The sequence below is a fragment of the Marmota monax genome, unplaced genomic scaffold (genome assembly GCF_021218885.2).
Source record: "Marmota monax isolate L192 unplaced genomic scaffold, Marmota_monax_Labrador192_F-V1.1 WCK01_AAM20220418_F8-fsc00069, whole genome shotgun sequence".
Lineage (NCBI taxonomy): Eukaryota > Metazoa > Chordata > Mammalia > Rodentia > Sciuridae > Marmota > Marmota monax.
This window is the reverse complement of record NW_026695243.1, coordinates 4,028,198-4,099,639: the sequence shown is the minus strand read 5'-3', so window position 1 is coordinate 4,099,639 and position 71,442 is coordinate 4,028,198. Positions and strand designations below refer to the sequence as shown.

The window sequence follows — 71,442 nt, the reverse complement described above, 5'->3', positions numbered from 1 at the left end:
CACAACTTAAAAATAAATGGACCATGTACAGATGTCATCCAAGATAGGGGAATCAGAATCCCCCCTGAGGAAGCTGGGCATGGTGGCACACTCCTGCAATCCTGGTGGTTTGGGAGGTGGAGACAGGAGGATGACAAGTTCAAAGTCAGCCTCAGCAATTTAGGGAGGCCCTAAGCAACTTAGTGGGACCCTGTCTCCAAATTTAAAAAACAAAATAAAAAGGGCTGAGGATGTGGCTCAATGGTTAAGTGCCCTTGGATTCAATCTCTTCTACCAATAATAATAATAAAAAAAATCCACAGGGGAGGAATCTGGACATGGGTATTTTTAAAGTCTTCTGCAGTGATTCTCATGTGCTGTGAGGGTTGAAAGAACCAGTGCTCTGTACCATGAATGCCCGAGGGCCTGGGATCCTGTATTTTTCAATATACCTAGCACAAGACCTGTATGGAGAGTTTGTGCAGTTGCCTTCTTGCAGAATGAACCTTTATTTGCAAAAGTATCCTTTACTATTAGTCCCCTGTAATAGCAGAAGGAAAAATTTCACATATCTTCCTACCAAGAATAGCTGCTATTCCTGCCTCTGGATTTTTTTTTTTTTTTGTCACTTTCAGTTCTTCTTGACCATCATCACCAGGTGAATGTTCCTAAATTACAAAAACTGCCACTCCACTTTCAACAGTCTCACTTACCTCCCTGAAGCCTACCAAGTGATATACTTCTTAGGTTTGCAGATTTCTCTACTCTCCAACTATAGATTAGCTAACAAAAGACATTTAGGATGCAAGCCAACTCCATGTGGGCTTTACATTAACTGTAGTTTGTATGCAGCTGCCTCAAACATGTCTTAAACGCATGCTTCTCAAACTGCTGTTTCACTTGTGCAAATCTTCCCCATCATTCAAAGTTCTACTCCAGGGTTTGGGGATGTGGCTCAAGTGGTAACGCGCTCCCCTGGCATGCGCGGGGCGCTGGGTTTGATCCTCAGCACCACACAAAATAAAATAAAGATGTTGTGTCCGCCGAAAAGTAAATGTTAAAAAAAAAAAAAAGAAGTTCTACTCTACCCACAGGCGACCATTTCTTCAACTGTATCTACTATTCAAATAGCACTGGTACTTAGTATTTTCTTCCTTTCTTTCCATTTTTTTTCTCTTTTTTTTTAATATTGGAGTTTGAACCAGGGCTTCACACATGCTAGACAAGCAGTCTATCACTGCTACATCTCAGCCCTCCTGGGATAACTTGTTTTCTGGTTTATTCCTCATGAGGCTAAATCAAAAGTCCTGAAAAGCAAGGACTATGTGCCATATAGGACTTCCAGCCCCCCTAGGACTACCATGACGCTGTCCACACAGTTAAGCATGTAGTAATGCTTTAATGTACATTTTTCACAAATACAATATTTAAAAAGTAAAAATAAAAAATCCAAACTCAAATACAAAAGTAGACTATGTTCATCATCATTCCAAAATATCTTTAAGAAGTCCCAGAACAAAAATTATTCAAATTAGCTAAAAGAACCAACTAAAGACTAAATAAAAATTGGATGTTATTGTGACATCAATAATTGAACACAAAATACAAGAAAACTATATACTCCCCAAATTTTAAATGTCAAGATTTAGTCAATCACCAGTTCTTAAGAATTAATCAAATAAATGTTTGTTCTTAGAGGGAAAATCAATTATTCACCCTTTCTTTTGTCTCTTCCTTCCACAACTGCCCCCATATGTATATATACACATACCCACACATGTACACACACACAAACACACACACACACACACTTTTAGCAGAATATTGTCTATGTTAAAGCCTTAAAACATGTTAGTCCTCACACTCAAATATGTCCTACAAATGGGAAAAAAAACTAGGTTAAAATATTAATGAAAATTACAGAGATTTCTATAACATTTTGAGAAAATCACACACATAACATATTAAGATGGACTTTACATTGGAATACAACTTTATGGTTGAGCATTGTTAAAACAAAACATAACTATAGACATCATTTTCTAGATGAATTTCTTGAGGATCATGTGGAATTGCTGGTATTTCTTGTTCTTCTACTTTGGGTTTTTCTTTCACTTCTGAAAAATCAAATGAAACACAAAAAGAAGTTCAATATATAGTATTGGAACAATTGAAGGAGAAAAAGCAACCTTACCTCATACCATTTACAAAAATAAATTTCAGATGAAGTAAACATTGAAATATTAAAATATCATGTTATGGAAGTAACAGTGTTTTTCTAATCTTAGGATTTTAAGCAAGACACAGACCAGAAAGGAAAAGAGTAACAAGTTTGAATTCCTAAAAATTAAAATTCTATATGGCAAAACCCACTATAAGCAAAATTAAATCACAAACAACTGGAAAAATGTTTATAATATATATTTAGAAGAATTAAAAGAATTTTTTTTTCCCTAGGCAAGCACTCTACCACTGAGCTGTGCTCCAGCCCTGGCAAAAATGTTTAAATGTTATATGCAGTGCTAACAAGGATACAGAGAAAAGACATTTATATAAATTTTGGTGTGTGTGAACTGCTACATTTCTGGAGACTAGACTTACTGAACATATTCAAATAAAGAGTACTCTATGGGCCCAGCAATTCAACTTCTAGGACACACCCAAAGGAAATAATCAGACAAATAAGCTTCCGGTGCCTTGTTTCCACCTATATAAAGTGGGAATATTATTTAAACTAATATGGTTTGAAAAGTTGAATAAATTAATTCATGTAAAATATTTAATACAAGGCATACAGAAAGTACTAAATTCATGTTACATAAGTAAATTGGACTCCCAATGATGTTCAATGAACATTGTTGTAATAGTAAAACTTGGCAGTAATCTAAATGTTGATCATTTGTAGGGATTGATTGGACAAATTATTGTCCCTACATAGAGCACAATACTTTGCAGCTGTTATATAAGATGTCATAAAGACGGCCACAATACATAATATAAATGAAAGTTACGGCAAAGAATTATAGTACTAGCTCATTTGTTAAAATAAACTTTAACACTTGGGGACTGGAGATGGATGGTATCATCTGCTCCTGAAGAATATTCACCTGACACATACCAAGAAACACCTGGGCTATATTCACTTTAAATTGCTTGAATTTATTATAATATATCTTTATTACTTTAATAATCAGCAAAGAAGTTTGTTTGGTAAGTTTGTTTGGTAAGATAAAACCCAAAATAAAATGAGCATTAATTGCATGCCCATATTGGCAAGCAACTGTTAGAAACCAGGGGGTTTACTTGGGTTAACCAGGTAGAACAAGAAGTGCTCCCGTAAGTACAAGTAGAGCTTCATGCGAGTTCTTTTTAAAATGTATTTGTTTTTAGTAGTATCTCAAAACCTGCTTTAATTGGAAGCCGGCTAACTTCATGTTTTTGTTGTACTCATACTTTAGCAGAAAGAGCAAATAAGCTACCAAAGGGCTTTCTTTTGAGAAAGATTTCTTGGAGGGTAATTCTGACCTAATAGACTTGCCCATTTCTCTTTCTTTCTTTTCAGTTTTTATTTATTTTTATGTGTGTTTTTTGTTGTTTTTGTGGTCTGGAGATCATGCATGCTAGGCAAGCGCTCTACAACTGAGCTCACCTCTCAGCACTTAGCCCATTTCTTATCTGTCTATATAGTAAAATACAAAGAGAATCAGTGTTCTCAGTTTTGTCCAAGGAAAACCAAATTAAAGAAAGGTTGGTCACAGTATTTTCAAAATACAATGCTTTGGGAAAAGCTTTTCAGGAACAAATTTGGGTTTTTGGTAAACCCATTGAAATTTACAAGAATGAGTTCCCTAGCATCCTTAGTAACTTGTATTATGAATTTCCTTGCCTTTAGTTTATCAGGAAAATTCCATTTTCCAGAAAACTTCATTCTTTAAGCTTTCTTGTTAATCTCAATTGTCCTTCTAAAATATTCTGAACATAATACATACTATATACTGGGATTCATTTCACTGACTATAGATTCTCAAAATGGATAGTATGCAAAAGTACTTACGGTACAGGCTTGCATTTCAATTATTTTCTTTTAATCCTTTGGAAATGTGCCAACACAGAATGTTGGTTGCATGAAAATGCATTTTACTTGAAATTAGCCAATGATAGTTATCGTGCCACTGAAATAAGTAGTTATCATCAAAGAAGCCTGTAAATCAAGACTGGCTGAAATGTACCTATGAACAGCCCCCTACCTTGAGGGAAAGTGTTACCATCCTTAGCCTCTTCCTGGTCTGCTTTAGGATCCTGGCCTTGGGGCCAAACTGTTTCTGCACTTGGTTCTGGAAGGCACTGTTTAGGCGAATCCGAATTCTTATATGTCTTAATGGAGAGGTCTTCAGGCCCAGATGTCTCAGGTGAATATTCTTCAGGCCCAGGTGATTCTTGGTTTGTGTGAGGTGAATATTCTTCAAGAGCAGATGTTTCTTGGATTGTTTCAGGAGAGGAGGTTTGAAGCGCAGTTATTTCTTTTTGTGTTTCATAAGGGAAATATTCAGGTTCAACTGTTTCTTGGCATGTTTTTATAGAAAGATCTTTAGGCACAACTATTTCTTGTGTTTTGGGAAAAAAGCTTTTAGTCTCAGCTGTTCCTTGATCTGGTTCAGAATTGAATTCCTCTAATCCAGCTGTGTTTTGGTATGTGTCAAGAGGGCACCCTTTTGTCACATCTGGTTTGGGGGATGCTTCAGGAGAGCAGCCTTCCAGGTCAGCTACATATTCAGATGTTGTAGAAGGAAGAGTTTGGGCACCAGCTGTTTCCTGACACATTTCAAGAGAGAGAACTTTGGGTTGGGTGATATTTTGCCACATTTTGAAAGGATGATTTTGAACTATAGCTATTTCTTGGCAAGTATTAGGAGTGAGGACTTGGGGCTCAGCCATGTCTTGACATTCTTCTGGACAATGGTCATGAGGTGCAGCTGATTCTTGGCACATTTTGGGAGAGAGGGTTTCAGGTACAGCCAAAGATTGGCCTGTTTCAGAAGAATGGTTTTGTAGTACTGTTTCTTGGTACTCAGAAGAATTTTCCTCAGGCATGATGTTTTCTTGGTGTATTTCAGAAGAATGTTCCTTGGTCACAATCTTTTGCAGGGAGACTACCATTACCCGCCCAGGCGGCTCAGTTTCTTTCTCTGAAGGTGCCAGTGCTTTCCCCATCATTTTTTTTTCTCTTCGTGACCAAGGCTTCACCTTCAGTTCTGCATTTTGTTGTCTCTTTTGGCCTCTTTGTCTTCCTGTTTTCTGCTGCCTGCGTTTTTTCTGTTCTCTGCAGAAAGATTAGAATTAATGTCAGCAACAGGGCTACAGAGTTCAAAGGCTTCTAATAACAGTCCCAGGTCCCTCACAGCCTTGTTGCACGACCTTGAACAACTCACTCAATTTCTCTGGGTCTCAGTCTCCTTGTTTGTAAAATGAACAGTGCTAGAATGTTCTAAATTGTTAGGAAATGTTCCTTCAGGACTTTTTGGCTTTGATGCCTTGCTTACCAGTGTACAGTATGTGTGTGTGTGTGTGTGTGTGTGTGTTTGATTGTGTATGCTTAAAGTTTGGTCATGGAAAATGCATAATTCCTGCTATAAATTGAGAACATGGGGACTGGGGTTGTGGCTCAGTGGCAGAGCTCTTGCCTAACACATATGAAGCACTGGGTTCGATCCTCAGCACCCTATAAAAATAAATAAGTAAATAAAATAAAGTGCGATGTCCATCTACAAATAAAAATATATTGGGAAAAAAAAAGAACATTCTGTTTTATACACTCGTCTCTTGGGCTGTCTGTGTGAGGCAGCCCTATTGTCTCCTAGGTGAAGATACAATTGAGTTTCTAGATCTACGATTGAGGCAGGACTCCTCATCTGCAGGCAGATGGTGTGTCTGGCTTGCTTGTCTGTTAGTCTTCTGTAAAGAACTAAGAAGCTACAATAGCTATCACATGAGGTTTACTGTAAATGGAGTCAAAGCTGCAAAAACAAAAAAAAAAAAAATTTTTTTCTTTGAGGTTAAGATGCTTGGTGGAAAGGCCTTAGTGGCCATATTATACCTAATTAATGCATTAAAGATCTAGAAGATGAAAGGACTTGTGCGGAAATTGAAGCCAATGACAAATTGTTAGGACCTGCGAATATAACCAAATACAGATGGCTAATACAGATGGGCTGGGGGGTGGGGAAGGTACTATAAATAAGCATTTCATCATTTTTCTAAACCTATTGAAATTCTGTTCCACACTACCCGCTCATGGAGCCTTCTCTAACAGAACACGGGGCTGAAATGCTCTTCTTGCTTCCTTCTCCTGAAGGATTTATTGTATCTTGCTTAAGGCAAAGAACATAGGCTGCCCATACTGCGTTCTTCCTGAAGAGACCATATTTCTTTCAGTAAGCGAGGCATTCTTTGGAAATGAAACCAGTGTGTCTTGTGTTTTTATAGTGCTCAGAGTTCCTCACACATTTAAAAGATATATACCTTGTTCTGCATTTGGGTGTGTTTGAAATTCTTTATAATAAAAAAGTTTCTTAAAAGATTACCTCACCAAAAATAGTTTGAAGTCAAGATAAAAAAGTGTATATGTACTTAGTGCAAAGTAAATATTTAAAACCATACAGAAGAAAAGGAAAATTGAAGTGATGGTTATGACAGCTTTGAACTATTACTCCAAGTAACCAAGGTAACAAGACAGGTTACAAGGTTATTGTCAGGTTAAAAAAAAATGATGCTATATGTGAATTCTTCAGGAAACACTTTTTCTTACATACTAATTACAAAATAACTTAGTTCATAGATCTCCATATGAGGAGATCTGGGTAAAATAATGGTAAAATAAACTTGAGTCTGTACTTTCTCATGGTCGTGGGTAAGTCACTAAAGCTTTCTATGCCTTAGCTTCCTTTTAGGTAAAATGAAGTAAATAGTGTCTCCCAAACTTAACATGGTAGTTGTAAGAATAACCTATAATAATTTACATGAATGCGTTATTCAAATACAGTACAAATTATTACTCTCATATTAATACAGGAAACACTTATAGACCTTCCTATGTGTCTGGCACTGTCGTAAGGAAATCTACTTTTTCTCTTATCTCATATAATCTTCACATTAGCCTGGTGGTGGATACTATTATCTCTATTTTGCAGGTGACAAAACTGAGGCACAGAGAGGTTGAATAACTTGTCCAAGGTTAACAGCTTGGAAGTGGGGGAGTCAGGCTTCAAGTCTAGTTGTTCTGGCTCATCAGTCAGACGCTTAACCTTTACACTCTGCTGCCTTTCTCTGAAATCAGTAAGATTTCACTGTACCTTATGGTGAGAAAAGGGAACAGCATGGACAGGGTCATCAGAGCAAGTCTAGCCAGGTGTCAAGGTCACTAAGGCACCATCTACTTCAGTGAAGTCCTCAACTTTGTCCTCTCAGTTCATTAAGCTCAGAAAACCAATTCTGTCAGCACAGTGATACTATCTCTATTTATCAGAGCTCATCAACAAGACTCAGAAAGATTGATAGATAAACTTCAAGACCAATTTTTAAGTGAACAGTGAGCAATACAGAGCGATACACCAGAGAATACTTGGACTGACGGACAAGTGCAAGGTAAACAGATGCTCTCTTTCTCTGGAGGCAAGTCCTTGGGAAACCAAGTAATGATCAGGAGGTTATCACTGGGTGTGGGGCTGGGGAGCTAACTGGATAATCTTCAATAGAGTCACTGTCATGGGACCCAGGGACGGAGTTTCTGCTTTAAAATCATGGTGTGCATTCCTGAAAGCCCTTACTCTCTGCAAAACCACGCACAAAGAAATAACAGTGGCCAGGCTCAGTGGCACACACCTGAAATCCCAGTGACTTGGGAGGCTGAGGCAGGAGGATCAAAGCCAGCCTCAGCAACTAAGCAACTCAGTGAGACCTGGACTGGAGATGTGGCTCAGTGGTTGAGATCCCTGAGTTCAATCCCCCATAACAACAACAAAAAAAAACAGTGACTATGGGGGGAGGGATGGGGAGGAGACTTGGGACAAACCCTGCAAAACCTATGTAACTTTCGAACACTAACAATTGGCACCAGGGAGATACCTTGGTTGGTCCAGACAGGCAATTTAGCATGGCTGGAGGCTACCTCGGGTAAGAATGTAGAAAGGCAACAGAGTGGTTTCAGGCTCACTGTTGCTGAGACCTGAGCTCTGAGCCACTAAGCTGGGCGCAGGAACAAGTGCAAGCTGCCACATGGTGGAGAGCAGAACATGCAAGGCCAGCATGTGTCTCTCTGGGAGGGAGGCCCAGGCGCGGGCTTAAGAGGTTCCTGCCTTCACAGCAGCCAAGCCACAGCCTTCCCTTCCTGCTGAAGGTTTCCGTTCTGTTCCCACTGTTCTGACTCCTTCTGACAAGGAAAAATGAGCCAACGCAACTTCCACATTGTACTGACATCATTTTCCTATTTGCCAATCATACATAAATTAATTGGTGTTACAGGAACATCTGTGCCAGCACAGCAGCCAGCACTCTTCTGGGGGCGGGGGGTGGGGGGGGCAGTGACAAATGCCCTTTCTCAAGGAATGCTTTGCTTAGATCAATGGTTCGAAACTGAGAGTGATTTCTGTCGCCTCCTCCCCACCCCACCTTGCCCCAGAAGCATTTGACAACGACATCTAGAGACATTTTGCCTGTCACAACTGGGGTAGGAGGAAGGAGGTGCTGTTGGTATATACAGACCAGAAAATGCCACCAAGCATCTAGAACACGTGGGTGGTATCAATAGTGCTGAAGCCCAGAGCCTCTGGCTTGGATGGGTGCTATATTTTGGGCTTTTGGGGCACCTGTTTTCTTTCTGCAATCAAGCAAGTCTCCTATAGTCACAATCCTACTCTAAATGGATGCAGTTAGATGCTGCCTGATTGATCATGTTCCTCTCTTTCCTCCCTGAGTCACTTTGAGGGGAGATTTAGAACTCCTAAACTCTGTCACTCATGCACAAGGTTTGGGTTTACTCTGAGGAGAGTTCATCAAACTCGCTCCGCAAGCCTTTTACTAGCAGAGATATCCTCTACCGTGGTCCCCACTCCCCATGACAAGATGCTCCCACATTTCTATTACTAGCACTATCCAACAACAGGCTTCTCTACAATATAATTTGGTTGGCCACCCAGTGCTTTAATAAAAAGCAGAGACAGGAATAAAATTCTATTGCCACTACTTTATGTTGTGACTCTAGGCAAAAGATTTAACCCAGTGGAGACTAGTTTCCCATTTTTGTAAAATAGGAACACTTGATTGACAGATTGTTGTGAAGGTGGAGTGTGACGTGCTTCTTCCCATGTAACATATGCTCAACAAAGAGTTCCTTTCCCCTTGTCATGATACCATACCCAAGTAGCCATTGTGAAGTTTGCTTCTCTTGTGCTTCAGCTTTCCTTTTTCTGAGCTGTTCTCTGTTGCGCAAACTCCAAGTTCCAATGACGTCTGTAGGATGAAAATGGAAATTACTGAAGAGATTGATGACACGTGGCATTGGTCAGCATGGAGGAGCATACACCTGTAATCCCAGCTACTTAGGAGACTAAGGCAAGGAGGTAGCAAGTTCAAGGTCACCCTAGTAAATTAATGAGATCCTGACTCAAAATGAAAATAAAGAGGGCTGGGAATGTGGCTCAGTAGAGAGCCCTTGGGTTCAGGAAAAACAAAACAAAACAAAACAAAAAACCCTATTGCAAAGTGGTAAAATCCTTATGGCTGAGTTTTTTTCCCTAGATTTTTGAGGAAAGGGGCCATTTCTTAATTATCCTTGTCGCTCTAGACAGAGAGCCTGGAAGCAGACATTCAGTAAACAGTTTTGAGCTAAAAGATCAAAAATCTATTCAGAAATAGTGTTTGCACATAAGCGTGCTCCCAACCTATTAGTTTCTTCAAAAAAATTTTTTATCTTTAGATGGGGTCTTGTTATATTGCCCAGGACCGTCTTGAACTTGTGGGCTCAAGCTATCCTCCCCCACTCAGCCTCCCAGGTAGTTGGCACCACAGGCATGTGTCATCAGACCCAGCCAAAATAATCTTACATGTTGAACAAATAATAAAAGGAAAAAAATCAGCCATGTTCTGCCATCTTTAACATAATAACTCGTTTTCATTTTACTCCTCATTTCCATCCAGGTCCTAGACACAAGATTGTAATAATTGCATACCATGATTTTATCTTTTTGTTAACCTAACATTATACCACAAGATTTTCCATGACATACCCTCCATAACTATAATTTTAATGATGACATGGTACTTAATCTAGCTGATACTTTCTAGTTTACCCATTCACCCTGCCTGTCTTGAGCATTTAGGTTGTTGTGAGGTTTTTTTGGCTTGTTTGTTTCTGTTTTTGTTCTGTCTTGTATATCAAACTATAACATATTTAACATATAACATATAACATAATATAATTCATTGCAGACAGCTTTTTAATTTTTTTTTCTCTCAGGATGGTGTTTCTTCAAGATCTTTGGAATATTAAGAGTGTTAATCAGAATTTCTCTTGCCATCCAAGTTTGAGGAAAGTTAATGGTTCTTTAATGTAGAACTTCTGAGAGCCTTTGGAGGGATGTAAATCTGCCCTTGACCTCCAAGTAGAAGAGTGTGCCCCTTGAACCACAGCACCTTTGTTTCTTAGGACAAGAATTTTTCTTGGGGAAAAATTACACTATACATTTATCTTTTCCAACCTCTAATTAAAATTACACTGCCTTCAATTATGAATGTTAGGTAACACACCATGGTAGTTTTAATAGTGTGTGACTTGGTCACTAAAAGAAACCACACACAAAAAATTTTTTTTTCATATCACATTGTAGTTGTTGCTGATGCCTTAAAATAGCATTCATTGGATATGATTGCTGGATCTGACACTATGATTATTAGACCCATTGATATATCTTGTTATTTAATGCATCTATAAATAAGTAATATATCACTAAAACAATTTAAATTCTTTACAACTGATTAATATGATTGCTTATGTTATAATCCTATGTATTAAAAGTTTTTATTCTAAGAAGGGATCTAGAGGTTCATTTGAGTGCCAAAGAGATCCATCAAACAAAAAAACTTTTAAGACATTGTCTTAGGATAGCTCAGGGCCTAGGGTTCTGCAAAACATTTTGAGAGAAACACTGCTTTAGGACAGATACAAAGACGGAGATTAGGATTCAAAAGAATAAGCACTATAATAGTTCTTGTACCTGTTGTCAGATCTCTTTCCAAAAATTATACCAAATTTACACTACCACAGAAGTGTAAGAACATACTCATTTCACCATAACCATCCAGTATTGAGCATTTTCACCCTCACTTAGAGTGAATTTCTTATTATACTTTGTTATTACTTTGTGTTTCTCTGGCTTATTAGAATCCTAGTGCTAAAAGGCACTACAAAATTTATTCAGCTCAGTTCTTGCTACCCAAGATTTTATATAAATGTACTCAATTGTGCCTTTTTTTTTTTTTGGCCAGATCCATAAAGAAGGGGGAAATATTCATAGCCCCCAGTTTTCCCCAACAGCCACCACCTCCAAAGCTCTCTTCCATTACCTGGATGAAGATTAGGTGTTCCATGGAGACTTAAATGAGATTGCTCCTTCCCTGAGTCCATCTCTCTGCAGTATGTTCCTGGTGTTTGGTCTGACTTCCACAAGTGACCTAAAAGCTTTTTAAAAATATCAAAAACAACTAACACTTAAAAAAAAAAAAAAAAAAAGAAACCACACACATTTACTTGTCACTTGACTTCCCGCCTAAAAGTTGTATCAGGATGGACCAGAGCGTCAGGCAAGTTCTGCTTTCTTTATCACACTGTGCAGGTGTGAGCTGTCCTTGTCGGTGCTGGGTCCTGGTCCTCAAGCATAGGTTCCCTGCTGTTTGTACAGGGAACCCCTCTCCCGCAAGGTCTCCTACAGCCTCCCGGGCAGCAGTCATTTGATTCCATCTGCTAGCAAGTGTCTGAATTCCTTTTTAGGACACCAAACGACTGTACTACAGGCTGGGTCACACCAGGCTGTGGCTGGACAGATTGCTTTTCACAAACGGAGGTGGCCTAGTGTAGACAGAACGCTGGTCTAGGTTCCCACCAGCTCACTGGTCCAGCATGGAACACTTCTCTTTCCTGCTACTCTCTTCTTTATTTACGAAATGGGCAAAGAGTCGCTGCTTTGCCTATTTTATACAGCTCTTTTGAAAATGAAAATGATGGGGGCAGGGGGCATAGCTCAGTGGTTAAGCACTTGCCTAGCATGTGCAAGGCCCTGACTTCCATCCCAGAGCCACCAAAAAAAAAAAAAAAAGTGAAAATGATGGAAAATGAAAATTATAAACTGTACTATATATATAAAATTAATCTTACAATTTTCTTCCTGGATGTGGACTTTTCCCACCTTAATCTATAAAGAAAGAAAGGAAGGAAGGAAGAAAGGAGAAATCTTCCTCTATGTATTGTTACATAATAGACATAAAGAATCAAATTCCATAAGTGGCTCCAAATAACTAGTGAAATCCACTGTAATTAATGCATGGGAAGGTCTAAAGGCATTTCTTAATTAAATATCGCCATGTTATATCCCAGAAATTAAGTTGAAATCAAAGGAACCATCCTACCTCCAATTGGTCACCCGGCTTGTGAAGGCATGGAGGCCCCGCGGACCGTGGTTCAACAAAGCAAGGTGGACCATGGTTTAACAAAGCAAAGTCACTGAGTGCCACTTGAAGCAGGCAGTTAGTCCAGGAGACAAAGAGTTAAGTGTGCTCTAGAGCCCAGTGAAATGAAGACCTTGAATCCCAGCATTGCCATTCTCTAATTCAGCAGCCTTAGGCAGGTTAGATGGCCTTGGAGTCACCTAACAATATTGTCCACCTGCCTGTGACATGAGGACAATATTGGTATCTGCTTCAAGGATTTTTCTGGGGTGATTAAATCAGATAATTGATATAAGGCATTTTATATATGCCTGACATAACGAATAACAGGTGCCTAGCATATTGAATGTGCTTAATAAATCTTAGCTGCTTTTACTAATAATAAAAATATAGTAACCAGATTTTGGCAAACCAAGTCAGAGCTTGAATGCACTAAGAAAACTCAGAAAACTAGGTGCTGTGGTGTACTGTAATTCCAGCAACTTGGGAGACTGAGGCAGGAGGATCACAAGTCCAAGGCGAGCCTAGGCAATTTAGCAAGACCCTGTCTCAAAAAAAAAAAAAAAAATATATATATATATATATATATATATATATGTGTGTGTGTGTGTGTGTGTGTTTTGCAGTGCTGGGGATGCTCTGGAGCTTCATGCATGCTAGGCAAGCGTTCTCCCTCTAAACAACATCTTCAGCCCCCACAGTCTTAATGCATCGGAATTATAAGAGATGGAAATTATCTTTTCTCTTCCCCTTTGTTTACATAAGAAGAAACTGGGAGGGGAAGGGTTTACCTGCCCAGTATTGTCTTACTTATTGCCAGCAGCACTTCTTACTGATTCTAAGATGGATCATCTTTTTAATGCTTGATCCTGCCTGGGTATGAAAATGTGTGTGTGGTGTGAAGGTAGGAGAGAAACAAGTTTTTAAACACACTGAAAAGTACTGAGCATGACAAAACTAACACCTGATTACTTGCCACCAAAATTTAACTTGGAGCTGGGCTCATGGTGTCCTACCCCTGTAATCCCAGCAGCTCAGGAGGCTGAGGCAGGAGGATGGTGAGTTCAAAGCCAGCCTCAGCAACAGCAAGGCACTAAGCAACTCAGTGAGACCCTGTCTCTAAATAAAATACAAAAGAGGGCTGGGGATGTGGCTCAGTGGTTGAGTGCCCCTGAGTTCAATTCCTGGTAGCTGCCCCCCCACCCCCCCACCCCCCCCACCCCACCCCCCCACCCCCGCCAAAAAAAACCCTTTAATTTGGTTTTTGATGACCAGATCCTAATGGTGAGTGAGCTCTGTTTCTCAATTCCCCAATTTTTCTCATAAGTAAATCTCTGTATCTAAAAATTCAGATAACTCGGTGAGTCCCTGCACTCTGTGTTATTTCTTTCAAAAAGTTTGTATTCTCAGATATGGGATTTAAAAAATTCAAAGTGACTTTGAAACTTATAAAATAGTATTTTATAATCTAAGCCAATGGTTTAAACATTGGTTCCTTTGGGTTGTTTAAATTAATTAATTAATTTTTAATTTATTTTTTGGTAGAGGGACACAATAATTTTATTATATTTATTTATTTATATGTGGTGCTAAGGATTGAACTCAGGGCCTTGCACAACCCCAGCCCCTGTTTTAATTATTGTTATGTTGTTTCTTACATTATGATAGTTTCACAAAATAACCTCATAGAAGCCCCCTGGAACACCCCCAAGAGGCTACAAAGGGACTTTTTCAATAGGATTGTCCTTAGAGTCATATCACCCAGTTCAACGATTCAGCAAGCTTGACTGAATGCCATCTGTACCAGGCCTCTGGACTAAAAAGCTGGGCTCATGGAAGAGAGAGTACACACATCTTTATTGTAAGGACTTTCAGAGTCTCCATAAGTTGATTCCACCCCTGCCCCACGTTCCCTGCATCTAGAGGCAGAGGATAGAAGACTAGAAGAGGGTGGGGTTTCAAGTTAACATCAAATTGAGGTCAATACTGGGTGGAGAGGGCCGCTGGAGATGCTTTGGAGCAAACTAGATTGGAAGTCAGGCAAGGTGTCTCTGATGTGATAAGCAGACCAGGGTGGGAATTTGGGACAGAAAGAATCACACAGTACCTTTACAAGCCATAGTAAAGTTCTCTGTACAAAACTTAGAGTTATTGGGCTGGGGATGTGGCTCAAGCGGTAGCGCGCTCACCTGGCATGCGTGCGGCCCGGGTTCGATTCTCAGCACCACATACAAACAAAGATGTTGTGTCCGCCAAATACTAAAAAATAAATGTTGAAATTCTCTCTCTCTCTACCTCTCTCTCACTCTCTCTTTAAAAAAAAAAAAAAACTTAGAGTTATTACCAGAATGTGAGATGTTGGGCATTAAAACCCAGATATTTTTAACAAATGCCACCATGTTCTAGAGTTATGTGCATATGTACCTAAAACCTCCCTTTAGGCCACAAACTCCTGGAGGGCAGTTACAGCTGCTGATTCACTTTCTCATCTCCACAGTTTGATTGTGTGGGCAGCATGGCTCACAGTTGTCCCCATGAATGCTCTCCCTCCCTGGACGCAAGGCCAGCTTCCCAGACATGCAGGCTGAGAAGGTAGTCGATGTACTCTAAGGGGCTGCTGCTGCTGCTGGGGTTGCCTCATGGCAGAACCATCATCCTTCCAGAGTTCTTTCTACTGTCATTCATTCCATGCCCGGCACTGTCCTATGTGCTGGAGATCTCATGGTTAAAAGACAAAGTCCTCCCAGGGAGCCTATGTTTTAATGGGGACAGATGAACAATAAGCAAACAAATAAAATGTTTCAGATGGGGATGAATACATTGGAGAAAATTGAGCTGGGGATAATAGAATGAGAAATGACAGGAGGGTTGATAAATACTTTTTTTTTTTTTTTTTTTTTTTTTAATAATTTTTAATATTTATTTTTTAGTTTTCAGCGGACACAACAACTTTGTATGTGGTACTGAGGATTGAACCCGGGCCGCATGCATGCCAGGCGAGCGCGCTACCACTTGAGCCACATCCCCAGCCCCAATACTTTTTTTTTTTTAATGAGGTCTCATTATATTGCCCAGGCTGTTCTCAAACTCTGTGCTCAAATGATTCTCTTGCCTTAGCCTCCCAAGAAGCTGAGACTCTAGGTGTGCACCACTGTACCTTCCCTGCACTTTTAATAGTATAGTCAGGTAAGGCTTCACTGTAATAAGACAGCAGAAAGGAAGGGGGAGAGAGGCCAGCTGTTTTGAGATCCAGGTGGGGAGGGCACCAGAAATGACCTGAGGAAAGCAGTTTTCCAGGAAGTGGGATCAGAGAGCAGCTTGTTGTCCATTATAGGAAGTTCTGCCCCAAGCATGTGGATAATCACAGGATGGTTTTGAACCCAAGGGTGAGGCGATCTGACTTACATATTTAAAGGATTTTTCGGGTTACTGTGTGGGACAGCAGAAGAAGTGGAAGGGAGACAATCAGAAGTACATTGCAGCAATCTAAGAAAGAGAGGACTCTGGCTTGGACTGCGATGGTAGTGGTGAAGAGGTGGTGAGGTTGGGGCTGGGGATGTGGCTCAAGCGGTAGCGCGCTCGCCTGGCATGCGTGCGGCCCGGGTTCGATCCTCAGCACCACATACAAAGAAAGATGTTGTGTCCGCCGAGAACTAAAAAATAAATATTAAAAAAAAAAAGAGGTGGTGAGGTTCTGGAAGGATTTATAAGTTGGATATGGGCTAAGAAACAAGAGTGTCAAGGTAAGGATTTGGTCTGAGCTACTGAAAGGATGGAGTTACCAATGCCAGAGAGGGAAGGGCAGGCTGGGAGGAGAGGATCAGGATCATGTAGAGATCAAGTAGCTTGGATGCGCTATCAGATGAGGGAGAACACAGCAAAGGAGCATCCAGTGGGCCAGAAGAAAACCAAAAATATGTTCTAGAAGCCAAGTGGAAAAAATGTTTTAAGGAGGAGGGACTGGTCAACTGTGTCAAATTTTGCTAATAGATAAAGTAAAGGAGAATTGGCAATTGTCCTTAAAATTCATTTTATAACACTTCAATTCAATTAAATTAATTACAGACTGTGGCACCCAGAGAGGTAAAAGGTAGCCTTGCTGAGGGCATACAGGTAAGACCACCTTCATAATTTGCTGAGGCCTAGTACAAAATGAAAATGTAGGACTTCTCCTTCTAAAATTATTAAGTATTTCAAGACAGCTGCAATGGAAAATTAAGTCCTGCACAGTCCTACTTTTATAAGTGGTCCCCTGGATCCCTGCAGCAAACTTAGTAGCTGTTATTATCCTCATTTGTTAGAGCAAGAAATGGGTGCTTAGTGTGTTGAGTGATATAAGTAAGGTCACAGAGTTAGCTTGGTAGTTGGGTCCTCAGTCTCCAAGTCTGGCCGTCTTCCTACCAGACCAAACTAGGGATTGGAGGAGAGAGTTGCTGTCCTGCCTCCTGACTATCTGGAGCAGGAGTATGGATTGAGGCTTTGTCCTTGCATTTCACAGGCCTGATTGAACTGAGCAGATAGGGGACCAAAGGAAACACATTGCTAAGATGGAGATGGTAAAGGAGCCCAGGAAAAATAGCTCAGCTGTGGAATAGAGACAATGAAATCATGAACATGAACTGATAGCTCAAAGTTAATGTCATTTTAGTGACACGGAGAGTATTTTACAGCCCCCAAACCAGGATGATGAGAACCTTGCTACATTTTTTATTTGTCATACCACAGCTAAGAGCATCACCCAGTGAAGACCATGTAAATGATGTTTGAAAACGTGTACTGAAAAGTGCAAGGGGTATAGGGCTCTGTCATTTCCTGGCTGGGTTTGGGGGGAATTTGGGGGAAATCATTTAATTCTTTCTGATCCTCAGTTTCTTCCCTTGTAAAACAGAGGAAAGTAAAACCTGATGGGGATTCTGTGAGGATTAAAGAGATCAAGAAAGGTTTTAATAAAATGAAAATCACTGTGCAGGTGTTAAGTCCCATAAGACTCAGACAATATCAATAGTATCATTAAGAGTGTTGTATGATACCCCTGGGCACTTTCTTATAGTGCATTTAAGTAGAAGGATCATACACTTGCTTTTTTGTTTGGTTGGTTGGTTTTTGTTTTGTTTCGGTACCAGGAATTGAATCCAGGAGTGTTTTACCACTGAGCCACATCCCCACTCTTTTTATTTTTTATTTTGTAACTGGATCACACTAAGGTGCTTAGAGCCTTATGAAATTGCTGATACTGGCCTTGAAATTGTGATCTTCTTGCCTCAGCCTATTGAGCTGCTGGGATTACAGGCATGCCCCACCATGCCCAGTGAGTACACTTGTTTTTCTTAGCATTTCTTCCTTGCTGAAATATATTTTCAAAGTTTTGAATACTTTTTTAAGAGAATGGAAGGAGCCTTGTTTTCCTAAGTGGGGAAGGAGAATTTTCTTGTTTCCCTCTCTCAGTCTTTTGATGTGTGATAAACAAGCTCTGTCTGCTAAAATAGATGCTGCTGTACACACAGATAATGTGCTCTGTGACTTTAGAACAGATGGAGCCTCACTTCCATCTAGTTGGTCCCAAAGCCCTTCTTCTGGCCTCTTCTAGCCACTATTGCCTTGTAGGGCAGCATAGACAAATAACTCTCTCTGAATAATCATCGGTGAGTGGACATTTACATGGGGAAGGACCATTGTGTTCCCCTGGAGCTACCACCACATCCCTGTCTTTTCATTCCTAAACTTCTTGAATTAATAATTATATCCTCATTATCCTCCTTTCCTATACTACTTTATTTTTTTACATCAATCTAGTTTTGGTCCACATTATTTTCATAAGTCATCACTCATAAGTCATTAATGATTTCCCAAAGACCAAACTCAGTGGTCCCTTCCCACTTCATTTTTTCTGATTTCTCTGCAGCTCATGGTTCATCTGAGCACTTCTTGTCCTTGAAGCTCTTGGTTTCTATGCAGGTCTGTTCTTCACCTCTCCCTCCTCCTCCTCATAGCCTTCTCTTTCACCCCCTTAGAATTGGGAAGATGAGTACCTGGTCCTTGACTTTATACTCTCATCCTTCATTGTTCCAACTATGAATCTTTAGCTATTACATCTCTGCAGTATCTTCTAAATAAAACACTTATGGAGAACTCTAGTGTCTCCTGGTTGTCACTCATTACTTGACTTCAAACTGAGCATAGCTAAAGAAAATTTATCTTCCCTGAAGCTCCTATGCTTTTTATTTTTTGGTGGGTTTGGAGCCAACACCCTAAATTTCAAAGATTTAATCATTATTTTCGACTCCCACCCCAGGCTTCTCTGCATTGATACCACAGTATCACCGTGTTCCTGGCCATCCAGTTGTGCATCTTCAGACTTGCCCTTGACCCTGCCTTCTCCTTTTGTTTCTCCTCTCATTCTATTAGTTTATTTTTCTCAATGTCCCACATGCTCATTCTCTCCTTCCCTTTCCATACCACCACTGCCAAGGGTGACCTTCACTTCTCATCGGAAGTATTAGAAAAGTTTCCTTAGTGGTTTATCTACTTCCATCTCCCCTCACCCTCCCTGCACAAAGAACCAGAACATTCCTTTTCTGGCTGGCTCTGAACTAGTCATGATGGTCTCAGTATGGCCTGCAGAATGAAGATTCGACCTCACCACACATGGTGGCACACGCCTGTAATTCCTGCTACAGGGAGGCTGAGGACCCCAAGTTCAAGGTCAGCCACTGGCAACTTAGTGAGGCCCTGTCTCAAAATTAAAAATTAAAAATAAAAAGGCTAGAGATGTCGCTCAGTGGTAGAGCACCCCTAGGTTCACTCCCCAGTACTGGAAAAAGAAAGAAACTAACTAAACGTCTTGGTCTGGCATTTAAGCCCAACCTCCCAATGTGACCTCCCATTACTTTCCTGAAACCACCCAGTGTCTCAGTTGGAGCAGCACTTGTCCTTCTAGTTTTTTGCCTTGAATCATTTAAACACCCACAGTACCTTTTTCATGCCTCCTAGTTGTTCAGTGCCCTTCTCTGTACCTGGCCATCCAGGCAGCAAGCCTTGCCATCACAAAGCCTTTGATTATGCTGGAGGAGAGATGATGAGATGATGAGACGTCAGCCACTCCACAGACTCGGGGTGAGCACCCAGCACTTAACATGCATTGCCTCCCTGAGTTCGTTCAACCAGTGTTGTCCGCATTCCACTGGCAGGGCATCTGCAGTTTAAAGAGGTTAGGTGACATTCCCCAATCCCAAAAGTGCATAGTGACAGAGTTAGGGTTTAAAAACCAAGACTGTCTCACTCTAAAGTTCATAGATTTAACCATTATTTTCTACTGCCTTTTCTTGCCTCACACGATCTCTCTGAGTTAAGATAATATTTATTTGAGCCTCTTTTATGGCAAATAGCACAAAATATATATTTTGGAGGGGGGTTGCTGGGGATTGTAAGCAGAGGTTCTTTTACTACTGAGCCACATCCCCAGTCCTTTAGTTTTTATTTTTGTTGTTTTGTAGTTGTAGAGGAACAGCATACCTTTATTTTATTTATTTATTTATTCGTGGTGCAAAGGATCAAACCCAGTGCCTCACACAGGCTAAGCAAGTGCTCTGCCCCTGAGCTACAACTCCAGCTATAGTTTTTAATAATTTATTTATTTTTAATTTTAAGACAGGGTGTAAGTTGCTGAGGCTGACCTTGAATTTGTGATCCTCCTGTCTCAGCCTCCAGAGCCACTGCGCCCAGCAGTATTTTTATTGCTCATAGATACACATCTTTTATGTTATATTAATTCAATGAAACATTGATTGAACATTTATGTTTGTCAACCCCTTTGCTAAGTAAATTTGGATTTGGAATATAACACACGGTGATAATTTTAATATAAATATCTCTAAATGTTCTGAAGGTGGAGATGGAGGAATTGATGCTGCCATGGAATTGGAAAGATGAGGATATTATTTCACATCCTGTGACAATAATTCTCTTTATCCATATCCACTTGGAATGACCCTGAATTAGTTAACAACTAGAATTGGGAAGATGAAGGAGTTCTATATGCATATAAGAGTCTTATCTTTTTCACTTTGTGTTTTTTTTCACTTTTGCTGGGAGCCATTAGCCAAGTAGGTATGACAATTTCCTTGCCAGCGTACCCCATATTGCAGTGACATTGAATGTACGTGACCTTGCTCAAGGACCAAGGCAGATTAGGGTGTTCCCGGTTTTAAGATAATCGTGTTTAGGGCGTTCCCAGTTTAGGTTCCAGGTTTAAGGTTTAAGATTATTCCTGCTGGGAATAGGGCGTATCCTGCTGCCTGAGTTCCCCTTGAGTTCTCACGGGATTCAGACAGTATATTTTGGAGATAGAAGCCCAGTGGAGGTGGATTTGGGCAGAGAACGTGGATTTGGGAAGAGAACGTGGATTTCCCCAGAACGTGATTGTAGACGGCCTGTACATCCTTTAAGGCAGGCAATTTGGAGATTTCTATTTTATGGAGGAAGCCACTAAAGTACAAGAATTAAACCTGTGCCCTAAGTCACACCCCTAGTAAGGGGCAAGGCTGGACAATTTTGATTGAGAGGTCATATGCTCAACCAAGTTGCTCCCATACTTCTCATTCCTTTAGTATTAAAAAACAGAAGGGTGCAACGTATTTTCTTTCCCATTCCTCTCTCCCTCCTTTCCTTTCTCCCTCTCCTTCATGCTCTCCTATTTTCTGCAATCATTTGCTGACTACCTACTATGTAGGGGGTTGAAAACCCAAAGACAGATATAAAAACCACACATAGAAAATTGAGGGAATGCAGCTGGGTGTGGTAGCCCATGCTTGTAATCCCAGTCACTCCGGAGGCTGAGGCAGGAGGATTGCAAGTTTGAGGCCAGCCTCAGCAATTTAGCAAGAACCTATCTCAAAATAAAAAAATAAAAAGGACTGGGGATGTAGCAGCCCTGGGTTCAATTCCCAGTAAAAGATTTTAAAAAAGAAAGAAATTGAGGGAAAACAGAGGAGAGGGACATCTAAGCAAGAAAACAGGATGGGGTCAAAGAAACCTCCCTGGAGGAGATGATCTTGATCATAGTTTTGCGGGGTGAATAGGAATTAACTACCAGGAAACAGCAAGGCTAAGGGAAACAAACACTGGTTCTACTGCCTTATAACTGAATGGGCATTTTAATACCTACCTGTTAAGACTCTTAGGCCAATTAATAGAGTGACTTATGGAAAGCATCCAGCACAGTACCTTACTGTGCAAGATGTTCTGGTTGTTCATAATCTCAGTACTAATAACACCTAATCACAAAACCAAGCAGAACATTAGAGCTATTTTTATAGAGAAGGAAATAGAGACAAGAGAGAGAGAGAGAGAGAGAAATGTCACATAGGCTTAATGGTTGTTGGAACTGGAACCCAGATCCCCTGACAGTTCTGTTTTCTCTTTGCCTGTCTGACATTCCAAACTCATGTGTCTGCAAGTTAGTCCACCTCCTCCCCTGGCTTAGTGAAGCTGTTCCCAAACTTTCTGATTATTTGCATGCCATCTCTGTGATTTTTGCCATTACTTAGTATTTTTCTTTAAATAAACTCATTTTTACTATGAACATTTAAAATGAAATTTTATGTCCACATATAAATAGACAACCAGTAACATCATCTGGAAAATCACAGGTCTGTAGTATAACAAATTATATTTACTCTAAGACATGTTAAAATAAAATATATTTCATCTAAAGTATACATTGTATGGTATGGTATACATTGCACATTCTGGGAAACACAGACATATGTAACTAATCAATGAATTACTTTATTTTCACAATAATTTCTATTCATGTCCAAATCTACCCTAAAACCAAACTTTCCTTGTGAGGCTGGTTTATAGTTGGAAGGGACACAGTAAAAGACAACTCACTCCCTGGTCTACCACCAACCCCCTCCTATACATATCAGCTACTCTCTGCTAGGGCTCTTATTGAAAACTTGCCTCTCTTATTTTAGTTAATTTCTTCATCCCTTGGAATTTTAACTTCCCTGTATATAGTATGTCTTAGAACCTAACATGATGTATAGGCTTGTTTGGCTGGAAACTTCAGCATCCTTCTTCTAGCAGATTCTGTCCCCTGGTCTTGGAGTTTAGAGTCAGAATAAACTAGCCCAGAGCCTGCTTCAAAGGGTCTGCCACTGGCAAATAGCAAGTTTCTGAATGGTTCAGCTCCCGGTGCTTGCCGGGGTCTGGAACATGGTACATGATATACATTCAGTATGCACTCATTGCCTAAACCAACTGAGGTATGGGTGGCTAGAACTGCTTGCTGCCACTAGGTGGATCTGAATGGCAATTGCATCAGTCTGACCTGTCGACTTCATGGTGAGCTCTGGCTCCAGCACTTTCCCTTGGAAGCAGCCTGCCTTGCTCCCTGATTCTCTGATATTCTCTGTCCCCCTCCTCCCAAGTCCTCCTGTGAGTAAGTTAAGCCCTGAGGATGTTTGCATACCAAACACTTTGCTAATTAATATTCCATCACAATCTGCTTAACAAATGTTAATAGGGGTTTGCATTTTGTGATTTTTTTGTGTGTGGTGTGTGTGACACTTTGATTATATTTTTAGCCAGGCCGGGAAGGGAAGAGAAAGGAATGACTTTTTAGTAGGCAGGAAATACATTACTAGGTCTTTCTGGCCTGATATTTCCTAAGCATCTGGGAGTACCTTTGCCAGCCGGAGTTCAGGATCTGATCTGATCTGGTTTTATCAGTAAATAGCATGGGAAAATTCAATGTGAGGATGAAGAATCCCTTTGTGTTTATCTGTGTTCCAATTGCCACCCTTTATTGTCAGCACTCTTTTTAAAAAAAAAAAAAAAAAAAAACTACTGGTTCTTCTTTTTTTTTTTTTAAAGAGAGAATTTTTTTTAATATTTATTTTTTAGTTTTCGGCGGACACAACATCTTTGTATGTGGTGCTAAGGATTGAACCCGGGCCGCACACATGCCAGGTGAGCATGCTACCGCTTGAGCCACATCCCCAGCCCTGATCTTTTTTTTTTTTTTTTTAGTTGTAAATGGACACAATACCTTTATTTTATGTGGTGCTGAGGATCGAACCCAGGGCCTCATACATGTGAGGCAAGCACTCTGCCACTGAGCCACCATCCCAGTCCAGCATTCTCGTCTTACTCTAAAGAAGTCAGCTTTGCTCAGCCATGGTAGACACCCATGTGGAAGTCATCTAGATTCATGCTCCACCGAAAGAGAAGGAGGTGGCAGGCCTACCCAGACTTTGTAATGAGGGTCCCCCATCAGCCAGAAGCACATCTTATTCTTATGTTTAAATGTCAGGATGTTCTTTAATCAAGAGAGAAATTAAAACAAGCCCAGACAGAATAGCCATCCTCAAAGACTGCCAGGAATACCTAGCACTACTTATAATTCTTCTATCTTCTTGATGAAACAAAAATAAGACGTTGTATATCATAATTGATATACAACTCGGAGACTGCATTTCACTTCTCAGGGAATATTAATAGGAGCAATTATCACTCCAGGAGTATGTAGTATAGTGGATAGAGACTGGACTCTTGAATCAGAAGATAGGGTTTCTATTTCCACCATGCTACTACTAACTTCTGGTTTTATCCAGTGCAGATGGATGCATAGTACTTTGTTCTTATGCAAAACAAGCTGGGGAGAATTCTTTCAGACCGATCCTAAATAACTTGGTCCATAGAGCCAAGGCAGACTGTCTCTTCCAGGAAATCATGCACCTACCCATAAAAACTTTCTTCTTGCTGGGCGTGGTGGTACTTGCCTATAATCCCAGCTACTTGGAAGGCTGAGGCAAGAGGATCACAATTTTGAGGCTGGGCTGAAAAATGTAACAAGACCCTGCATTAAAAAGGTTTTGTTTTTTTTAATTAAAAAAAAAATTTTAAAGGGTTTGGGATATAGCTCAGGGTAGAGCTACACCCTGGGTCCAATCCCCATGACTAAGGAGGGAAACAGAACTCCCTTCTCATATCCAGTATTAAATATGACACCCTATTGGGTCTATCCATCTCTCAGAAGGGATGAGCAGAGTGAAACTCCGTTAATCCAGTAGGTTTAATTCCCATGTAATGGAAACTAAATTAAGATTTCAATAATGCATGGTGACAGTCTGCTTTCCATCTGATGTAGAAATTACTCCTCTAGCTGTAAATTCTTATTTCATTGATAGAGGAGAGGAACAACTGATCAAGTGGTAGGGTGGCCGTGCTGTGGGTAGTAGGAGTCGGAAAACTAGATAAATAAGTGTGTGGTAGAATAAGTAAATAACAGACTTGAGACTCTTCAGTAAGCTAGCCAGATGTGGATGTGGGGCTGGGAAGGAGTGCTGTTTTGTTGCGGGTGTTCTTGTGGTAGTCTGTGGTACTGAGGATTGAACCCAGGGGAGCTCTATCACTGAGCTACATCCCCAGCGCCTCTTTTTTTTTTTTTTTTTTGAGACAAGGTCTTGTTAAATTGGCCAGGCTAGACTATAATTTGTGATCCTCCTGCTTCAGCCTCCCAATAGGGATTAAGGGCATGTTCCTGGGATTAAGGTGTGTTCCTGGGACTGAGGTATGTTCTACCACATCCAGCTAGGATATAGCTTTCTTTCTTTTCTCTCTCTCTCTTTTTTTTTTTTTTTTTTTGAAATTACTTGTAAACTGAGCATTTCTAGAGTTACATGAACTTGAGACACAGTAAATACCAAATTTCATAGATTTTGAGAAATCTTTAATGTCATCTAGTCAAATTTCCAAAGAGATGATTGAACTCCTACTACAGACTCAGTTTACTAGAATAGGTTTCTGATTTAAGTATTTTATTAAAAAATAAAATAGAAAGTGTTGCCATGAGCTCCCACAGTCCCTAGCCAGGGGCACCCCTTGCTGTGTAAGAGGAGCAATGTTTTATCCCTCCCTGTTCCACTAAGAGTTTCTCCCCCTTGCCCATAATTCCCTACAAAGGTACCCACAGATGTCCCTTCTTCAAGGGGTCCAGTGTTGTTCCACGAAGGACAAGGAATGGGCTTGTGCTGGCTGTGCTGTCTGCAGAGCGACAGCTACCAGACAGAGAGGCTTTCAGCAGTTACAGCTGCAGGCCTCTTGCTCTTGCCCACATCCTCAACCACCAGGGCCACTGGTCCATGGGTCTCCATCGGTGTGGGTGAACCCAAGGAGCACGGCAACAGCAAGCCACACAGAGGATTCTCATAGCCTCCCAGGGCAGTCACAGTGCAAGCTCAGAATGGTACAGATGGTTGTTCATGCGACTGGGCATTTAGCAAGTGTGGATTATGACTTAAGGTCCTGTGTTAGTCGCAGGGAATGAGAGATGAGTCAGACGTGCTGCCCACCCTTGAGACCTCACAAGTTTACTGGGAGAAACAGACCCATGAGTGTCATACACAGGATACGTGACAACCAAAGCCTGCAGTCTTTGGGGGCAGCAGATAGATTGCTGAAATCTGTCTGAGGGCTCAGGGAAGGCTTTTCAGAAGAGACAAAACTTAACCTGGACCTTAATTGGAGCATAGAAACTCACTGTAGAGCTGCGCAGTGGCGCACACCTGTCATCCTACCTGCTTGCGAGGCTGAGGCAGGAGGATCGCAAGTCTCAGCAATTTAGTGAGACCCTGTCTCAAAATAAACGAGAAAGGAAGGAAAGAAGGGAATAAAGGGGGAGGGGCATTTCAGACAGAGTGAGCTGTACAAAGGCACAGAGACAGGGAAGGACATCTTGGTTCTGGAGTGAGGGCCAATGAGGCCAGTGTCTACTACATATCAGGTAGTGAGTGCAAAGACCTGGACCAGGAGAGGAAGTTGGAGACTGAGGATCCTGGCCTTTGTGATGTCACGAGGAGCCCCTGAAGGGTTTAGGGAGAAGAATGTCATGGGCAGGTAAGGCTTTTACAGCATTGAGGTGGCAGTATGGGGGCTGGGTGGGAAGAAAAAGATGAGAAATAAACTGAAGGCCTTGAAGGGAGAAATTCTAGAGAGATTTAGAAGGTTGAACTGGGAGATCTTATTAGAAATTCTAAGAACTTCTGAGACAGGAAATTAAAAGAGAAAGAAGGCAGACTGGAAATTTAGTAAGGGCCCACAGGTATGATGCCAGGATACCTTGTATCAAATAAATCAGACCTTGATTTTAACTTCTTCACTGCCTGCCCAAGGTAGCCTATATAATGGCTGTGGATGGTAGGTCAAAGCTATTATTACAAAGCATTTATAGCTAAGAAAGGCAGGTGGATGCATCAGATCCGTCTGGCTTGGCCAGTTCTGCCCCACCCCCATCCTGCTCTACAATCTTAACCCCAAAATTTATTACTTTGCTGAGGAGGATGCCGTCCCCAAATGGAGGAAGGTTAAGGATGGAAGAATGGCTGTGCTAGGATCTCCACAGGAAGTCCTATCTCAGTTCAAGTATCATCACTAATAATTGTGTTAACTCAGAATGTTCTGCTCTTATAGCAAGAGTCCCCTGAAGAATTGAGCTCGGTCTTGGAATAAAGAAAAGGAAAAATAAGCACATTAAAGTGATATCCTACCTAGTTTGGCCTTTTTTCTAGAATGCTTTAGAGCAATACTGTCCAACAGAACTTTATGGAATGACAGAAATATTCTGTACTATCCAGAGTAGACACTAGTTGCACATGGCTACTTGGCATTCAGTGGGTGGCTAATGTGACTGAGAACTTCGTATCTTATTTTGCTTTAAATAAGCTCATTATTTATTACTACCTTGCCGTGCTGGACATGGAACCTGGGGCCTTGCACATGCTAGGCAAGCGCTCTGCCAAGGAGCTATACCCTCAGTCCTCACTTAAGTTTAAATAGTCACTGTAGCTGGTGGCTACCATATTAGACTCTGCAGCTCTGGAGCCCACTTCTCATCCCAGTTTCTGTCTCACATGCTCGTTTCTGGCTTTATTCTCCTGATGAACCTTACCCCTGCCCTTCTCTGCCTCCTCCCTCCAGTTTGACGCACTAATTGGCTACCTTCCACCTTCCAACTTTGGCTGTATTTCCAGGCTATTGACTTCCTCTCTGAAATCACATCAGAACCTGGACTATCTTCCCATAACCCAGCTATTTCCCAATATGGGCAGGTGTGTAGCCTCCATAAAGTACCTCCACTGTCTCCCGAGCTGCCATGTTTAGCTGCAGGAGACTTTATTCCCTGTCCCTGCTCTTTTCCTGGCTCCTGTGGCCAGCCAGTTACAAACCTGGAATATTCTTTTTTCTCTCTGAGAACCTGAGTTAAAGGATGGGAAGGACAGTTAAGATAGAGGTGTGTGTGTGTATTGGGGTGGTGTGTGTGTGTGTGTGTGGAGATGATTTCCTGAAACTACCCAGTGTCTCAATTAGAGCAGCATTTGAGCAGCATTTGATTTGAGCTTTCTGGTAGAAGGAGAAAGTTTCCATCCTCTGAAGCCTTTTCTTTCAGGAGTTTTGAACTCTGATTTATATAAAAATGGCAATATTGATGACATTTGTAGATGGAAAAGGTGGATTTGGGATTGAAAAACTTAACAGGCCAAAGCACTGGGTCAGATTTAACACAATAATATGATGACAAATTTCTAATCTGGTTTTTGGTCCAAGTGGTGATATATGATTTAGAACACTTGGTGGTGGTTTCAACTGGTCATAGCAAGTTATTACGTGTTTGGATTACCAACAGAACAGCATCCAACCAGGATCTGGCTGGCCCACTCACTTTCACATGGAGCAGACCACACCTGGATTCTCGTTTTGGGCCTTTTTTTTTTTTAATAAGTGGGAGCATTGACAAACTCTGACTGAGGGGACTTCACCATGGTGAAAGGAATGATAATCTACTATATAAGGACCTGAAACAAGTGAGCAGAGAGACGGTGAAACAGTCCTTTGTCTGGAGCCCTGGCAGTCCCAGAGCTCTAGAAGCTAGAACAAAACAAGTGAAAACTTGAGCAGATTTCGGCTCAGTTCCAGAAAAATATTTCCAACAATCAGAATCTCTGATTTCTGATGGCCTAATCTGAAAAGCAGAGTTTAGTAGAGACCCTGGAGGGCCAATGTCAAACATGCCCCCAAGCCAGCCTGCTGAAATGCAGCTTGCCTGCAGAGTGATAGAGAGCTGATTCAAAATGTGTAGACCCTATGCTTGCTGACCCCCTTAGTTTACAGGTTCTATGTGAATGTCAGACCCTTCTCATTCTAGCTCAGCGTCCTAATTAAATAACCTTGGCTCCTTGCATGTGGCAAACAGGTTTCAGGCACAGAACCCCTAGCACCAAGCAGAATGGCAACATAATTTTAGCTCCTGAGCAAAATGAGTCTCACAGTAGCATCAGTACAGTGTGCACATTAACATTTGAATATGCTGTATAATAAGCATGCTAATTATAGAAGAGAAGAATACTTGAAGAATAAAATAAGCTGTGATCATTAGTAGAGAAAGGGGTTAGCAATTGATGGCATGGGCTGCTGCTTGGTATTCAGAAGTACATGATGACTCTCATCATAGGGAAAAGGGAATTATTGTGATTATAAAAATGTAATGATGGCAGCAGATAGTGATCAGAATTTCATTGGAAATAAATTTGTGTTACAACTTTAAAAAAACATATTCAGATTTATTATTAAAAATGTGTCACTATTTGGTTATTCGATTCCTTTGGACAATTTATAATTCTGGCCTCATTGTAGGATTAATTTTGTAGGATTAATTAAGTTTGTAGAAATGGGTGACTTTCTCTTCACCAGAGATGAGAGACTAATATAAGGAGGACTCAGGTTGGACACCGGAACATGAGGAGCTATGTGCCTTGAATGACCTAAACCAGCAGTTCTCAAATAAAATCTGTGTATCTCTTGGGGATCTTGATATTCTCAACATGTCTGTAAGTTCAAAAGTATTTTCATAATAATATTAAAGGAGCTGGGAAGAGTGCTTGCCTGAGATAGACAAGACCCACAGTTCCATCCCCAGCACTGAAAATAAAAGATGTTATTCAACTTTCAGTGTCAAAAGACTACACATTGTGTAATTCCACTTTTATGAAATGTCCAAAATAAGCAAATCCATATGACAGAAACAGATTAGTGATTTTGACAGGGGCTGGGGAAGCCAGACTATAAAGTCACTCCTTCATGAACACAGGGATTCCTTTTGTGATGGTAAAAATGTTCTGGAACTAGGTAACAGTGATGTTTGCACAACACCCTGAAGGTTCTTTTTTTTTTTTAATATTTTATTTACATTTTAGTTTTCGGCAGACACAACATCTTTGTTTGTATGTGGTGCTGAGGATCGAACCCGGGCCGCACCCATTCCGGGGGAGCGCACTACTGCTTGAGCCACATCCCCAGCCCCACCCTGAAGGTTCTTAATGCCACTGAATTGTATATTTTGAAATGGTTATGTGAATTTTACCACATACACAAAAAGCAAAACATTGTATCTCATAGGATATTCTTCCATCTAGAATAGAAGCTTTTTGAAGGTTCTCTAATTTTGGAAGTCCTGGATGCCAGGTTTTCCTATAGCTTCACTTTTTTTTTTTTTTTGGAGGGGGTAGCGGGGATTGAACTCAGGGACACTTAAACACTGAGTCACATCCCCAGCCCTATTTTGTATTTATTTAGAGACAGGGTCTCACTGAGTTGCTTAGTGCCTCACTTTTGCTGAGGCTGGCTTTCAACTGGTGATCCTCCTGCCTCAGCCTCCTGAACTGCTGGGATATGGGCGTGCACCACCGTGCCTGGCTCCATAGCTACACTTCTGAAAGTGAGGAAACATTTCCTTGTTTCCTTTAAAACTACTTCCCTTGGTCTAGGAGAGGGTGTATCTCAGTAGTAGAGCACTTGCCTGCTATGCACAAGACCCTGGGTTCCATCACCAGCAGCACAAAAATAAAACAAAACAAACAAAACCCCCTGCTTCACTCTGCCTTTGTTAGTCTCTCTACCTAAGATATATTTTTCCTGCTAGTCTGGAATGTTACTACTTGTCCTTCAAAGTTCATCTAAAATTACATCCCTTCTGTGAAATCTCCAGCTACCCCCCACCCTGAACACACCTCAGGAAGAATTGAGCCCTTCCCCATCTCCAGTTCCTACAGTACTTCCATCTTCTTTCTCAGATCATATCCCTGACATAAGACCTGGTATTACAGAACATATCACTTTTTATAAATGTGTCTTGTCTCCCCAAAAGATGACTTAAGAACAGGAGAATTATCTTATTATCCCTAAAGCCCAGCATCCATCTATCTTTCTCTCTCTCTCTCTCTCTCTCTCTCTCTCTCTCTCTCTCTCTCATCCGTCTATCTCTCTCTCTCTCTCTCCCTCCCTCCCTCCCTCACACACACACACACACACACACACACAGAGCAAAACCCCAGCTGAGACCTGTGATAGCATTTGGTGTCAACTTGGCACAGGGTTGATACTCAATAAATGCCTTTTTCTGACAAAGGAACAAATGGTTCATAATACTGAATAAATGAAAGAGATCCAGCCCTCTTCTTGTTAAGTAGTATCTAGGAAGACATTTCCATATATTTTTGAGACTTCTTATAGTGTTAGATCTCCCAGGGACTTTGACCATGACCTACATAAGTTAGAGTGGGCAAGGAAGCCCCAGGACAATCCTGTAGAAGAAATAGACATCTGGTAACAAAGGGGAGACAACAGGAGGAAGGAAAGAAGTCTCCCAGAAGTGGAGAAAGTGCCAGAGTTTGTTAGGAGAGAAAGAGCAGCTTAAGAAAATAATTCATCTGGCCTGGTGTAATCCTAATAATCCTCACTTGCCTGTAGTCCTAGCCACTCAGAAGGCTGAGACAGAAGGATCATGAGTTCAAGACCAGTCTCAGCAACTTAGTGAGGCTCTAAGCAACTTAGTAAGGACCTGTCTCAAAATAAAAAATAAAAAGGGTTGGGATGTGGCTCAGTAGTAAAGTGCCCCTGAGTTCAATCTCTAGTATGAAAGAAAGGAAGAAAGGAAGGAAGGAAGAAAGGAAGAAAGAAAGAGAAAAAGAAAGGAAGGAAGGAAGGAAGAAAGAAAGAAAGAAAGAAAGAAAGAAAGAAAGAAAGAAAGAAAGAAAGAAAGAAAGAAAATCATTCACCTGCCACTTTAGAAATCCCTACCCAGAAAAAAAGGCCAGAGACAGCAGGAGATCTAGGAGATGAAGAGTCACAGAGCCATGAGTGATGCCTAGAGCATGCGTTCTCAACATGGGATGCACCCGTTTCCAAGTCCACGAGCACATAAGGCTTAACCACAAACACCACTCACAGTCAGTTCCTTGTCCCACTCACCCTGACAGAACTCCCCAGAAGGCAACAACTGTGAACCCTGTTAGCTTTTCCTTCTGGTGTTTACCTACATATTTATAAACACATGCTTCTGTTGCTATTTCTTGGTGGGTTTTTTTTTTCCATCATAGACATTATATACCAATTTCCTATTATTACAGGATTAATACAGGATTAATTACAGGATTAATTAATTAATTACAGGATTCTCTCTTACTGCCCCTTAAAAGTCAGGTGGGCACTAGTGACCTTGAAAACAAGTGACCATCTGAAAGAGAGGCAGCTGCTGCTCAGATTGTCACAGGGAATGTAGCTCCATGTGGGCAGATTGCATCAGTGAAAATATATGTTCACTGGTAGCTGGGCGCAGAGATGAACATCTGTAATCCTAGCTACTTGGGAGACTGAGGCAGGAGGATCACAAGTTCAAGGCCAGCCTGGGCAATTTCAGAAGACTGTGTCTCAAAATAAAATTAAAAAGGGATGGGGATGTAGCTCCAACTACAAATAAAATTAAAAAGGGCTGGGGAGGTAGACCAACTCTGGGTTCAATCCTTAGTACCAATCGATCAATAAAAATTTGGCTCTAATAGATCACCAATGTCATTAAAGCTGACTTTAATTTGAGATGGCTGGCAATAATTTCTAGAGTTATATGAATCCTTGTGCAAAACTTCCAAAAGTGAGCTTCTAGAAGCTTTCTTTTTCAGGAGTTCCTTGTGAACCTCTATTAATCTAAATTGGCTATAGTTCATACTGTGAGTCTGGTCCAGATCCTTTCTTCCCTGCAGACAAACCCATCGTCATCAGCTGGGGATATTCTGCTTTCAGCCTCAGGAAGCTACTTCAGCCCCTCCCAAGGTGCAAATGGAAACTAGTGACTGGGTGATATGGGACTACACTACACTCTGGGAAAACTCTGAGGAACTATCCCAGCTCCCAAATTCTTTGGTTTTAATTCTACTACAATTACTTTTCTGATCAGCTTCTAAACTCTGGCCTAATACTGTCTTCTTCACTACCCCAAAGGTATATGCCCTGAGGACACTTCTCAGTAAATCTCCTGCCTGCAGCTCCATCTTAAATTCTGTTTGCAGGAAACTCTGTCAAAAACACAGGGGGTGTGGCTCAGGGGCAGAGCACAGGCCTGGCATGCACAAGGTTCTGGGATTGATCCCCAGCACCACACAATGCTGCTGACAGTTCTCACTTCCAAATCAACAAATGTGAGAAGAGATGAACTGTGTGTATGAATGATTGATTTGTGTGGGCCATCCTAGAATCAGGGTGGACTCGGTCTCTCCCAAAGCATAGGCTGAACCTGGGAGAAGACAATTAGAACAAAACTGAATTGTTAATTATAAAGGGAAGAATCATATTGAGGAGATAATTACAAGACAGATTTTTCAAGAGAAGACACTTAGAGTATGTAAAAAAATAATATATTCAGCCAAGAAAAGTTGTACATGCCTGTAATCTCACTGACTTTTGAGAAGCTGCAATAGGAGGATTGCAATTCGAGGTCAGCTTCAGCCACTTAGCAAGACCCTCAGCAACTTAATGCAACTCTATCTCAAAATAAAAAAATAAAAAGGACTAGAGATGTAGATCAGTGGTAAAGTGCCCCTGGGTTAGATCCCCAGTATCAAAAGAAAAAAATGCATAGTGTTTTAATGTTAGAAACTAAATTGAGAAGTTTTTAAACAATTTGAGGAGCTAACAAGATATGGTCCAGATGTGGCTTGAATATCAGCAGTTTACAGCCTTGGCCAGAGTGAATATAGATGCAGTTTGAAGCCTTAGAGAGCAAAGCTAGGACTGATAGATAAAGTAAAGATTTAGGCTAGGGCAGTAATTCAATAATAGAACACTTGCCTAGCATATGTGAGGCCCTGAGTTCAATCCCCAGCACCACAGATAAATGATAACAAAAACAAAAAAAGAAGATCCTTGGGAGGAGGTGAATTCCTTGGCACCAAATTCATATTTGAGTCTCATGACAATTGAAACTATGCAATCTTTGAGATCCTATTCATTGATATCCATGTAAAGTGCTGCATATTTCTAACATAGATGATGCATTCTTAACCTGATACCCAATTACGAATAGCAAACAGCACTGAGATGCCCCGATGGTGCTACTGAAATATCAGCTCCCTTCCTGAAGTGCACACCCCTTCATTTGACTCGTCACCTCCAGGTATTCACTCCTTATCAAAGGAAACAACAGATGAAAATATAATCATGTTATTCATTGCCTTCCTCTTGCTTATATATAAAAATGCCACTAGCAGATCCTTTATAGATAATGCACTGTGGCAACCTCTGCTATTAGAAATTAGAAATTAGCATCATATTCCAGCAAGTTTGAGGAGGTAGAGTCTCAAAGACCATGCAGTCTTGTTCCCTCAGTTGACAAAAGACACAGAGAGAAGGGACCCACCTAAGTTACCCAGCCACACCAGGACCAGGACTCAAGTCTCTTCAATCCTGTAGTGCATCTTTTCCCGCTGTAACCCAAATGATCTTTTATTTTATTTATTTTTTAATTAAGTAGAAATAATCCTCCACTGTTCAGCTATCTTGAAGTGAGAAGACCTCCTGGCTAATGGCAGCCTAGAATGCCTATCCCCAACCCTTTATAGACATGTTTTATTTTATTCTGTTCAGGAATTTTTTAGATGGGAACTCATGATGTTGTTCAGGCTGATCTCAAACTCTTGGTTTCAAGTGAGGATTACAGGCACACACCATCAGGCCTAGCTTCTGCTCAGATTTTAGTCCAAAAAGTTTTTTGAAAAGGTAATATGTTCATATAGTTCAAAAGTATTTAAGTGGGACTGCGGCTGTAGCTCAGTGATAGGGCACTGGCCCACAATATGCAAAGCCATGGGTTCCATTTCCAGAACTGCAAAACATAAAAAAAAAAAAAAAATCAAAACTTTAAGTATAAAAAGTTATGCCCTGGCTGGGTGCAGTGGCATATGCCCATAATCCCAGTAGTTTGGGAGGCTGAGATGGGAGGATTGCAAGTTCAAAGCCAGCCTCAGCAATTTCTTCTCCATTTCCTCTACCCGCTTCCACAGGTGACTTATTTTATAAGTTTTGTATGTGTCAGTACAAGAAATTTGAAATCAATTCTTCTGATTTTCAAAACAATCTGATAGAGTGGGGATAAAGAGACTTAGGCTCCAAGAGTAAAGGTGAAAAATTGACAAGTCTGCCAGGTGCAGTAGCGTATGCCTATAATCCCAGTAATTTGGGAGACTGAGGCAGGATGGTCACAAATTCAAGGCCAGCCTCAGCAATTTAGCAAGATCCTGTCTCAAAATAAAAAATGAAAAAATGTCTGGGAATGTCGCTCAGTAAGTAGAGCAGCCCTGGGCTCAACCCCTAGTACTACAAAAGGAAAAAAAAAAAAAGAAAAGAAAAATAACTGGGCTGCAATTCTGTATTCTTCTGATAATGTCACCATATCTTTAAAGAGACTTTCTGTGTATGGTTAGAGCTTAGATACTAGGAGCAAAATGAAGGTGCTAGGCACTGTGTGCATGCCTCTAATCCCAGCAGCTGAGGCAGGAGGATCTTGAGTTCAAAGCCAGCCTCAGAAACTTAGAAAGACCCTGTCTCTAAATAAAACATTAAAAAGGACTGAAGATCTGGCTCTGTGGTTAAGCCTCCTAGGTTCAATTCCCAGTACAAAAACAAAACAAAACAAAAAAATCAGTAAGGTAAAAGTGGGACTGGAAGCCCTTCTAGCCCCTGAACCCTATTTCCTTGATTCCATAACAGGGCAGAGCCTGCAAGCAATGAAGAGAAGAGGGACTCAACAGGCAGGTATCTTCCTTGAAGTAGAACTCAATTCATCTTGCATCTCTATCCAATACATTTAGTCTGTCACAAAGCCTGACCAAGTCTTCCCATGAAATACCTAGGAATGGGGATATGGCTCAATGGTACAGTGCCTGCCTAGCATGCATGAAACCCTGGATTTCATCAGTTTAAAAAAAAAAAAAAGTCTTATTTGTCCCACCCTTTCTTACTACAAAAATCTTGTCCCAGATTTTAGTTACCTCACATGTGAGTTATTGCTACAGTCTTTTAATTGGCCTCTTGGTGCTGAAATAGCTTTAACCTAAGTAAGCATATATTTGATCCAATTTCTATTAATAGCATATGTGTAAATTATGTTAGTCCTTCAAAAAGCCATTTCTTTCCATTTTCAACTATGTTTCAAAAACAGCTAGCTCCCTGAGTGCATTTTAAAGGACCACACACAAGATTTGCTTCAGCTCAGAAACAACGCTGGTCAGCAGGGAGACTTGTGCATAAAATGAATAAACAAATTGTGGCCTATTCAAACACTGAAATACTATTCATTAATAAAAAGAAATGAGAGCTGGGCATGGTAGAGCACACCTGAATCCCAGCAGCTCAGGAGGCTGAGGCAGGAGGATTTCTAGTTCAAAGCCAGCCTCAGCAACTTAGCAAGGCTCTAAGCAAGTCACAAGACCCTGTCTCTAAATAAAATATTAAAAAGGGCTGGGGATGTGACTTAGTGGTTAAGCACCCCTGGGTTCAATCTCAGTACCCCCTCCTCTCCCCCAAGAAAAAGAAAGAAAAGAAAAAAGAACCTAACTGGTAGAGGTTTATTTTATTTTTTTACAGATTCATTGAGATATAATTTACATGCCATAAATTCATTCTTTTATAGTATACGATTCAGTGTTTTTAATATATCAGCAGAGCTGGGCAGTCATCACCACTACCAAATTCCAGAGCATTTACAGTATCCTGAAAAGAAAATTCCATAATCCTTAGCAGTCAGTCCCCATTCCCCTAGCCCCTGGCAACCACTAATCTACTACTACCTATATGCATTTGCCTATTTTGAACATTTCATATAAATGCAATCACACACTATGTAGCCTTTTGTATCGGATTTGTTTCACTTGGCATAATATTTTCAAGGCTCTTCCAGGTTGTAGCATGTGTCAATACTTCATTTATTTTTGTGGCCAAAAATTTCACTGTATGGATATACCACATTTGCTTATCAGTTGATGGGCATTTGGGTTGTTTTCATTTTATTATCATTACAATTAATGTTGCTATAAGCATTTATGTACAAATTTTGGGTAGACATAGCTTCATTTTCTTGGGTATGTATTCTAGGAGTGAAATTGCTGGCTCATATGGTAATTCTATGCTTAACTTTTTGAGGAACTGCCAAACTTTTCCAAAGCAACTATACCATTTCACATTCTCGAGAGCAATGTGCAAAGGTGCAAGGTGGTATCTCTTTGTGGGTTTGATTTGCATTTCCCTAAGGGTTCATGATGTTGAGCATATTTTCACATGTGTATTAACTATTCATATATCTTACTTTGGAGAAATGTGTATTCAAATCCTTTGCAAATTTCCTCTCTCCCTCTTTCTTTTCTTTTTCCTTCCTTCTGGTTCTTAGGGTTTCACTGTATTGTTCTGGCTGGTTTTGAACTCCTGAACTCAAGATCTTAATCATTTTAAATTGGTTATTAGTATCTTTATTGCTGAGTTGCAATAGTTCTTTATATATTCTGAATACAAGTCCTTTGTCAGATACATGATTTGTAAATACTTTTTTTTCCCAGTACCATGGATTGAACTCAAGGGCACTTAACCTGTGAATCATATCCCCAGCATTTACATATTTTATTTAGATATGGGGTCTACTGAGTTGCTAAGTTGCTGAGTCTAAACTTGAACTCAGGATTCCCCCTGCCTCAGCCTCCCAAATTGCTGGAACTACAGGTATGTGCCACCACGCCCTGCTGTAAATACATTTCCCCATTCCATGCATTTCTTTTCATTTTCTTGAGGTTGTCTTTTCTTTCTTTCTTCCTTTTTTCCTTCCTTCCTTTCTTTTTTTTTTTTGGTTTGTTACCAGGGATTGAATCTAGGGGCACTTAACCACTGAGCAATATTGCCAGCCAATTTTTATTTTTTTATTTTGATTTTGAGACAGGGTCTCCCTAAGTTGTCCAGGGCTTCACTAAATTGCTGAGGCTCGATCCTCCTGCCTCAGCCTTCTGAGTTACTGGCGCCATGCCTGGCTTGAGGTTGTCATTTGAAACACAAAAGGTTTAATTTTGATGAAGTTTAATTTATGTATTTTCCTCTAGTTTGTGGTGCTTTTGTTATCTAAGAAGGTTTTGCCTAATCCAAGGTCACAAAGATTTATTCCTGTGTTTTCTTCCTAGTCTTACTGTTTTTTACTCTATAATCCATTCTAAGTAATTTTTTTTTTTTTGTACTGGGGATTGAGCCCAGAGGTGCTTTACCACTGAGCCACATTCCCAGCCCTTTTTACTTTTTATTCTGAGACAAGGTCTCCCTAAATTTCTTAGAGCCTCATTAAATTGCTGAGGCTAGCCTTGAACTTATGATCCTCCTGCCTCAGCTTTCTGAGTCACTGAGATTGCAGGAATATGCCACCATACTGGGTGCTTTCCAAGTAAAACTTTGTAAATGGTATGAGATACAGAAGCCAATTTCATTCTTTTGGATGTGAATATTCAACTGTCCCAACACCATTTGTTTTTTGAAATGACTGTTCTTTCTGATATTAAATTATCTTTATACCCTTGTTGAAAATTAACTGATAATTTTTTTTTTTCAAGCTGGGTGTTGTGGTACACACCTGTAATCCTGGCAACTCAGGAGACTGAGGCAGGAGGATCATGATTTCAAAGCCAGCCTCAGCAACTTATGGAGTCCCTAAGCAACTTAGTGAGACCCTGTCTCAAAAATAAAAATAAAAAATAAAAAGAGCTGGGGATGTGGTTCAGTGGTTAAGCACTCCTGGGTTCAATCCCTGGTACCAATAAATAAATAAATGAAAAAAATGTCATATATACAGCATTTCTTATGTACTGTCACCTTTTTTCACTTATTACTTCTGAAACAAGAATGTCTCTTATAACTGATATGACCACTTACTGTAGTGGGTCCCCCCCCACACTTTCTGAAAGCTGTTATTAATAAGACAATGAAAATGTGAGCAGTGCTTAGCCTGGGACAGAAATTTTTATTTTCTTCCTTTTGTTTAACTATAGTTTCCAATTTTGCTATAGTACATGCACACATAAGTACAAAAAGAAACTAGGATCCTGGATGCTCTGATATTCAGAGAGTTAGAAATGTGAGGGTATCCAGGAATTTGACCTTTACCAAACAAGAGACTACCAAATTAAGAACCGTGTAAACCACCTCTGTGGCACCTGGGTCCAGAATGAGGGAGGAGCATGCCAGCCAAGGGGCTCCTGGCTGGGCTGGGTAAGGCAGGCATGCTGGAGAGCAGATGGCAACTTTAGTCAGCAGAAGCTGGACTCAGATCAGCCTCAGTTCCAAGGGGACAAGGAAATCCCTGTGGGGTATGAGAGGGTCCAGATGGTGGGGATGCTGGCTAAGGATGGAGGAGGGGATGGAGTATGTTCCAAGTTCCTCAAGAGAGACCAAGGAGCTGGGCAGGGTTGCACAAGCCTGTAATCCCAATGACTCATGGCTGAGACAGGAAGATCACAAGTTGGAGGCTCACCTGGGCAATTTAGCAGAAGCCTGTTTAAAAGAAAAAAAAAAAAAACTCTCAGATATAACTCAGGGTTAAGAGTTCCTGGTTTCAAATCCCAGCACCAAAAAATAAACAAATAAACAAATAAATAAATAGGGCTGAGGGGTATAGCTCAGTGTATAAGGTCCTGGGTTCAATCCCTAGTACTGGGGGCAGGGCAGGGGAGAGCACACAAGGCCTCTGTGAAACCGAAAATGAGGCTGATCCTTTTAAGAGTCAAAAACTTACATTGTTGGTGGAGGGGGACAAGGGAAGAATGAAGGAATTTTGGATTCAGCAAAGGGGAGGGAGGGGAGGGAGAGGAGAGGAGGGTGTATGGGGGGGGGAGATGGTAGAATGGACATTATTTCCTTTATATATGGGTATGATTGCACACATGGTGTGACTCTTCACCATGTACAACCAGAGAAATGAAAAGTTGTGTTCCATTTGTGTAAAAGATAAAATAAAATTAATTTATAAAAAAAAATAACTTTCATTAGTTTGAGTTGAGCCTTTTTTCCCTCAGCCAAAGGGGCAGGGTAACTGGGCAAAGTCCCCAGGGAGCTCTGGGACTGCTCAGGGTAGGAGAGGAACTCAGGCCTGTAAAGTGTGGCTGGAGTACAGAGAGTACCAGGCACTGGGTCAAGGAGAGGCTTCATCCACACAATCATGGCTGAACCTCATGGCAGTCCTGAGATGAGCAGCCTGGGACTCAGAAAGGTTATGGGGTTTGTCCAAAAGTACACAGCTAGTGCACAATGGAATGGGATTCTTGTCTCACTGGAGTCCTCCAAAACCAGGAAACCATTATGGTTACAGTCATACAGATTTATCATAATGGTAGGCAGAAAAATATTTCCAGAAATACTTTGATCTCTTCAATGATCCCCAGCATTAAAAAAATTCACATAGTATGGGGGTACAAAGCTGCAAGAATATTTATACCTCAACAGTGGTTATAGTCAGGTGCAGTGGCCTTTTCCTGTAATCCCAGCAACTCAGGAGGTGAAGGCAGGAGGATCTCAAGTTCAATTCCAGCCTCAATGACTTAGACCTGTCTCAAAAGGGTAGAGATGTAGCTCAGTGGTAAAGTGTCCCTGGGTCAGTAACACACAGAAATATGGTAACATCTCAATGGTGGAAATTTAATTTTTATATTTTATTGTCTGCTTTTTATTGCTCCTTTCATCATTTGCACATAATGAACATGTAAATCTTCTTAGAGTAGAACTTTTTTCAGAATCAGTTGTGAGGAGCAGGGGATCAAAGTTATGAGAATAAATTACAGTGAACCCTTAGTAGCTATGTGAGTTTCAGCAAAATCTTCTTGGTTTCCTAAACACTAAAAAAGTCCTATCCCAGGAAGCTGTTTCCAGGATTAATTGAGAGGCAATGTACACCAAATTTTCAAGCACAGTACTTGGCTCAAGGACTGTGTTTTTGTTGTTGAAGTTGTAGTAGTACTGAGGATTGAACCCAGGGATGCTTAACCACCAAGCCACATCCCCAGCCCTTTTTTTTTTTACATTTTATTTAGAGACAAGGTCTCGCTGAGTTGCTAAGTGCCTCACTAAATTGCTGAGGCTGGCTTTGAACTCCGTGATCCTCCTGCCTAAGCCCCCCAAGCTGCTGGGATTATAGGCATGACACCAAGCCTGGCACCCAAGGACTATTCGTAATAAATATTAAACCTAATTCTTGGTAGTCATAGCTCTGCCTTGCTGCCCCAGGAAAGCCTGGCACCATAGCTGGTTTCATGGAACAACAAGGAACCTGGTTCCCTTGCTAGGGACCCTTTAATGGACAGAGTTGCCTGTATACCTGACCCCTCCATCTTTTGTTTTCACTTGTAGAGACTAATAGAACTTCATTTTCACCTATTTGCCTCTCCCTATCCCTTTCTCAACAATCTAAACTGCCTGTATGATAACATACATATGACATTATTTTCAACCTAAGGTCCTGAACCCAGGACCTTATACACAGATTTGCAAAGCATCTACTATATTCTAAAGATGACCCAAACTCTCCCAGTACTGGCAACTGAACCCAGGATGCTCTACCTCTGAGCTACTGCCCTTTTTTTTATTTTGAGAAATGGTCTCTCAAAGTTGCTGAGGGTGGCCTCAAACTTGTAATCCTCCTGCCTCAGCCTCCTGAATGGCTATGATTACAGGTGTAGGCCACTGTGCTGGCCTTCCTCACTATTCTTATCACCCAGAACTATTTGTATGAGTTCAATCTAGCTGAGAAGTTAGATCTTCCAAGGACTACCACTTGTTGCTCAACTGCTATAACAGAGACACACACACACTGTGTTCCAGAAAGTTGGGGACATTCATTCTTACCAATGGATGCACATTGTATAGGAGAGAAGAATGGAGGTATTAACTATTTAAAGAGTAATGATTTCCTTACCTCAGTTTCATATGTTGTCTTTACTAAAGAGAAAATGTAACCTTTCTGTTGAACTGGTTTCAAAGCCAGCTAAACCAATGCCTGAATCAATGCCTGAATGGGGCGGGGGCTGTTGCCTCTCATCTTTAACCACAAAGTTTGTGAAAGGCTCTGGTCATCTGATTATTTGAGGTGGGGAGCAGGTCCAAGGAGTTACAAACCAGCTCAAAATGTTCTCAGACATTTAAAATTTATTGGGATACACATTCAGATTATTGGGAAGTTTTAAGATTCAAAGGGTTAAAAAAAAAGATTCAAAGGGGTGCTAAAGCTTGGCATTACTTCATGTTTTTATTACTTATCAGACAATCATTAACACCTATGGAAGTAAAAAAGAAATCCAAAGTTCTGTCTCCTTAACAAACTAAGCTGTGAACTTTTCCTTCTTCCCTCCCAGCCCTTGTTCAAGTAAATAAATCCATGGACAAGATCAGTAATTGAAGATTAGATACAACTATATACATATATAGATATATGTATATGTATTCATATATGTATACAATTGTGCATATATATATATATACATATATATGTACAAACATAGATATATTTATCTTTCTTATATACAGAATGATGTTAAGTACAGCAATATTTAAAACCAGGGCCCTGTGATAACAGCCCCTTCAGGCCTGTGGACTGACAGTCCCATAGATGTTGGCAGGGCAGTGAGACACACCCTGTTCTGCCTGTGTTATTTATGCCTCTGGCAGTGAAGCCCCTGACAAAGAGGCATGTCACTGGAACACATGCTCTTTGTTCACAGAGGTGCATGCCAGCACCGGCTGTGTGAGAAGGCACAGTGCCCTGTCTGTAGTCTCCCCTTTGGCTCTTTCACTTTCTTTTTATTTGCTGCACATTGTGGCTATGTTTATGAATTACATTGTAGCTTAATCTCATAAAATACACATTTATCCTGTAAGCAATGTACCATGGGGGAAAGAGTCCTTCGTGCCCTAGAGTTGGTCATAAAAGAGAGGACATGGTCTCAAGACTTGCTCTGATCCTTCCTAAGACCCATACCATCTCCCCACCCCCACGTTTCTGTAGCACAGGACCTACCACAGTTCAAGGCTCCTTCAGCACCTCGCCCTTCCCTGTGAGAGGACACCTGCATGCAGTTTGGTATTGAAGGCTCTTTGTATCCATTCCCCCTATCCCATGCTAAGACTCCAATCTAGATGGACTTCTGGTAGTGTGGAAGGATGGTAGCCTTTGGAGCCAGACCCATGTGGGTCTGAACCCTAGCTCTACCTTTTGTTGGCACTCTCACTTGCCAGAATCTCAATTCATCTGTACAATGATTAAAATAACACCTATTTCACAGAGCTGTCTGGGAGTTAAATGAAAAAGAATATACCAAGCCCTAAAAGAAGTTGGACAGGTGGTTTTTTTTTTTTTTTGGGGGGGGGGGGGAAGTTTCATTGTATAGCCCTGTGGTTCCCATAACCTATAGTTATAGACCCCTTGAAACACCATAAAGAGCACACCCTTCTCCAAGTTCCCTTCTCATAAGTATGCAACAGGAGCCAGCAAGCAAAAGACTGGAAAGTATTGGCCTTTTTCCATAATCCTTCCATAAATTTTTCTTTTGAATGTAAATTCATTCAGCATTTAAAAAACTGATATAATTGATTTAAAACTAAGTTTGGGCTGTTTGGTTGCTATTAGGGCAAAAAGGGAAAGGAGGAAACTTTCCTAACTTTAAGTTTTTCTCCAATAAATTCTTTCTTAGTCTTTGGTGCCTCTCCTCTACACTAGAAATAAGGTATCTGTTTGGACACACTGTATTTACTTATTTTAAGCTGAACTTAACCTTATTCCCCAGTGATCGGCAAACTCTCACCCTGATCTAGTGTTCTAACTCGAGGGACCCTCTGATTCTGACCCTATCACAGGCTGCTTGCCAGGCGTCACCCAAATGGAGACCATCAAGAATTCCCGCACCCTACGGGGTGCCCTGAGGAATGAAAGTCTGTGGAAAAACTGGCCCCATTAGAAACGCTAACTGTTCCTTCACTAGCTCATATTAAAATATTTAAAACAACCGAGGCAGAGTCTCCTGAACCTGGGGACGCTCGGTTGTCCCGTGGCTCCGGCAAGCGGCCCAGGGTGTCCCGGTCCCCGCGGACTGGCACGGTCCCCCGAAAGCCGACTCCGCCCGGTGCCACGCGCCGCGACTGCGTTCCGACGCGGGTCCTCGATGGCACTCCCAACACCACTCCACCAAGGGGACGCGGGGTTCAGGCAGTTCTCCCCAGACGGCGCAGGCAGGGGGAACCCCAAAGTCCCTGCCCGGGGCTGTCTTCCCAGCTCGCGCCCCGCGGGCGTCGGGGGCTTCTACAGACGGACTTTTCCTCACGGTCTCCCCAAACCGCACAGCATCTCCCTCAGCCCTCTCCCGCACACGTCCCTGCGCAGGCCGGAGGCGTCCTCCCGTTAGGGGGCGAAGGGGCCAGGGGTCTCAGCTCTGCCGCGGGCGGGGAAGGTCTTACATCAGCCCGCCCACGTGCGGCCGCAGGGAGAGGGCGAGGAGGGAGGAAGCCGCTCGGCTCCCCGGCTGCGCCTGTCTCGGCCTCCGCCCGGCCCCGCCCTCCCGCCGCGCGCCTCCCCGCCAGTGCTTGGTGCAGCCGCGGCGGACGAGCCGAGCGGCGCCGCGCGGGGCCGAGTGGAGCCGAGCATCCGCCGCGCCGCGTCGCCGGTTTAAGCGCAGTGCGGGGCCGCGGCCGGGGGCGGCGGTAGTGAGGCCAACGCTGCGCTCCAGCCCCCTTTTCCCTCCATGGTTTCTCTCCGCTCCCGCGAGTAACTTGGCTCCGGGGGCTCCGCTCGCCCGCCCGCTCGCCCGCCGCACGGGACCGCGCTGCTGGCCGCTGCCGCGAGCAGACCCCCTCCGACGGCCCTTGCCGCGCAGGCCGGGACGCCTCTCCCCCCTCCGCCCCGCCGCGGAAAGTTAAGTTTGAAGAGGGGGGACGAGGGAAACATGGACATGAAGAGGAGGATCCACCTGGAGCTGAGGAACAGGACCCCAGCAGCTGTAAGCAGAACCACTTCGGGTGCCCGCGCCCCCAATGACTTGCACGTAATGGTGGCCACCTGCGGGGCGCGGGCCGCGGGTTCGCCGGCCGCGGCGCGGGGAAGGGCGCAGCTCGCGGGCTCGGACGGGGAAGGCGGGCGGGCGCGGAGGGGGGAGCGAGCGCGCGGGCATTAACTCTTTGGCGCCCGCCGGGGAAGGCAGCGGGTGGGGAAAAGCAAACTTCGAGCTGCTCGCTCGCTCGCTCGCCTGCCCGGGTTCCCTCCCGGAGGGAGCGTGTGTGCGTGTGGCCGGCGGCGAGGGAGGGAGCGGGGGTTGTGTAACGCTGGGAGCCATGTTTGCAGCCTCTCGGGATGCGCGGCCGGGCGGAGGCCGGGCCTGCCGAAGAGCCTCGCAGCCAGTCCCGGCTGGGGCCGCCGCCGGCCAGGCCGGGCTCCGGCGCGACCCGGCTGGTGGGGAGCGGCGCGGACGGGTCCGCGGGCCAGGCCTCGCGGGTTGCTCCCGCCGGGCAGAGGCAGGGCCGCAGGCGCGAAGGGGGCTCAGTTCCTTTGAAGGCGCGGAGCCCCCTCGGGCTCCCGGGGCCTGGGCGGGCGCGGCCTGGCGCTCGGAGCGGGGGAGGGGCAGGCGGAGGTGGCGCAACCGCCGCCCCTCCTGAGGCCAAGTTTGAAAAAAGGACGCGGTTCCCGCCATTTTTCAAGCCTAAAAATAAAACTTTCTTCCCCGTTTGCTTCACTCTCGGTACACCCACGGCCTCCTCTAGGCCGGTCTCCTCGGGCTGCGCTGACCACCGTGGTGGCGGCAGCTCCGCCCTCCCCCCGCGCCACGGGGTCGAAGCCCGCGGCCCCTGCCCCGGGAGGCTGGTCCCTCGGTGTGGGCGGGCGGCGGCTCCTCGCGCCAGCCCGGGCGCGCCACAGCGCCATGTTGGCGGGCGCCGTCTTCCTCCGCCGGTGAGCCGGCCCTGCCCGTCCGCCCGCCCTTGGCGCTGGCCGCGGGCCCCCGGGCTGAGTCCTCGGGCCGCCCCCCGCCCCGCTGCGGCTCGGTTCCCACTGGCGGGAGCCGCGCGCTCGGCGGCCGCCGACTCATCCCCTCGCGGGCGCGCTGCCGATCCCCTCCCCCTTCTTAAAAGGGCAACGGCGGCGGCTGCCGCCACCCGCCCGGCGATCGGCGGCCTTCACCCCGCACGTGCTCGGTGCGGCCTATGCGGCCGGCCCCGCGCCATTCGGCCGCGGAGCCCGCGCCACGCTCGTGCGGTACGGCGGCTCCGTGTGCGGGGCGGCCTCGGATTCCTCGATCCTCTCCGCCGAGTTGGCGCCGCCGACCCCTCGGCGGGTGAGTGGCGTTCTCTAGCCTAGGGGAGCCCTTGAGCCTGTGCCCGCCCCGGCCTGGCGGGCCGCGTCTCGCGCACGCAGGTGGCTGTGGTTAACAAGTGGCCCACTGGTGGGGATGGCCCGCCGGCGTGCTCGAGGCTTAGTAGCCTGCCTTGGGGCTATGAGGTCACCGCCGCTTGGGTGCGAGCCCGGCTCCCCCGCACGGTGGCAGCGCGCCCCCGGGGTCGCGGGAGTCGGGTTCCACCGGCACGCGGTCCTTCCGTCCAGCAGCAGACATTTTGTGACTGCCACGTGCTAGAGTAGTGAATGGTTGCACGTTCTCTGGCACAACGAGGAGAGGTGGGCGCCCTCCCTGAGGACTTAATTCCAGACTCTTCCATGCAAATTAATCCAATACGGAATAAGGAAATTTAGCCGGAGTTCCTGAAAGGAAAATGCATGCATGGGTCTTCAGATTGCTTAAAAATCTGGAATTTAAATTCTTAAATCTAGAGGCCCTTACCTACTTGTATTCCCTTTGGGAACTAGAAGTGGCCTGTTCCCACTATGTGGTGTTTTAATAGCCAAGGTGTATATATGTGTAGGTGCTGATTTTTTTTTTTCCATTTAAGCCTTAGATCTTGCCCAAAATAGGCCAGAGCCCTGTGACTATTTGTTGGAAATTAAAAGGTCAGTTTGTGGGTCATACTATACACTTGGATTGCCCCAAAGCAACAAGTGGCTAGGGGATACTGCATAGGACACCATTGGCTTCCAGAGCCCACTGGTTTGTTAAGTATGTGACTACCCACAGTATACTAGAACCTGGGGAAACCAGTGTGAACAAGACAGGGAATCCCCTGCCCTCTGGAAGCATTAGACCATGTGGGACACACTAGTTGCAGTTGCACTTTGGCAGGTTCTTAGAGGGATTTTGTAGAAGAGCTTCTTCAGAGGCAGGCGAAATTTGAAGGTAGAGAGGAATTCCCTAGGAACTATTTTTTTTTTTTTAAGTTTTGATGGACCTTTATTTTTATGTATTTATATATGCAGTGTTGAGAATTGAACCCAGTGCCTTACACGTGCCAAGCAAGTGCTCCACCATTGAGCCACAACTCCAGCCCTCCTAGGAACTCTTTACAGGAAGACTGAAACCAGTGGCAGTTAGGACAGCTAAAGACTTTTTAACAGAAAATCTATAGATTTTGAAGGATTTGGTGGGCGCTTGGTACTGGGGATTGAATCCAGTGGTTCTCTACCACTGACTTAATGTCTCCATCTCTTTTTGTTTTGAGATGGGGTTAAATTGATAAATTGCTAGGCAGTCCTAGAACTTGGAATCCTTTTGCCTCAACCTTATGAGAGAATGGGATTACAGGCATAAAGGAAAATTTTAAGGCACATAAGAGTTTTCACAAAGGCATTATCCTTTAGACAAATGAAAAGTTCCAAGATGACCCCTTTAAAATCAAATAGTCACCTCACTTGTGATGTACTAGAATACAATTGGTATTGTCAGCTGTTAGGAAGTTGGGCTTGGCTTCTGGGTCCCTGCAGATTCTGGTCATTTGGAGAAATGTAAGATCCCACGCCCTGATGGAAGTATGGATAAGATGCTCTGAAATATAGGACACTGTGTTCCGTGGTTACTTTTAATGATTTCAAAGTCAAGTGAGATCTAAATGTTTGAGGAGGGTAAGTGGAGGGTTGATTATAAAACTCTCATGTTAAGGCCTGGAGGACTTTGTGTATATGGCATTTTTGTTTTAATTTTGGGACCTGAAGAAGACCCAGGTAACACTTTCCTATGGTTTTTGTTTATTTACCAAGAATGCATAAGATAATAAGTTCAGGTTATGCATTACTATGTCCCTATTTCTATTAGGGGAGCTCATAAAGAATAATGTAATTAAATTTTTTCTAAGTCCCAAACAGCTCTTATGTCAGTATGTTCTCATAGTGGGGGAGAGATGGCCCAAGATGACATTTTAAATAATCTTCATAAAGAACTGTTACCTTTTAAAAAATATAGGCAAGAATAGGAAATATTTTATTTTTTGGTGCTGAGGACTAAATCTCGGGCCCATCCTCTAGGTAATGTTTTCTATAAAACATCACTTCATTAAGAGTAAATTGTTCAGACATAACTTTGCTATGTTCATGTATGAATATACAACCAGTGTAACTCCCCATCATGTCCAACAGAAGAATGGGAAATTATACTCCATATATGTATAACACGTCAAAATACACTTCTGTTGTGTATTTTTAAAACAACAGATAAATCATAGTGCTAGAAAATACATATATACCACAAAAATTGGTAGTAAGGTGAGAAGATACTGACATGGAATAGCAAGATGTGACCCTCATTTAGCTGTGTTCCACACTAAGGAATACCTGTTCTATAAAAGGGGTTCTCTGTCCTTTTATTATGTGAACATGTTACTCATTTGTTATGAGCACCTATCAACCCTGAATCCCTAGGGTCAGCTAGTCTTCATATTTGCTATTAAAATTTTTTTCAAAGTTAGAAAACCAAGTAGTTCCTTCCTGAGGTTAAAAAGTCTGTGCCCATGTGAAACAAATGGTGTGCTGTGTGCTGGACTGTGACATGCCATAGGCTTCTGGCAAGTATTCTCTCTATTTAGTACTATTTGAGTTTGCGGGGGTGGGGGGTGGGGTAGATTTCGCTTAGCTTGCATCTTCCTTTTTTGGCCCCTATTGTTGTCTACTATGATGCTGTTTTGAGCTCCATCAGGTATTCTAGTTGGTTGCATAGCAACTAATTAGATTTTTCCTTATGTAACCAATACGTCTTTGTTGAAGAAAAATTAGATACAAATAAGCCCAAAGATAGTAGATATAGATAAGCAAAAAGAAAAAAATTATACATACCTGTCCTACCATCTGTATTCATTTTGGTGTAGTCTACCAGAATGTTCAATTTTTTTTTAACTTAGATCATATTATCAATGTATATACTGTCTTGTGGCCTCTTAAAAGTTATTCACTGCATCATTTTTTAAAAATATCTATCACTATTTAATGATTCACAGCCTCCTTATTAATATCTCAGAAAATCAAAACTTAACTGTCCCCTTAGGTTGCTTGCAAGGGTTTCTTTTTTCTACCAAATTGCTTTTTAGAATCCTTCCCTTTACACACCCACCAGAAGGATATGGGTGTTTCTTTCCCAGGTGCCAATAGGTCTACCATCTAAACATCAATGTAAATGTGCTGTATTGTCACTTTGAAAAATTTTATGGGGGGTGGGGGCACTGGTTATTGAGCCCAGGGGGCTCTTTTACCACAAAGCTTCATCCCCCTTTAGTCATGGTCTCACTAAGTTCTTGAGGTTGGCCTCGAACTTTTGATCATCCTAGGGAGTCTATGCCCAGTCACTGTTATTACAGGCTTAATAACACTATACCACCCAGCTTGAAAACATTCTTTTAAAATAATAGGATAGAAAATTTGAATATTGGCTAACTCAGAAGGATGAAAATGGGTAAGGAATACAGGATTTGCTTTTTCATGCTACATTTTTGGATTATTTCATTTAACTGTAATGATCGTGTATTTTGTAATTAGAGGAGATGATAACTCAATAGTATTGAATTCTTCCATATCTTCTTCCTTCTGTGACAGAAGCAGGTTATAATTGGAGACGATCACCCAACCAGTTAGTAAAATTAGTCTTTTTTTTCAGATAGTAGCTGGGGAAGTAGAAAGTGAGAGCAAGTTGGACAGGATGAAAGAGGAAAATGCCTATGTGAGTTGGGTGATTGCTGCTACTAGGGAGGCTGAGGCAGGAGCACCCCAAGTTGGAGAACGCCTGGCAATTTAATGAGATCCTGTCTGATAATAAATTTTTTTTAAAAAGGGACAGAAATATAGTTCATGGCAGAGCACTTGCCTAACATGCACAAGGCCCTGGATTCAATCTCCAGAACTGCAAAAGCATTTTTAAATTTCTTGTGGTATCATGGATTGAACTCAGGAGTGCTCCACCAGTGAGGTAAGTTCCCAGCTCCTTTTTTAAATTTAAATTTAAATTTTTTAGTTGTAGGTGGATAATACCTTTATGTAGTGCTGAGGATCAAATCCAGGCCTCACACATGCGAGATGAGCATTCTATCACTGATCCACAACCCCAGACCTTATCCAGCTCTTTTTATGTTTTGACACGGTGGGGAGGGGGACTGGGGTTGTGGCTCAATAGTAGATCCTCAGCACTGCATAGAAATGAATAAAATAAAGGTATTTTGACACAGGGGCTCACTAAGTTGCTGCAGCTAACCTCGAACGTGTGATCCTCCTGCCTCCGTCTCCCAAGTTGTTGGAATTACAGTTGTGCACCTTTGTGCCAACTGCAAAGATAATTTTTTATTACTAATAACTGTAGGAAACATAATTAAAGTAGTAAAGTTTGTTTTTAGTTTTTAATGTTTACTGTAAATTGGTGTTTGATTAAAAAGCAAGTTTAATTGGAGAGTAAGAAATAAGAGTAAATTTGGCCCTCAAATTAAACAGTCCTTTGAGAAGAATACCAGCTAAATGTCTTGGACCAAATAGCTCCCTAACTTGTATGCACAAGTGTACAAGTGTCTGCCCAAACATTCCTCCTTAAATAGTAGCCCTGAGAATTTGGAACACAGTAAGGAGAAAGATAGGGCCTTTCCCCATGGATTAGAACTGATGGGGTGGGGAATTATATTCGTATTACCCTATCTTGTCTCCAGCAACCTCTTCCTTCCCTTGCAAGACAGTCTGAATCAGTTTATACCCAAGAAAGAATGAGGGGAAGCTTAGTTACTCCTGTGGTGATCCACTCGGAATCTCAGAGTTCGGTATAAAGATTATTTTAAATTGAATTCATAAGAAATTAAACATGCAAAAAGGAATCTACTTGGAGCTTACTTATCTGACTTCAAAGGAGACACTTCTGAGGAAATGACAAAATTCTCTCTTTAGGGTGTTTTCTCCCTGGGTAAATTACCATAAAATCCCCTTTCTATGGTAGTTTGTGACTCTAAACTTTTTCTTATTTCCCTTTTGTTCTCTTAAGAATTCTGTTTGCCTTTAGTGAAGAATCTTCTCATTCTTTAAAAAGGAGATTTCTCTCCCCTCCCTTGTCTCCTAAGCTAGGTATATAAGCCCCTAATTCTCACCCCCTTTGAGTTCTTCATCAGAGTATGTATGCACGTTTGAATGCATGTTGCACTCATAAGTAAGCTTTATTTTTATACATTTCTTGTGTCAGTTTAATTTACTGAATATAAGTATTCCCTCTACCATATATGCTGCTATATATGCTATATTCTCTGCTCCTAAAATGAGAGCAGAACATGGTTTTTTTTTTTTTGCCAGTGTTCTGTCTAAAACTTTAGACAGATTCAAAGGCTGCTGATGGGGCTTTCAGACCTGTTATCTTTGAGCACAGCCCTAAATGAAGCCCTGCTGTGGTCTCTGCTTTATACAGCACTTCTTTTCTTCTCTGTGCTTATTCTCCAGTGTCTCATCATCTTACTGTGCCTCCTGAGCTCTGCTCTGGGAGAGGCACTTTTCTTTACATTCTTAGCCCCCCAGAAAGAGCCAAGGTATTTAGCCATATAAACTTTTGCCCTACTTATCTCAAATTCTGCAGGTGTGGTGGCGCACACCTGTAATCCCAGCGGCTTGGGAGGCTGAGGCTGGAGAATCATGCATTCAAAACCAGCCTCAGCAACAGCAAGGTACTAAGCAACTTAGTGAGTCCCTATCTCTAAATAAAATACAAAATAGGGCTGGAGGTGTGACTCAGTGGTCCAGTGCCCCTGAATTCAATCCTCAGTACCAAATAAATAAATAAATAAATTCTGTTATTTGCTGCCGGAGGAGAAAGTTAGAGATCTCACTTGTGTATTCCCTGAACTTCACTCTCCCACTTTGACACTAACTTGTACATCTGCACTCATTTTGGCCTTCCCAGTTTCAAAGAGAGTATAAGCACAGCATCTCATTGTTAATGTGCATTTATTATTTATTTTTGGTGCTGGGGATTGAACCCAGGGGCACTTAACCACTGAACCATATCCCCAGCTCTTTTTTGTATTTTATTTAGAGACAGGGTCTTGCTAAGTTGCCTGGTACCTCATTGTTGCTGAGGCCTGCTTTGAACTCACAATCCTCCTGCCTCAGCCTTCCAAACTGCCGGGATTACAGGGGTATGCCACTGCACCCAGCTAATGTTTGTCCCTTTGTTGTTTGTTTTCTTACTTGTAGCTGAACGATTTTTTATACCTATTGCCTATATAAAAACAAATTTTAGATGGACACAATACTTTATGAGGTGCTAAAGATCAAACCCAGTGCCTCACACTTGGTAGGCAAGCACTGTACCACTGAGCCACAACCTCAGCCCAGCCTATATTTTTTATGGAAGAGAATTTTGCAATTACTGTTAAAAGAGGTGTTGATAAAAAGAACTCTTGATAACAGATATCCAATTGTTTATATTCTTTTACCTAGTGATGGATTCTGAAGGGAAAAATCCCAAATACCTAAAGAATTTTATGTCTTTGTCAGAAGACAGAAGAATGCAAAAAGACGCGGCATTATTTATAATAGAAAAAATGGGGAACGTGTTCAGTAGTGAAGGTTGGAAGGTGATTTATGGTATAATCATACACAGATTTCTCCAGTAAAATATTTGCAGTTTTATTTTTGTGGTACTAGGGATTAAAACCAAGGCTCACACATGCTACCATCATAGAACTACATCACCTGCCCATTTATTTTATGTTTAGGACAGGGTCTGGATAAGTTGCTGAAGCTGCCCTCAAACTTGTCTCAAGTTATATGATTCTGAATGCACGAAGACTAAAATAAATATATATGTGTATATATAATGGTGGCATTAATATATTGCTTTTGTGGGGGACAATGCTGAGGGTGAAACTCGGGGCCTTGCACATGCAAAGCAGATGCTCCACACCTCTAGCCCACAGTGACTTTTTAAAAAATTGTATTTTTTGAATAGATTAATAATTCATTGTTGAAATTATACGGAAATGTCTTTTAGCTTTTTACTTTCCTATACTGTAGACATTATTACTGAGATATCTTGTATGCATCTAAATAAAAATGTTCTATTTCACACATTTTATCATTGTACATGTATTTTATACATTGCTTATCTCAGCATGTATTCTGAAAATGAGTCCCTTTACTGATGGGTATTAAGTGGTTTTCTAATTTTTTCATCCTTTTTTTCCCCCCTTTATTTTTACCCAGTAACTTCTTATGCCATATTTTAGCCCTTTGGGGCTACTATAATAAATGACTTAGACTGGATAACTTGTAAATGATAGAAATTTTATTGCTTACAGTTCTGGAGTCTGGGAAATTAGGATCTAGGCCCATGGGATTCATTGTAGAAAGGGCCTTTTTGCCAACACACTGGCACATGCTTGTAATCCCAGTGATTGAGGAAGCTGAGGCAGGAGGATCACAAGTTCAAAGCCAGCCTCAGAAGATTAGTGAACCCTATACAACTTAGTGTGACTCTATCTCAAAATAATTAAAAGGGCTGGAGATGTGGCTCAGTGGTTAAGCGCCACTGGGTTCAGTCCTAGTACCAAAAAAAAGCCCCACCTCTTAATATTATAACTGTGGGTATTTAGGTTTCAACATGAATTTTTGGTGAACACCAGAATTCAAACTACATTTATGTTATAAACTTTTCCAGGTGTTTGAAACTACTGCTTTAGCTTTGAGTAACACTTCTAACAGGGTCTCCCAAAGTTCCTGAGAGCAGATTCCAATTTGTTGATCCCTCTGTCATCCTCCAGTAGCTGGGAATATATGCATGTGCCATCACACCTGGCTGCCCCCTTAATACATATAGATAGTACAAATAAAGTGAACAGAGGTCCCCGACATTCCACCCATGCCCTTTCCCTAAAGGTTATTTTCTGAGCATTTCTGTGCTAGGCTGTGACAGCTCCATGAGGTGTAGGTATTATCTCTATAGAAAACTAAGGCACAAAGAAGTTAAGTGACTTGCCCAGAGTCATAACAGGTTCCAGGGGCAGAACCAGGATTTGACCCCAGGTATTTATCTCCAGAGCCCAACTTTGGTCACAGTTGACCTTGAATTTTCAGGTGTCCTGATTCTTTGTCAGAAAACAGAAGAATGCAAAAGTATCTAAAGTGGAAGGAAGGAAAGGAAGAAGTAAAAATTACAATAGGCCTGTGTGTATCCTGAAACCAAGAATTCTGAAGAGGAAGTAGCCAGGGTAGTAAGTGGCCAGGCCTTTATGGTGATGTGGGAATTGCTGACTCTTAATCTGTTTCCTTTGTAAATGAGTGGAATGAAGTGCTTGTACAAAGAATAACAAAAGAGTAAGTACTCCATAATTGATAGCAATTAATAGAATAGAGTAGCAGCCTTACATTTTGTATGGGAGGATAAAGATATTGTTCTTTGCTCCTGTTCTCTTTAGATTCTCAGCATCTCTTCCATGTGCATGCTTGTTTAATGCTATTGAACATAGTAGATTCATGCAAGAATGCCTTTGTGGGGCAGTTAAAACTGTAATTTGCATCACTGTAAGTAGACCAAAGGGTGTTAAAGTTGCAAGTTTCAGAGTCAGCCCTAAAGCAAGAATAGCAATGGGGATTATCAGAGTAAATCTACACAGACTATTGAATAATTAATATTCAAATCATCAGCTATGATACCCTTAAATGGATTTGAATTCTGAGAAAAGGAGAATTTAAGGCCTGGAAAAGGGAATCTGCCCGAGAAAAATCTTCCTCACTTGTAACTCAGATGATATTTTTACTTGGAATTCAGGACTCTTCTACCTTGATGCCTTCCAGCACCGAGATAATGTTGGTAAAGATTAATAAGTCCAGAGTCGGAAGCATGCTAGTGAAGAAACCTTTAGACATAGCTTGTTCGTGATCTTGATAGAACAGTAAAGCCTCTCCTCTTTTCCTGTGGTTGAGTCAGGCCAAAAGGGAGAGATTGCCTCTGCACTTGCACTTGGATAGACCTCCCACCACCTCCACCATTGAACACAGACTTGGGGAAAGGAGTTAGTGAGACATACTTTCTTCACTTAATTGAGAGCTGGAATTTCTATTTCTAAAAAATGGAGAGTAAATCATTAGACCATGGAATAACATTCCATCTTTGAACTTAGTAGTATATTACTTCTGATGATCTAAGGATTTTTCAGTTATTTATAACTGTGATCTTGGTCTAATAAAATGCTGCTCTAACATGTGTTTTTGTTTTTGTTTTTTTGTATTGGGGATTGAACCAGGGGCACTTAATCACTGACACTGAACCACAAAGGCATGGTTTCATTAAGTTGCTTAGGGCCTCCCAAGTTGCTGAAATTACAGGCATATGTGGGTGTGTTTTTGAGGGGCATTTATTGTTGGAGTTTTTTGTTTGTTCTTTGTTATTTTCTATATGTTCTTGAAGGCTTGTCCCTCTCCTTTTGTCATTCACAGGTTCGAGAACTTGTCTTGGACAATTGCAAATCAAATGATGGAAAAATTGAGGGCTTAACTGCTGAATTTGTGAACTTGGAGTTCCTCAGTTTAATAAATGTAGGCTTGATTTCAGTTTCAAATCTCCCCAAGCTACCTAAATTGAAAAAGGTAAGTATTTTTTCTTTGATACAGGTAAGAGAGAACCAATTAGGAAGGGGAAAATGTATGATTTTTGCCTATAAGGAAGCGGTACAGCAGAAAGCACATGGCCTTTGGAACTGGGTATATGTAGTGTTTGGTTCCAGCTCTGTCACTTCCTTGATGGGTGATCTTCTGCTGGTTCCTTTATCTCCCAGGCTGTTTCCTTAACTGGAATCTGCGATACCATTTGATCTTGCAGAATTGCAGTGATATTTGGAGGTTGTCTGTGTTGGATGTTTAATAAATAGTAGTTATAAAGAATTGTTTTATAAATAATTTATTGTTGAGTTTTTTATAATGTTAATTAGGTTTTCTTCTTAGTATGCTCTGGTTAAAAGAACCACAATGCCTCCCATTCTTGATATTATATGTCTGTTGATTAAGGGTGAGCTTAAATAAAATTTACAGACTTTATAGTAATTTATGGTAATTCAAGCCATTATGTGAATCTTCATGACTAGCAAGTTTGAAGTGTGTTGATTGATAAGAATTACTTCCCTATCCTAGTTGATGGCTCATTCATCATTTGTACTCTTATTAATGCACTTGTCTACCCTCCTCCAGTTCTATCCCCTTATAAGCTCAGCAACCTGCTTAGAAAGGGACAGCAGTTTGCTTAACACTTCCCACAGAAGTGGTTAGAGCCAAAATTAGAACCCATACCTCCTAATCTAGTACCCTTTCCATTAAAAGCAAAAGATGTATGGTTATGTAAAGTTTTGCAGAATTCACCACTGTTCCAGTATTCACTTTATTAGAGAACTTATGTTGAACTTTTATTTTAAACAAAGGAACACATAAATGAAATTTTTTAAGAGGCTGGGGCAAGGAGAATCAATCACAGGTTTGAAGCCAGCCTTAGAAACTTAGTGGGGGCCCTGAGCAACTTAGCATGACCCTGTCTCAAGGTAAAAAAAAATAAAAAGGTCTGGGGATGTAGCTTAGTTATGAAGCATCCCTAGGTTCAATTTCTAGCATTAAAAAAAAAAAAGAAAAGAAATTTTATAATCATTTTTAGATAAAGGACACATAGGCTATTTGGGTTGTGGTTAACTACATGAATTTAAAACACTAAAAGTGTGTGCCCCTTCCCCATCTTATTTTCTTTGCTTGTTAGATGTCAGGTAATACAAGTTTAGTCAGTCCTTGTGAGTTCTACTGCAGAGATTCAAGTATAATCCTGTTGCATTTGCATTTGTCAGAGACACTGGAAACACAGCCTACTTAAACTTTTGTTTAGCATAACCTTGATGCCAGTAGATTGTTAGTGTGTTTTATATTCTGTTATGTTTTCTTGGCACCCTGCTAAGTTTTCCCGAATTACTATTACTGTGTATTGTCAGGTATATTTAGAAAGTCAGCCTCCCAGTAGTTATTAAATCTTTCTGAGATTTTTAAATATCAGTCACTTGTGGACGATGAGTGGGACTCTTACTTAAAGGCAGTTTGAATGTCCTCATAGCTAGTAGTGGTTCTAGAGCACAGACTATTATAACAAGAAAAAGCACTAAGAAAAATAAGTCACAAATTTCTTAGATTTACACATTTATTTCATTTCAAAATAAATATGCTAATAAATCCTGTGGTAGATCACCTTGTTACCCTAGTTCGTAAGATGTTCATGTTGGAAAGATGTGTGACTATTACCTGAATGTAATATTTTGACCACATGTCCTAAACACACACCAAGTGATCTCAGTTTGTATTTTGCTTTTTAAAAAATCAATAAAGCTAACAATAGTATTATAGACATGCATGCGTGTGTGTGTGTGTGTGTGTGAGAGAGAGAGATACATACATACTAGGGATAGAACTTGGGGCCTCATGCATGTTAGGCAAGTGCTCTTTGTTGAGGTACATCTTCAACCTTTTTTTGAATTTTGAGACAGGGTCTCTTAACTTACCTAGGCTCACCTCGACTTGCAGTCCTCCTGACTCAACTCTCTTAAATAGCTGGAATATCAGGCATGTGTCACTATGCCCAGCTAGACTGATATTTTAAATCCTAGACCATGGCTAGATTTTAAAAAATTTATCTATTTTGCATCATGTAGTATATTCCATTGCATACCAAAGACTTCGTTACATGAAGTTTTTCATACATAGCACGTGGAGTACAGTAGCTTAATGGGGAGGGCATAGATTCTTAGGAAGCTAGCCTACCTGACTTTGAATCATGGGCCCACCATTGTAATAGCTGTGTGATTTTTATTAAGGCCAGTTACATTTTTGTGGTTAATTTTACCTATCTGTAAGTGGGAGTAATAATTCTACCTACCCCTTAGGGTTGTTGAGATCAAATGAAGTTAATCTGTGTTTAGTGCTTTGAACAGTGCTAGGCACCTGTGTGTACTATGTATGGGAAATAGAGAATTGGGACTAGCTTTGTGCTTGAGTTTTTTTCATCTGTAAGAGGAAGAGCTTGGATGATGTTCTCCACAGTACCTTCCAGGCTCCAGTTACTTGTACTCTAAGACGCTAATCCTCCTTGGTGAATTCTTACTCCTTCATGGGCACACCATTTGCATGTGATGCTTGACCTGCAGCTAAGAAATTAGAGTAGGTTCTTGTAAAGGCAGTGCCAGGGTTATGCAAGGTTATGCAAGAACTGGCCTTAAGGGAGCTGGTTTCATAAACTCAGGCTTTTTCACTTTTCTGCCTTTCTCTTCTTGGTTCTGGGAATTGAACCTAGGGCCTCAAGCTTGGTAAACATACACCATACCACTGAGCTCTACCCCAGGCCCCTGCCTCACTCTTTCCTAATGTTTTGGAGCTTTTCTTTTTTTTTTTTTTTTTCCTTTTGCTGTGCTGGCAGTTGAGTGGCTGAGCTATATCCCTAGCTTTTTGAGACAGTGTCTGCTAAATTGCTGCTGGCCTCAAACTTACCATCCTCCTGCCTCAGCCTCCAGAGTAGCTGAGTTTATAGGTATGTGCCACTGTGCCCAGCATCTTAGAGTTTCTTTATGGGCTCATTTTTGGGGCCTGTCCCAGTGTCTTCCACAATGTGGTTAGTATTGTCTAGAACCAGGTTGTTTCAAATAGGCATTGCAAACTTTCCTTGGCACACAAATAAACTGCTCAGAATGCATGGAACATTTACCCTTCCTGCTGGCAGGTATAGAGTATTACAACTTATAGAATTCTAATTATTTTGATCCATTTTTTATGCTAGAGCATGTATTCATTGATGTTGGAGGTTAATTCTTAAGCAAACTGTTATTAGTAGTTTATGAAGAAATAGCATTTCTCACCTTGTCTTGTTACCTACCTCAACATCAAATGTTGCTGGGATCTGGGAACTACTTATTTGGATTTAAACAAGATAAACGTATGCCTTAATAGAAATAAGGGTTGGTTGTTTTTGATGAGCCAGGTGCAGTGTCATACAACTGTAACCCCAACTACTCAGGAAGTTGAGGCAGGTGAATTGCAAGTTTGAGGTCAATCTCGGCAATTTTAAGAGGGCTGGAGATGTAGCTTAGTGCTTACCTAGCATGTGCAAGGCCCTGGGTTCAACCTCCAGTACCACACTGCTCAATACCCTCCCACCCCCCCAAAAAAAAAAAAAAACATTAATAATGTGGGGGTTTTTTGGTTGTTGTTTGGTTTGCTGTTGTTGTTGTGTTTTGTGTTTTTGTTTTTGTACCAGGGATTGAAACCAAGGGTGCTCAACCACTGAGCCACATCCCCACCCCTTTTTACTTTTTATTTTGAGACAGCGTCTCACTAAGTTGCCCAGGGCCTTGCTAAGTTGATGAGGCTGGCTTTGAACTTTCAGTCTTCCTGTCTTAGCCTCCTGAGCCATTGGGATTACAGGCATGTGGTACCATGCCGGCCTGTGATATGTGTTTCTTGATGTGTACTTGTGTGTATTGTTTGCAATTTCTTTTGCAGCTTGAGCTCAGTGACAATAGAATCTATGGAGGTCTGGATATGTTAGCAGAAAAACTTCCAAATCTCACACATCTAAATTTAAGTGGAAATAAACTGAAAGACATCAGCACCTTGGAACCTTTGGTAAGTAATTGAGAATTTAGAAACTGGGAATTACTAGTCATTTCATTTTCATATTTATAGTGGGAGGGAATGATTGGGAAGAATAATTGATCAATAAAGTGATGGCCTTTTACTTTCTGTAGGATCCCAGTTTTAAAGATCAGAGCCTAATTGAGTGTATCCTATGTAGTTTTTTTTTTTTTTTTTGTCCTTTTAAAAAATCATACTTAGAAGCCTCAAACATGTTTCTTAATATTTTCCCCAGAGACTGGCCAAGTTATTCTAGGCTTATTATAATAGAATATCGAGTGGCAATCGAAATTGTAGATGAAACAATCAAGGGCAATCAAGTGTTAGATCTTCTACTTCTCGATTTTGTACTATACTGGATCTCTGTTGCCTAAAGTTTTGCATGGAAACCCTGAGGTTTTCCTTATTATTACAGATGGGGATTAAGTTATGGAAAGCTACGTTTAAGTGCCACTGGAGTTATAGAATTGCTGTGTGACCTTAGGCAAATGGCTTTTCTCTGGTCCCACTTTCCTCGTTGATGAAGCAGGGAAGACAATATACCTGCCTTCCCTAGAGGATGGAAGGATAAAGTCCGGAAATGTGTTTATTTCATTTTGTTGTTTGGAAAACTGTCTAGTTGCAAACTCAGTCCGAGTCGAGGTTGTGATGGGCAAAAAAGAGCTGCTGGAGGCAGGGTTAATGCCCGTGAGGGGCAGCCCCACAGCGGGCTGTGCCAGCAGATCAGAGCTATCTTTCAGGATCCAGAAGAACAGAAGCCAGGAGAATAAGACATTGTCTCTTTATTTGTTCTGATAGCATGATATTTTTAAATATGTGAATTTCACATAATTTTGTGAAGAATACTCTGGATAATTCAGGGGAAGACAGTTAAATTGTGGCTTCTTTTAATGAAGAGGATTTACTGCCACAGTTAGAGGGTCTTTTCCCTCCTAGTCAATAATTAAGACTCTGCTACAGTACAGATTTAATTACCTTTTACCAAGTCTCTTTATTTTTACATTTCATTACATAGGATGTATTTAAGAGCTTATATTTCTCATAAATGTTGAAAGCCTATTTCTCACCTTCGTTCTGCAGATTTTGCCCCTTTTTTTGTTACAGATATATCCAGATACTCTTGCTCTCGTTTCTACTAGTTTTTATTTTTCCCCTCCAAACCAACCCCTGTTGTTAAGCAGTGGTATAATGAATTTTGATGTATCCAAGGACATTCACATTTGCCCATCAAATCATGGTGTAACTCAGAAGCAGGAATGTCCTTTAGAGATGAGGAAACTGAGTTAGAGAGATTAAGTAGTTGCTAGGGGTAAATGGCAGAGGCATGATTCAAATCCAGGTTCACTGGACTTGCCACTGCCCTTGGCAACTGCTTCTCTTTCTACCTAAGTTTATTCCATAGCCAGCTGAGTTGAGAATTCTGATAGGAGCACTAAATTAAATGCAACCCCCCCCCCCCGCCCGCCCCATGAGACTGGCTACCCTAAGCTTTTTTGGCTATTGATTAATGACAGACTTCTCAATTCTGGCTCACTATGAGTATAGGAAGAGCCTCCTTACCCCCTTTTCAGCAGAGTACTAGGCAGTACCTCCCATGCTAGATGACTGGCTGCTGCCTAATTCTCATGGCAACCTGAGTCCTCTTTGATTATCAGAAGCCTGTGTCAGTGTTCCAGCACACAGATGCAGAGCGGAAGCAAATATTGTGTGGGAGTTATTTGCCTGAGTGTTCTGATCTGGTCTGGAATGTATGAGAGCTTTGTGAAAGTGGCTATGATAGTCTCAATCCCCCAGGACAGTGAAGGAAGAGAAAGATCTGCTATGCCCGCACCATGCACTATACTGGGTATGCATGTATTAGTAATTGGTCAAAAAAAAACACTTCTAAAATAGGTAAAAATAGCATGGCTCTTGTTTTACATTGAGGAAGCTAAATCTTGGGTGAGGCTGAATTTTTTGTCCAGAGTCACATGCTTTATGGCAGAGCCACAGTGTTCCATACCAGGACTATTTGGAAAAACTGAGCTCCCACTGTTCTTACTATACTTGGTATTCAGATTCTTGGGGGTGCTAGGTTGATCTCCTGAGGTTCTAATTTGTAAGAAAGCAAATCTGTGGAAAAGGCAAAGGGGGGATATGTTGGGTTCATTTGACTTCTGCAAGTGTTCTTCAGTGGGAAAAACACCATCCTCATCCTCATTAACCACATACATTGTGAACACTACGTTGAGCCCAGTTCTTACAGTCAATGAAATGATTGTGAATGCCTCTGCTTGCTACAGGGACATTAATCGAGAGACAAAGAAGGCATCAATTCAAACGTCCTTGGACACCTTTTTTAAGAGACCTGGGCCATCCAAACCATCCCCCAAAGCCCTTCTAAATTCTAAGAAGGCAAGCAAAATTATTGTTAATAAAATGTTTACTGTTTATTATGGCTAGCCTGTTAGCTTAGGACAAATTTCTAGTATCATAGAGTTGTGAATTTTTTTAGCAGTATTTACACATTACATTGGGATCCTAATAATTTGTGTGTTTTTTGCGTGTTGGGCCTTAAAACACAATTTTGCTACTTTAAACAATTCTAGCTAGAGTACTAGAGTTATTTGGTATTTATTGTTATTTACTTGCTTTCATTGCATTTTTCTAGCATACTTTTTGGCATGTCCAGAGTATTTGATGACAGGTGCTTTGCCAGGAGTAGCCAAAAATCTTGGAAATAAGAGCATTTAGTGGTCCTGTGTATGAAGTAGTCAACAAAACTAGAAGAGCTTGAACATTGCAGAGCATTAGATAAATATCAGAGGATGTATTGTATTTTTTTTTTTTTTATGCACACATTCCTAGGAAATAATTTTGAGATGTAAATGGCTCATTCCTTTAAAGAATTTTTAGAATAAACCTCTTTGGGGGAGCTATTTATTTATGGTTGTGTCTTAGCTGATGTAGAGTCAGACTGGGAGAAGTGAAAGCTGGTATATACTGGTTATTTGTCTGGGGGGCATTACAGCAGTTTTCCCCTCTGGTAAGAAGTCATACCTGGCTTCTGGAGGTCAGGGCCTGCCCAGCATGAAACCTAATCTGAAAGCTACTCAATACAAAAGCAGCTCTCCTGAGGACTAGAAAGGCCAGGGATAGCTTTCTTAAGATAGCAGGGCTGGCTTATATAAGCACATTATTTGATCCACAAACTCTGAAATTGTTGTACATTTATGTTTGAGGGGTACACCACTTGCCCATGGCTGTGACCCTGCTCTATAAAGTCCTCCCTGGCTTTTAGTTCTTAAGGCTGCTCTGAGAGTAAGCCCAGCATGGGAGTGTCTTCCTAATCAGGGACATGAAAGTCCTTGATGTTCAGGTCAGTAGCTCTATCCTCTAAGGGGCTGGACAATCAGTACAGGAGGTTTTGTGGACCACATAGTCCCTGTCACACTGCTCACCTCTGCCATTGTAGCACAGAAGGAACCAGGCATAATACATGAATAAATGTGGCTACGTTCCAAGGAAACTTTATTTTACAAAAACAGGTGGTGAGCCAGAATTTGCTAGTGATCTGTGGTTTGCTAACCCTTGCTCTAAAGCAGATTTTCAAATCACTTTATATCTCCCCAGAAATTGCAAGGATTCCTCAAATCCTGAAAACAAGTTTTTGTTTTGTCTGCATTTCTTCCCAGGTCCTTGTGAATGTTGTACTAGCTTTCCAAGTAAAGCATCAATGCCTTTTAATATCAACTTTTATTTAAGAGCTTATTTCATGCAGATGCCCTCTTAATGTTTGTTTAGTGCTCTTTAATATAAATTTCTTAGAAAATACCAAGTCTTTTCTTTTGACTTAAAACGTTAAAAGTTGATATTTGTGAAACTATATAGTTAAATGTACTCCAGGCTTATTGCCCTGTTTTGAAAGCACCAAACTGGGTACTACAATATATTTTTGTGTTTGCTTTTTATTTACAGCTCCCTCTTCTCTCACTTAGGAGGGTTTGCTGTCACTTCCTGTTGCTATCTCCTGACTTACCTGTAAATAGTACCTCTGCCTTCAATTTCTTAATTCACCCATAATTGAAATTTAACAGACCTGGGATTGAAATACTTGTGCACTGTTACAATATAACAAATGAAGATTCAGTAAAATGCATGGGATATTTTTCTTACTCACTTTGGCTACTCAGAAAAACTATGGGCCAAGTTTTAGATCTTAGCTGTTTTAGATATATGAAATGGATGGTTCCAAAAACGTAAAGTACTGTAGCAAAATTCAAGGTATGGCAAAATCAAGAATTTTACATCAGAAAACTCTGGTTATCATGTCAATCTTTTCTCCAAAACTTTAAAAAGAAGAAAGGTGTAATATGTCTCTGTATTTCTGAAATTTGAACTCTTGAGTCGCCTTCCTCCCCAACCTTCCCCCGTTTATTAACTCTTGTCTTCCCTGAAAATTCTGCATTGCTAAACCTCATACTTTATTATATTCTGTCCCCAAGTAGAATTTTAAGCACCTTGAGATCGAGGATTTTTATCTCATAAATCTTTGAATGTTTCCCTGTGTTAAGGTTTGAACTAAGTTTATTAGACTCCGATTGTTTCATGCTATGACAATATCTGTTTTTAAAACTTACTTCAAATTTATATTTCTTGAGACTAAATGCTGAAAAAGAGTTTTGAGAGAATGGTTGTAGGAAAGGAGGGACTGAGCCTAGTATACTAATATAAAGGTGGCGTGGGGCTTGATAATTTTTTTTCTTATGTAGAAGAGTGAGTGGGTAGCAGCCGATTGAGAGCCTAGAATTTTACCTCTTCAGATAAAGTTTAGGAGTTGTGTTCTTTGATCCTTTCCTTCAGAAAAAGTTGGATTGTCTGAAGAGCCTGGATCTATTTAACTGTGAAGTCACTAATCTGAATGATTACCGAGAGAGTGTGTTCAGGCTCCTGCCCCAGCTGACCTACCTGGATGGCTATGATCGAGAAGACGGAGAAGCCCCCGACTCAGATGCAGAGGTGGATGGTGTGGATGAAGAGGAGGAGGATGAAGGTGAGTGGGCTCTACATCTGGTGACCTCAACTTATCTGTAGGGGCTGGCATTTGGTGGGTACTCTGTACCTGTATTTTATAGCCCAAATAAAAATAAAATAACTTTCTTGCCTTTGATGCCGACTAGAGTTTAAGAAGGTAATGATTTTAAATGTACCTGTGATAAATTCCCCTTTCTACTAATAAGGAAAATAATCTGTGTTCACAATGTAGAGTTAAAACATACTTTTCAATATTTTTGGCATCAGAGTTTTTGCATTCCAGGTATCTTTAAGAATCTTATTATATATTCTACCCAAAATATCCCTCCTGATTTGCTTGTGTTTTCCTTGTACTCTGACTTGTGCACTTAGAGGAGTAAAAGATTTTACTCTCAGGAGTAAAAAATTTCTCACCTTCAGGTGGTAGAGGTATTTGTTTTTACACCAGTCAGCATGAAGGAAGAAAATTTGGTCTCAGAATTCTGATGTTTCTGGAGTTTATGCTATTATATTTTAAACATTTTTAAAAAATATCTTTAAAAGTCATAGGACAAGCTGGGTGCAGTGGCACTTTGTCTGTAACCCCAGTGGCTTGGTAAGCTGAGGCAGGAGGATCACAAGTTCAAAGCCAGCCTCAGTAACTCAGACCCTGTTTCAAAATTAAAAAAGAAAAAAAAAAATGAAAAGGGCTGGGGGTGTGGCTCAGAGGTTAAGCTCCCCAGGGTTCAATCCCCAGTAACCCCCACCCCAATTCACAAGACAGAGTAGTTAATAAAATGGAGGAGGAGGAAAAACATCAGACAGCTTTGGGTGCAAGTTTGGCATAGGATCTGGAATCATTTTTATAGTTTTGTTTTATAACAGATTGAGATAAGCAAAAGTTAATGGCATACAAGGTGGTAAATGGACAGAGTAGGTCATTTTGCTTTGTTTCAAATATTTATGTCCTTTCATGGCAGGTTTCCTAAAAACATTGGTGTTTCTTGTTATCTAAGTTCACCTTGAACTGGTGGGTCAGTCATACTTGCAGGTGCTTGTAAAGGAAACTAGGTGAGTGGATGGTAGTTACTCAGAGCAAAGATCAGTCAGGCTACAAATTTCAAAGATGCTGATAGGGGCTGGGGATGTGGCTCAAACGGTAGCGTGCTTGCCTGGCATGCGTGCGGCCTGGGTTCGATCCTCAGCACCACATACAAACGAAGATGTTGTGTCCACTGAAAACTAAAAATAAATATTAAAATTCTCTCTCTCTCTCTCTCTTTCTCTTAAAAAAAAAAAAAGGTGCTGGTAGGGAACTGAGGACTGAACTCCCAGCCTCAAGCATGCTTATAATAAGGATGTGCTCTACCACTGAGCTGTACCCCCTGCCAGGCAGAAAATATTTGAGTACTTTCTGTGTGCCAGACATTGTGGAGTGGTTCCAAAAACAGAAGACGTGATTACCTTCCACTTGGATCTTACTGCCTGCTAATGCTAAGGAAAATTTTTAAATTGATAATCGAGAAATAATAGTTACAAGTGAGGTGTGATGGAGAAGTACCACTGAGAGCCTGTAGCCTGGGGTTTGGAGGTCTCCTCCTGGCAGAAGTGATGGAACTGAGACTTGGGGGCTGGTCAGAGCCGGGCAAGCAGGGAAGAAAGGGCAGAGCCTGCAGGAGGCAGGGAGCATGTGAGCTCTGGGACCCCGAAGATGGGAGCTGCATTGTATTAGAGGTCAGCACTGGTGTGGAGGTACGGGTAACCAGGTTACCTTGTAACCAGAGGATAGGACAGGAGGTGGTTCCTGATTGGAGAAGGTGGCTCTAAGGTATCATTACCCAAGAGATTGCTTTTAAAAACAAAACAAAAAAACTTTATGGTAGAAAATTACAGGTATCAGGTGGACATGGTAGTACACACCTATCCCAGCTACGTGGGAGGCTGGGGCAGGAGGATCACATGTTTGAGGCCATCCTGGGCTACTTAGCAAGCCCCTGTCTCCAAAAGGGTTAGGATGTGGCTTAATGGTAGAACATCCCTGCATTCAATCCCTCATTAACAAAGGTACAAATAACATTAAGACAAATCCCTGTGTTCCTAACACTCAGCTTTACCAATGATTGGTTGTATCTTCTCTTATAAACATATACCCCTACTTTATGTTCCCCTCCTGTGTTTTATAGCAAATCCTAGTTGTACTGTTTCATCAGTAAGAGTTGTATACATCAGTTTACCAGGACTTTTGAGCCTCTGGACTTGAAACAAAAGGCTGAGCTGTAGCACCTGGTGGACAGATGGTGGCTGCAAGCCTTTTCTAACATTGGACAGTGGACAAGTGCTTGGCTGCACTGACATCCTGTGGGCCACCCTGTGGTGCCCATGTGTCTATAGGAGCACCCATGGAGCAGCAAGGTATCTTATTAACGCCATTTTGGACTGTTTTCAGAAGGAGAAGATGAAGAAGATGAGGAGGATGAGGATGGTGAGGAGGAAGAGTTTGATGAAGAAGAAGATGAAGATGAAGACGAAGATGTAGAGGGGGAAGAAGATGAAGATGAGGTCAGCGGGGAGGTTAGTCCATGCATCTGTTTCCTGCCCTGCTTCACTTTGTCCTGAAGGCAAAGGTGCGGTTAAGAAGAAAGACTAGGAAAAGGCCTCCTGCGTAAACAAATAATGTGACTAATTCAGCTCTTGTCCCACTTTAAATACTAAATGCAGTGCCTACTGATTGCTAATTAGGCATGGTGCTTGACCCTGCGGGGTAAATTTTGGCCCTTTGACTGGAAGAAGGAACGGGTTGAGTATTCAGCAGAATGGAAAGATGAAACACTGAGAATTGATAGTATGTGGGCTCCTGTGTTGTATTGATGGAAGTATATGTTTACCAAGTCCAAACATCTTAAATTTGGTTTAATTAAGTAAACATATTGCATGCCTACTGTGGTAAAAAGTCAGAGCCGAGTTAAATAGGACTGTGGTCCCGCCCTAAAAAAGCAGGTGGTCTCGTTTATGGGACAGTAATACAGTGTCCTGAGGACTCTGTAGAAGGACAGGACAAAAGAGTGGCTTAGCTTTGACCCTCAAGGAAGTTTGAAAATAGGCAGAAAACATGAGTTTTCATCAGTCAGCATGCTCTTGTGAAAGTAAAGCATTTCTGTGAAGTCCTAGGTTTATGATGACTTAAGAACTTGAAGCAAGCGCCGTGTGAGAATGAGAGTGTTAGTGGCGCGACACATGCAGCTCCGTGGCGGAGTACTTGCCCACCATGTGAGGCTCTGCTCTCATCCCTAGCACGAAACCTGCTTTGAAACTCAAAATTTTAAAACCATTTCTTAAATTTTCTGTTTTAAGTTATATATTAATGAAAACATCTCTGGCAAATAAACTGCTTATTTTTGACTACTAATTATTTTTTAAGAAAAATATTTTAAATTAAACTCATTTAAGTAAAACCAGATCTCAGTACAGCAGAGTAGATAAAAATAACATTATGGTTTTCTCTGTGATGTATTGTTATGTTTATTTGCAAAGTCTCATCAGTTTGTCAATCTAATGTCATATTGTTTACCGTGCTTTAGGAAGAAGAATTTGGGCATGATGGAGAAGTAGATGAAGACGAAGAAGACGAGGATGAGGATGAGGATGAAGGTGGGTCTGAGGCATGCATTTTGGTCCTCAACTAAAAATTAGATGAAAACATGCTTTTAAATGTTTTTAGGCACCATCATTTGGCTTACTGCTGCTAAGCATAAGATTTTTCTGTGTTAGGAGTTCTTTCATTAAAAAAGGATTATTCATAATTGGATCATAATTTTTCAAGATGTATAAATAGCCACCTTTCCAGTTTTGTCAGTTTTCCTCCTTTTCCCTCAACCAATATGAATGAAGTGGCTGTTACTTATTTAGTACTGATTGAAAGTACTGGTTCTCAGCCAGACACAGTAGTGCACACCTGTAATTCCAGATACTTGAGACTGAGGAAAATGACAAGTTCAAGGCCAGCCTCAGCAATTGGTTAAAAGGTCAAGTTTTTTTGAAAAGTGGGGATCACACTCAGCTACAGAGCGTCCCTGGCTTTAGTCCCTAGTACTGCAGAGAGAAAGAGGAGAGGAAGGAACAGTGCAGATCCTTTTGTGATTGAGGTCTCAGCTAAGTTGTTGCTGTGCTTTCCGTTTGTTCAGTCTTGCTCAGCACCTGCCCTGTGCCGAGCATTGGATTAAACTTCACACTGAATATGACATTGGGTAGGACGTGCTCACTGCCTTCAAGGAACTTTCGGGGACATGATTTAAATAGATTTAGTTAATTTCATTAAAATAGTCATGAGTTTTTATTAGTTGGTTGAGACAGGCTTTTGCTGCTTTACTTAGCCTGGCCTGCACTCTTGGGTTCAAGGCATCCTTCTGTCTCAGCCTCCTGAGTAGCTGAGACTAAAAAATAATTTTAATTTGCTGTTGTTAGTCTTATGCAAGTTCCATGCTGGAGTACCTTCTATGGTATCTTATTTAATTCTCAGAATGACACATTCATATCAATATCATTGCCCCTCTTATAAAAAGGAAACAGGCTTAAGAGGTTAAGTTTTTTGTCCAAGGTTGCTTATAAATGAGCATGTCTGAAAAACAGGCTTGCTAACTCCTGAGTCTTTGCTATGCATATTAATAATTTTTAGATTATTAGAACCAAGAAATTAAGAAATGAGAAATATTTGAGCTGGGTGTGGTGGTGCACGCCTGTAATCCCAGTGACTTAGGAGAAGGAGGCAAGAGAATGTCAAGTTCAAGGATAACCTGGGCAATTTGGTGAGGCCTTGTCCCAAAATAAAATATAAATGGCTGGAAATGTAGCTCAGTGGACGAGCACCCCTGGGTTCAGTCTCCAGAACTGGAAGGAAAAAAAATATAGAAATAACTTGGAAAAAAACAAAGTTGAAAAAACTTAGGTTAGCTTTGCTGTATGGGTAGAGGTGCTGCTGCATTTTGCCCATCTTGGTTCTGTGGTCTACAAATTTCCTTTAAATTAATGCCTCTTAATCAATAACCTGTTAGTCTGGTCCAATTTACATCTTTCTTAGTCTTACAACAACAAATTGCCTCCATTAGCAGCAATATCCTAGGCAAATGCCTTTCCACTGGTCTGAAAGTCACTTTTTATTGTTGTACAGAGGAGGAAGAAAGCGGGAAAGGTGAAAAGAGGAAGAGAGAAACAGATGATGAAGGAGAAGATGATTAAGACCCCAGATACACTGCAAAACAGAACTGTTCAGTATTGGTTGGACTGCTCATGGATTTGATAGCTGTTTAAAAAAGACAAAAAAAAAAAGGTAGCTGTGATACAAACCCCAGGACGCCCACCCACCCAAAGAGCCAAAGAATAGTTCCTGTGACATTCCGCCTTCCTCCTTTTAGTCCCTCTTGGTAATCCACCACCAAGCTTGGGGACTTTGCCCCAACAAAATTGTAAGCATTGTTAGGTTTTTTGTGTAAGACTCTTGCTGTAGCATGGATAGCTGTGATTGGTGAGTCAACTGTCCGTGGCTACCAGTCACACTGAGATTGTAACAGCATTTTTACTTTCTGTACAACAAAAAAGCTTTGTAAATAAAATCTTAACATTTTGGGTCTGTTTTTCTATACTCTTCATTTTAATGACTTTTTTTTTTTTTTTTAATGACCACCCACCACCACCACCACGTTAGGTCATTTTGTGTGACAACTGCCCAGGAAAAAAGTATTTTTAAGACTTTAAGTGAAATAAACACATTATTCTTTGGTAAAGCCTAGTTGTATGCTTACATTTTTAAATTGGGCTATAATTGTAAGCTCATGTTAAAACACACTAAACAGGGTAATTTTTGATATTGTTAAATGAGTGGTTGTTGATGGACAACTGCACAAGTGTATATATACACACACACACATATATATTGATGAAGCCTTTTTTCTTTACATTATATATAAGAAGGAGAAAAAAAAGGAATAGGGGCTGGGGATATAGCTCAGTTGGTAGAGTGCTTGTGTGTGTGTGTGTGTGTGTGTAATATATATATGCTTTGAGCATCTTAATCTTCATCCTTGATGACTTTGGGAGTAAATGAGATAGTCTTTTATGTTTCTTTTTTGGTACCAGGGTTTAAACTCAGGGGCAGTCAACCACTGAGTCATATCCCCAGCCCTATTTTGTACTTTATTTAGAGACAGGGTTTCACAGAGTTGCTTAGTCCCTTGCTGATGCTGATGATCCTCCTGTCTTAGCCTCCTGTGCTTCACCATGTCTGGCCAAGATAGCCTTTAAAAAACATAAATGGTCAGGGCTTAGGTGTGTAGCTCAGTGATAGAGCACTTGCC

The 71,442-nt window shown here is 41.4% G+C and overlaps 2 protein-coding genes and 1 long non-coding RNA gene across 6 annotated transcripts; 1 reads left to right on the top strand and 2 right to left on the bottom strand.

Moving 5' to 3' along the window:
- Positions 1-1,954: 1,954 nt before the first annotated feature.
- Positions 1,955-11,775, bottom strand: Hemgn (hemogen). The gene is made up of 4 exons (XM_046457416.2): positions 11,596-11,775; positions 9,390-9,483; positions 4,227-5,299; positions 1,955-2,096 (listed from the first exon to the last, which is right to left on the bottom strand). Exons 1-4 carry the CDS (start codon positions 11,654-11,656, stop codon positions 1,990-1,992), a joined length of 1,335 nt encoding a protein of 444 aa, XP_046313372.1. The 5' UTR covers positions 11,657-11,775; the 3' UTR covers positions 1,955-1,989.
- Positions 11,776-39,047: 27,272 nt separating this feature from the next.
- Positions 39,048-45,198, bottom strand: LOC124101424 (uncharacterized). The gene is made up of 3 exons (XR_006854601.2): positions 45,051-45,198; positions 40,538-40,646; positions 39,048-39,597 (listed from the first exon to the last, which is right to left on the bottom strand). It is a non-coding gene; the product is annotated as an uncharacterized LOC124101424 (long non-coding RNA).
- Positions 44,681-70,722, top strand: Anp32b (acidic nuclear phosphoprotein 32 family member B). Of its 4 annotated transcripts, none has more exons than XM_058578133.1 (7): positions 44,681-45,080; positions 55,895-56,044; positions 59,972-60,094; positions 64,946-65,135; positions 67,545-67,654; positions 68,674-68,743; positions 70,260-70,722. In XM_058578133.1, the coding sequence occupies exons 1-7, from the start codon at positions 45,027-45,029 to the stop codon at positions 70,325-70,327; spliced, it is 765 nt and encodes a 254-aa protein (XP_058434116.1). In that variant the 5' UTR covers positions 44,681-45,026; the 3' UTR covers positions 70,328-70,722. The 4 variants fall into 4 exon arrangements, with proteins under 4 accessions (XP_058434116.1, XP_058434114.1, XP_058434115.1 ...); XM_058578131.1 differs by having other exon boundaries at positions 67,545-67,666; XM_058578132.1 differs by having other exon boundaries at positions 67,542-67,654.
- Positions 70,723-71,442: the final 720 nt, after the last annotated feature.

Coding starts and splice junctions, on each gene's coding strand:
- Hemgn (XM_046457416.2), bottom strand. CDS start 11,656: ATGGACTCAGGGAAGGAGCAATCTCATTTAAGTCTCCATGGAACACCT. Junction 9,484..11,595: donor AACACCTAATCTTCATCCAG/GTAATGGAAGAG, acceptor TTCATCCTACAG/ACGTCATTGGAACTTGGAGT. Junction 2,097..4,226: donor TGGTAACACTTTCCCTCAAG/GTAGGGGGCTGT, acceptor TTGATTTTTCAG/AAGTGAAAGAAAAACCCAAA.
- Anp32b (XM_046457215.2), top strand. CDS start 45,027: ATGGACATGAAGAGGAGGATCCACCTGGAGCTGAGGAACAGGACCCCA. Junction 45,081..55,894: donor GGAACAGGACCCCAGCAGCT/GTAAGCAGAACC, acceptor TGTCATTCACAG/GTTCGAGAACTTGTCTTGGA. Junction 60,095..64,945: donor TCAGCACCTTGGAACCTTTG/GTAAGTAATTGA, acceptor CCTTTCCTTCAG/AAAAAGTTGGATTGTCTGAA.